This window comes from Mercurialis annua, linkage group LG3 (assembly GCF_937616625.2).
Source record: "Mercurialis annua linkage group LG3, ddMerAnnu1.2, whole genome shotgun sequence".
Classification (NCBI taxonomy): Eukaryota; Viridiplantae; Streptophyta; class Magnoliopsida; order Malpighiales; family Euphorbiaceae; genus Mercurialis; species Mercurialis annua.
Window position 1 is genome coordinate 58,346,653 of NC_065572.1, and position 62,570 is coordinate 58,409,222.

The 62,570-nt window shown below is 32.6% G+C and overlaps 2 protein-coding genes across 4 annotated transcripts; one reads left to right on the top strand and one right to left on the bottom strand.

Annotated features, from left to right (window-relative positions):
- Positions 1–19,590: 19,590 nt before the first annotated feature.
- LOC126671238 (uncharacterized) lies at positions 19,591–40,407 on the bottom strand. Of its 3 annotated transcripts, none has more exons than XM_050364992.2 (22): positions 40,199–40,407; positions 40,052–40,095; positions 39,891–39,954; positions 39,322–39,433; positions 39,149–39,216; positions 38,970–39,067; positions 38,505–38,676; positions 37,985–38,213; positions 37,489–37,615; positions 35,494–35,600; positions 35,276–35,371; positions 33,195–33,323; positions 27,612–27,745; positions 25,546–25,635; positions 25,034–25,107; positions 23,705–23,894; positions 23,532–23,603; positions 22,699–22,738; positions 22,151–22,425; positions 20,760–20,937; positions 20,464–20,672; positions 19,591–20,140 (listed from the first exon to the last, which is right to left on the bottom strand). In XM_050364992.2, exons 1-22 carry the CDS (start codon positions 40,247–40,249, stop codon positions 19,844–19,846), a joined length of 2,856 nt encoding a protein of 951 aa, XP_050220949.1. In that variant the 5' UTR covers positions 40,250–40,407; the 3' UTR covers positions 19,591–19,843. The 3 variants fall into 3 exon arrangements, with proteins under 3 accessions (XP_050220949.1, XP_050220947.1, XP_050220948.1); XM_050364990.2 differs by having other exon boundaries at positions 39,319–39,433; XM_050364991.2 differs by having other exon boundaries at positions 35,276–35,368; positions 39,319–39,433; positions 40,199–40,406.
- Positions 40,408–48,484: 8,077 nt separating this feature from the next.
- On the top strand, positions 48,485–52,580 carry LOC126674846 (uncharacterized). The gene is made up of 3 exons (XM_050369371.2): positions 48,485–49,187; positions 49,768–50,848; positions 52,096–52,580. Exons 1-3 carry the CDS (start codon positions 48,730–48,732, stop codon positions 52,387–52,389), a joined length of 1,833 nt encoding a protein of 610 aa, XP_050225328.1. The 5' UTR covers positions 48,485–48,729; the 3' UTR covers positions 52,390–52,580.
- Positions 52,581–62,570: the final 9,990 nt, after the last annotated feature.

Below are 62,570 nucleotides of genomic sequence, written 5' to 3' on the forward strand. Positions count from 1 at the left end.
AAGGTTCCCTGTTCTCTCAAGAATGGCCAGTGATATATTAGCTTTACCAGTCTCCACAGTTGCTTCAGAGTCTGCTTTTAGCGCTGGTGGAAGAGTCCTTGATGACTTTAGGAGTTGTCTAACTCCTAAGATTATGGAGGCCTTGATTTGCACTCAAGATTGGCTTAGAGACCCATCAAAGCCTGTTTCTGTGGAGCAGACTTTGGAGGAGTTAGAAAAGCTAGAAGAAGGTAAACAATTCTGTGTTTGTTTTATTTTTAATTTTAATTTTGTTAATTGGTAATTTTGCTAACTGTTTTTTTTTTCAGGGTTTCAAAATCCAGCAAATGATTAACAGTTTGTCTAATTGACTAAAACTGTTTATTCTTTTTTCATTTACTTGATGATTATTTGCTGGTTTGATTGCCTAATCTGGTGGAAGTATCTTGCTCCTAATCTGATGTCTTTTACTTGATCTGTGTTTATGTTCTGGTATTACTGAAATGTTAGCATAGACTAAGACATTGTAGAGATCTTTGTTGGTTTGTAGTTTGTGTTTGACTGGCCCTGATTTCTCTGTCTAACTTTTAGTATGCTAATGGCTATGATGATGCTTGCTATCTAAGTTAGAGTGCTTTAGATTGTAAATTGAGAGGCACTTGATTGTTTGTTGCCACCTTTTTATGATCTTTGGTATTTTATACTAGATATAAACTTAAAATCTGAGCCTAGTTATTCATTTCAGTATGTTAAATGGCTATGATGAATGCTTCCACATCCAAGTTAGAATGCTTTAGATTGTGAACTGAGAGGCACTTGATTGTTTGTTGCCACCTTTTTATGATCTTTGGTTTCTAATACTTGAAATACACTTAAAGATCTGAGCCTTACTTAGCTATTGACATTGATGAGATCTATCTTGTATAATTTACTGCAATTGTATGGATTCTCTGTCTTAAGCTAATTTTTTATTTATGTTGTTGGCTGTGATGAAGCTTCCACCTTTAAGTCTAGAATTACTCACATTCTTAATTGTGCGACATTAGTTTCTTGTTGCATGTTAAGAATTGGGTTACTCATTGGCTTAAAATTCAGAATTCTGAGCCTGACTTATGAAAATTACACTTATGTTTTGTTCAATTACAGTTTTCTTTTCTTTATTGAACACTTATTACATTTCTTTTGTTTTTGTTTTGCAGTTGTTAACTATTTTTGGGACCAAATTTTTAAGGCTTGTCTGGCTTGTAGATGCAAAGGTGAAATGACAGGCTGCTAACTAAATGCAACTCTAGTGTAGTTGTTTGTTTATAATTATTTTTTGCACATATTTGGTCCTTATTTTTTGTAATTAAACGGCTGCAAATAGCCAAACAAGTTCTATTTTTTTGCTAATATACAAAGTTTAGTTGTATATATATTCATACAACTAAACTAACACAGAACTTATAACTGTGTATTTTGGGGTAATTGATTTTGGAGGTCACTGTACTTTTCAAAAATTGCAAAATGGTGACCAAACTTCAAAACGTAACATTTTAGTTACTATACTATTTGGTTATGTTAAGATAAAAGGATTTTTGGTCACCGAAGAAAATTATTTCGAGTCGATGTTTTGTTGATTGTGTGTATATACGAAATATAAGATATTATTTGTTATAAATAATCAAAATTTGATTACTACATATGTATAGTTTGACCGTAAAACACTTAAAAACCTTCCAAAATCTCATATTTGAAAGTTTAGTAACCATTTTGTTACGTTTTGAAGTTCGGTCACCATTTTGCAATTCTTGAAAAGTACAGTGACCCCTAAAATCAATTACCCGTGTATTTTGATTAAGGCTATTGTAAATTTGTAATTTTATAGCACTTAGGATGAGAATTTGTATTAATAGATTTTTTGGATTTTATTTTTAATTTTTTATTGTATTTTATTTTGTTTGGTGAACCGACCGAACCAGACCACATTAAACCGACATTCGGTTAACCGAACTGAATTAACCGCCAACCGAATATGGAATATTTGGTTTTCATTTATTAGGGGTGGTTTGGTTGGTATCGGATTTCGGAAAACCGAACCGTGCTCACCCCTACACATAACCATCCCTATTTAGTAGTCATAATGCCTTTTCTCCTTTGCATCTCTTTCATATTTTTGTCCATAATTTTTTTAGAGCAAATTACTCTAAGACTCCTCATATTTGTCATAATTCACAGTTTGATACCCTTTATTTGAAAATAAAACGATTTGGTACCTCAGTTTTGATTTTATAAACTATAAGGCCCTTCTGTTAAATATAGGTACCAAATCGTCAACGGAATGAAACGTGAGGTACCAAATCATTTGCAAATCGTTTGAAAATGAGGTACCAAATCGTTTATATAATTAAAACTGAGGTACCAAATCGTTTTATATAATTAAAACTGGGGTATCAAATCGTTTGAAAGTAAATATCAAATTATTAACGGAACTAATAGAAGGGTCTTATAGTATAAAAAATCAAAATTGAGTTACCAAATTATTTGATTTTCAAACAAGAAGTACCAAACTGTGAATTATGACAAATATGAGGAGTCTTAGAATAATTTGCTCATTTTTCTATTGTCTCAAATGTCTCTACCGTAGCCTTAAGGATTAGCCAAGAATGAAATATTATCAACCAAAGGTATGTTATTTCCACGTATTTGCCTCCACTTTTCTATAGTTAGAATCATAGAATAAGCTCTATTTTCGTTAGGCAATGGATCCATTAGCAAAATTTGATTCCTAAAATACTCAAACTCTTTATTTAACCCCATCAAGGATTTTACCAATCTATCTAGAGATTTACGTATATTTGTGTTTGTTTTTATCAATCATTCTTCGTTTTGAAGATTTTTGAAACCCTAGGAACAATAGTTCCTAAAGCTCTAATACCATGTTGAATCAAGCATAAAGAAGAAGAAGAAGTTTAAAATTATTTGAAATATTGATAAACGTCATATGTATAATAAATTTTACTTATATACAAGTTAATATCATACATATAGTGTGATGTATAGTCACCTGCCACCAGGGGCGGAACTAGGGAGGGTCGGCCGACCCTCCTCGCCGGAAAAAAATTAAAAAAAAAAGAATTTTTAGGTTTTTTTTCAGTAGGGGCGGTTATAACCGCCCCTACATGTGTTAGGGGCGGTTTTTTCTTTGTAACCGCCCCTAGAACTACAAATTAACAGATTTACACCATATTTACAGCCGTTTGATTTTTTAAATAGCCGAACGTAAAAATTTCGACCCTCTTAAATTGGAGTCCTGGTTCCGCCACTGCCTGCCACATCAGCAGTAAAACTAACTAACTAAATACAATAAGCTATGGTAAATACCTTAGTCAACACATACAATATGAATGGAAGCAAATAGTTTGACATAAGCTATTAAAATTAAAAGACATTTTGTGTTATGTGCACTCACATATTCGAATTATTTTGAATTTTTAATAAAAATGTTTGATATCTTAAAAAACATTGAGCTAATTGTAAAAATCAAATCCTCTTTTTGATAATTCTGAAAGAAAGAATTTTAGTATTTATAAAAATAAAAATTAAACTCACGATTTTACTAGAATAGTGAACAACGCAAATATGCTAATTAGAATGAATTTTTCTTCTAATGTTTTGATTAAAACAATAATCGATTTACAGTTTCTAAATTTAATTTGTATTTTCTGAAAGAATAGATGAAATCAAAATCGATTATTCATTTTAAACCAAATCACGTTTATTAGACCAATGAACTGTAGTTCAAATGTTATAAGTATTAGGCATCAATCTACTATATTATGGGTTCGATTCCTTCCACAAATGCTTCCCTTTTTAATTATCAAAAAAAATCACGGTTATTATTTAAATTTTATATTTACTTCAATTCCCAATTAAACCAATCATAAATAGAGTATATTTTAGTTCTATAGTAAATAAATGTTGTTGAGGGTGTTAATGCAATCTCTCTTTTATTAGTAAAATTCATTTCACGTGCTTATCAGCTGCGTGTGCAGAAATGCCATTAAGTAGGACCCATTTGTAGAATCCAGAACAGTTGATGCACTTTGAAAGGAGAATTTCTAAAATTGTGGGTGCGATATTGGGCGATTCTTAGTGTCCGGATCGGATTGGTGGCAATTAATGGAAGGTCTACCTTTGGTCAAACTTATTTGTTTCCTTTAAAAACAAATTTGGCTAATAACCAACTGTGACCCCTCTACTTTGCTCTTTCTATCAAAAAATTTCCCTACTTCAAAAAATAAAAATTGGTACCTGTTTTTGCCAAAAGTTAGTGTTGTAATTGCAAAATAAAATTCGTGATTTCATTTGCGAACGTGCCAAATTACGTGGAAAATACTGAAATTTATTGTGTCAGTATACGTATTCTTTCCGGCTTCCAACTCAGTAAAATTGTCCTGAAAAATAATCGGTATATCGATTTGCCAAAAATGCAACGTTCATTACCGATATTGTCAAGTTTAAAAGTTTATGTTATAATTGCAAATTAGGTTAAAGTTGGTGTATAAATTTACATTTAACCCTTTAAATTTTGTCATTTTCATGCATGGATTACCACTCTTTTTTCAAATTCATACACGGTTGTAGACACCTATGTTTCGGACAGGTAAAAAGTGATAAGGAACTGAAGTGTCCAATGATGATTTCCAGAGAAATCTGTTGGGGTGACGAGCTTTCGATTTGCTTGTTGGAATCTAAACAAGCGTAGTCTGTGCACGCTACAAACTTGGAGGATTAAAACACAATTCGGCGTAAATAGCCCATAAAAATTCAAAGAAATTGTAATTGAAGTCTAGAAATTGGACTAATTGACATATCTTAAAGTTTATGGGCCAATTTGCAAGTTTGATGGACTGAAATTGACCTTAACCAAATCTATAGGGCCCAAGAAACTTTTTTTAACACTTCCGGGCACCAAAACGCACTTTTAGCAATCTTTTACTTAGCCACTAATTCTTAATACGAATTTAACTAGAAAATTAGAGTTTAAAACTAATCTTAACACCTAAAAACTTATCACTTCACACACTTTCACCCTAGAATATTCTAGTATGTTCTAGAAGATTCTAGGAAACCCTAGGTCACCCCTAATCACTATAAATACAGCCTTAAGTCAGCCTGGCTAAGGGTGGCACACAAACCCTAAAAGAAACCAAAAAATTCGGCCATCAGACACACACACACACTAAATTCCAGTCCTGAAACACCTAATACGCTTTAATTCTCTAAGAACGCAATCCACTTCGCCAGTAAACGAGATAAGGACTCAGAAAGGTACTTCTGAGGACCCTCATTATTCTTTTGATTTTGCCATAAATATTGCATATATGATTGTCACAATTGCTGTAAAGGTTTCATGTTTAGATTATTTTGCTAATTTTGCCATTAAAATAGCCATAATTAATCAATTCGATGCTTTTAACAATCGCCATAAAATTCGATGAAAAAGCATGTTAATCACAGTAATTAGCTGTTTTTAATGTTCAAAATCAGAAAACAATCAATTTGACACCTTGTAATACATGTTTCTAGGTATATTTTAGATAGTTTTGCCCTAAATAAACCCTAGAATAATTGCTGCCCCGAATATTTTTTTCCCAGATGAGCTTTAAACACTCTGAAATTGCTTTTTTTGAATTCCTTGTTCGATTTTATACGGTTTTGACTATTTGTTTTCATGAGAAACGGACTTGAAACGAGTGAGAACGAAGCAAAACAAAGTCCAAGAACTACTGTCGACGAACCGCCGCCGCCGCTGCAACCGGCGGCGCCGCCATAAAAAACCGGAGACACCGCCAACTTAAACTTCCGTCGCCGGTACTATGAACCGGCGCCGTGCTCCTCCTTTTCCAGATTCCAGAATCGCTTTCCAGATCTTCCAGACTTCGATCCGAACTTCAAAACGCGTTTCCAGGCCCATCCGGACTCCAAATCAGGCCCAGTTTGAACCTAGACGTAGCTAATCCAATGTACTTTAATATTATATACTGTAACGGGCCAGGCCCAATGTAAAACAGACTCATAAGTCCAGATATGTAACATAGTATATAAACTGGGCCCACGAGCCCGAGGCCCAGCAAACCAGCAACTTACAGAGCCGATTTCGGGCTAACCCGAACTCGGTATTAACTCCAGATCAAACCAGTAGAATTGGGTCGACGAGATGCACAACTCTCGTGATTGGACCGAAAGCCCATTCCGACCAGAACGATGGTCAAAACCCGCGCGAATGCCAGGCACTCAAAGTCAACGAGGTTTAAAAGTATTCCTAACCTTATATGTATATCCAACTGCTCCTGAGCATGCTAGCACTGTTTACTGCTTTCCAAAAGCATCCAAATCCAATAATAACCGGCTTAAATGACTAATCGCCTAAAATTGGCCCATTAATGCAATTACAACCCATCACTTAGACATCGTAGGACTAATACGAAAAAGTAGTAACGGTTGTATAGGTTTTTCAAGATTCACCTAATAAAATCAATCAATCACACTTATACATCCGGTTTTAGGCTTTGTGCATGTAATCAATCCAGACCAGCCAAACTTATGCTACTTGTTAGAAACCTCTAAGGTTAGATGTATGCTTAGGAGTACCTGCTACTTGCCTCAAATGATAGTCGAGATCGAGTCATATGCGCGTCAAACTTGTTTACTACTTTCATACTTGTTTATTTACAGCTTTCATATCATGTGAACTGCATATACTATTGAGATGAGATATAAAACGAATATGTCTAGAAAATAAAGCCGGTAACAGATAAGTCAAGCACAAGAGTTTTGGGGAGGTCCACGAACCCTAGTTTTTGGTCTGATGCACGATAGTCTTACCGGAGGCGAGTAAGGCTATCTAGTCGGTTAAAAGGCATTTCCTAGTTGAACTAGGTGGCGACTCCATTTTTCAAACCATTTTCAAATCGAGAAGTCAGCCATAAGCCTTGGGCGAGCGGCTCCGAACCCCGCTCCGCTCACAACGGTGCTGAGATGTCACGGCTCCATTGGTGTAATTTGCTGAGGTGGAGGTCATTTTACATCAATGAATGAGTTCCACCTAAGCATCGTGTATGAATTTGAAAAAAATGATAGTTCATGCATGAAAATGAGAAAATTTGAACTGCGTGATTAAAATGAAAAAACATGTAAAGTTCGTGATTTTTTTTGGCCTAATCACTTAAAAACCCTCCACGTTGTAACTTTTTTCGTTTATAACCCGATGTAGGAATTTTTTCAGTTGTTCCCTATTTCGGGTTTTCAGGTTTCAACTCTACCCTCATGAGTTAAATTAACCTCTTTTCATTAGAAAGAAAGTTCAAAATAATCCTTCACTTTTGACATGTATTCTAATTATATATTAATGGTACAGAAACACCATCTTTCTCAAAAAAAAAACCAACTACTAATAATTTTTTTCTTTAATTTAATAAATAAATTTTAAAATTAAAAACGTAAAACAATGAATTTTAAAAGTGAGGAGGAGCAGCTCCGAGGAGCTGCTGCTCCTCCCCTGAAAATCGGAAAAAAATAAAAAATAATTGTCGGATTTCCGAATCGTAAATTAGATGAGTATAGTGGTAGGTCGAAATTTATTTATTTATTTATTTATTTATTAAAAAATAATTAAAATTTTGGATTTATTTGAACATTTTTAAAGTTGAAGGACTTATTTATATTTTTTCAAACAGAAAACATTTGATATAACCATTCTATTTAATTGGTTTTAGTGTTTTCATCCTTAATTTGTCAATTTTTTTAAAATTGGGGTAGAGTTGAAACCTAAAATTCTGAAATAGTGTACAATTGAAAAAATTCATACGTCGGAATATAAATGAAAAAAATTTACAACGTGGAGGGTTTTTAAGTGATTAGGTCTTTTGTTTTTTACATTAACCCTAAAATTATTAAAGGATTAAAGAAAATTTATTTTTTGGCAGGATTTTTGGATGATTAAATCCTCTAACTTTTCATATTTGACTTATGTAGTTAATATAAGATAATGACTTCGATTTAGCTTTTTTTTCATTAAGCAAACTAAACATTCACCTAAGAAAGAAGAGACAGGGCGAGAAGGAGGAATCCAGGAACTCAAGACTTGAATCAAAGAAATAAATATCAAATTTTAGAAGCTCTAAGGTTCAAGAACAATTTGGAAGCAATTAGATATGTTGAATGAATGGAGTTACTTGTTTTAAGTTTTCTGTTTTCAATTTTATTTCTGCCAGTGTAATACCCCAAAAAGATTTAATTATCTAATTAAAGCACGTGTCCAGTTGTGAGTTGCCGGAGTGGCAATAACAGAAAGATTTTTGAGAATTTTAGATAAATAAAAACCTTAGTAGGACGGTTTCCGAGACATGATTACGAGGAATTTAAATTAAAGATGGAATTTGGATTAAAAAGGAAAAATGTTAAGAAAAGTCAAAAAATAAACTTTAAGGACTAAAGTGATAATTTAGCCAATTACGTCTCAAAAATCGGAATCTATAAGTTTTGAGGGAAAATATGAATTCTCGGGTCGTATTATTTATTGGATATAAATAATACGTATAAGATATAATTAAAGTATTAATTGATTTAGTTATGGACTAAATTGAACAAAAGAAAGCTTAAAGGATAAATGGTAAGAAACAAAAAGAACAAGGTCCTAAGTGGCATTTTTGCCAAATTATATAAGAAGAGAAATATGAATCAGAAGAGGATCCAGAAGCTTCATTATAATCGATCAAAAACTTCGTTCGTTCGCTGTTTCACCGTTCGACGTCCGATTCAGGCGATTTTTGCGTCAATCTCTTCGAAATCAAAAGCTCTATCCATTCTAAGCTTCAAATCAAGGTAATAATTCAAAAATTGGTGTTAAATTTGAAGAATAGGGGCTGTTTTATGGTTTAAATCGTATTCAACGTAACTAGCTCGGTTTTAGCATTTTAGCAAAAATTAAATGAGAGGTTTTATGGAGGTGAAGGTCGTTGTTGCGTCTGGGGTGTCGGGGTGCGGTGAAACAGCCCGAAAACAATGTTTTCGGGGTTGTGCGCTCGCACAGTCAAAATGTGCGGACGCACAGCACACACTGTGCGGCCGCACAGTTCCCGTGTGCGCCCGCACAGTGGGTCCAAGGGGACCGAAATGGGCATTTTGCCCTATTTAACCGGGATTTCGATTTTTACGGATATTAAACCCTAGAGGTGAATTAAGGACCCTGATAACATAAAATTAAGGATTTAAGCTCGATGTGTTAAATATTTTACAAGAGTGAAAAACGTTAAAAAGGTTATAATATCCTCGAATACAAGAAGTGGTATTCGTTAAATCGTGAATACAATAAAGGATTATTGTTTCATGGATAATATTAGAAAATGAAACTAAACCCTAGAACTTAAAAGTATTATTCTTGCAACATACGAGGTTTATATCTAACTACTAAACGTTAATTAATATGTATCTGACGTGTCAGCAAACGGTGAGGCCAGTAGACGTGGGGTAGTGCGAGCATATCATCTCATCGACTTCATAATAGATTGGATAACGGTCATTGTGAGTTGCACTTTACTTTTGTATATTATATATTAAAGTTATTTAATATTATATTTTATATATAGGTGTATTGTTTATACGCATCGCATTACATTTAATTGGTTAAAATGTTATATGTTCTATTAAATTTTATATACGAAAGACTAGTATGCGATCCGAAGAAACTAGCTACCTATTGGGTGTCAATAGGCTGTGTGATCGCCAGTATCGAGTCAGTCTAGTGTGTTTGCATATGATAAATGATTTGACATATACATGCATGATATGATTATGATTATGAATTTTTGAAGTTGGACAATGAATTCGCTACGAGCGAGTACGGTGTAACCTGAGCCCCGTATCTAGTGAGTTGGACTAACACTTTGAGATTAAGAGATTGGTCGCGATCGACGTGGTAGAGTGTGAACACTCCCGGGTCGGACCATTTGGATCAGTATGATTTGAATATTCGTAAGTTGTGTCACATTTTAGGATATTAGTTTCGATACGGATCAAATACATGTTTATATGTATTACTTTTATATTATTGTTTTCTTAAAATGCGATGCTATGTTTTTATTTTAATACCGTTAGTAAATAGCAAACTCACTCAGTATTTTTCCAAATACTGACCCCTCACTTTTGATGTCTTTCAGGTGCTTAGTGTCTGAACCTAGCTACAAGCCAGTTTTGGGATCCGGAAGTCAGCTACGCATGTATAGTTCTTTGACTTCCGTAGTGCTGCAGTAGTGTTTTATGCTTATAAATACACATTTAGTAATAGGGTTGAATGATATGAAATTTTTAAATCACTAAATTCGCAATTGCTTAGTGAAGTAATAGTGCTAGCACACAAACACTCATTTTGGCAAAAATCTGTTCGTGTGGATGCTTGTAGAGGACGCGCTATTTTGAAGGCGTTTTTTATGTAAGACAAGGTATCATCAAAGTGAATCGCCTCTTTTCCTTTCTATATTGCTGATTGAATTCGATATTCAAATAAGTTTTAATTATACGATTAGTCTATCTATTTGAATTATATGAATCTTATTTTGAATTTTTGATTAAAAAAATATTAAAATTCTGCTGCGTTATAAACATAAAAAAACCCTAACAATTATGTTATGACATAGATGTCATACAAATAAAAAGAAATCTCTTTTATCTAGAAGGTCAATTAATAAAGAATATAAGCAGTAAATATGAGTGTTTGTCTGAATGTGGAACAGTGACGTGGATGTCGTGTCAGCAGAATTCTAGCTTTGATATAAGATTCCGATTGTCAGGTGGAATTAGAAGTTTTATTTCATTACGTGTTATTTAAGACTTGGCTATAACTAGAGGAAAGGAGCTTGCAAGTTTTAACTGAGAATTTAATTATTATTTTTAGTAATATTTCAATTTTTCACTCATTTTGTGCTCATATATTTCAATTATCAAGGCCTTTTAATTAGGTTTAATCATCAAAATAATATCAAACAGATATGTCTTGTATCAGTTATAATCAAATTTTTAAAAATTATTAAATTTAGCCAAAATTTATATGTTATATTATTTTTCAGCCATTTTTAAATCGAAACAGATTCACTATCCACATGTTATTTATGTTACTCCCAACTCATCAAATTGGCTGATATGACACATCCAAAATCACTAACTCAACCTAACCAAACCAAATAGTACATCAAATAAAATCAAATCCAACTAAATTAAATCAATTTAACAGTTAATTAATTTTTAAAATTAAATTTAAATAAATTTATTAGAAAAATTTATTAAAATTAATTTAAAATTATATTTAATTAAAATAAACCTTAATTATCTCAACATTTTATTTTTATTTTGATTAAAATTTCCGACTAACAAATTTATTTAAAATAAATTTTAATTAGTTATTTAAAAAATATTAATTAAATTAATAAAATAATTAAAATATTTTCAAATAACCCTTATTTTTCTCCCAAATATATTCTGAAACAATAGCCACCATCTCAAACATGGGCGATATTACTAAAAATAATAATTAAATGAGTGAAAAATTGAAATATTACTAAAAAATGGGCGATCTTCTCCGCCCTGTTCTTCTATGGAAGAATAGACCTCTATTCCCATGGAACAGATTGCTTCCATTGTAAGAACAGACGAGATCTGTTCTTCCATGGAAAAACTTGACAGAGAAGACTGTCAAAAATAATTTTCGGCAGTCGGTTTAAGGTGGTGGTCCAAAAATCTATCCTAGGTTTGTTCACCGAAGAAGAAGAACGGGTCCGTCCAATTCATCTTCTTATATGAAAAAAAATATTAATTAAATTTAGTTATAGGTTCGGGGGAAAATTTGTGGTGATTTAAAAATATTTTAATTTTATAATTTTTATTTATTTAATAAAAAATTAAATTAATTATATATCTATTAAATAAAAAAATTAATATTATTTTTTTAAATATGTATTGAGTTTTATAAATTATTGAATTGATTTGATTTAGTTAGATTTGATTTACTATTTGGTTTGGTTAGGTTGAGTTAGTGGTTTGGGATGTTGTCATATCAGCCAATTTTTGATGAGTTTGGAAGTGACATAAATGACATGTGGGCAATAAATCTGTTTCGATTCAAATATGGCTGGAAAAAAAACAGAAACTAAATCTTGTAATTTTTAAACGTTTGGCTTTAACTGACACAAGACGTATGAGTTCGACATTTTTTGATGATTAATCCTTTTAATTAATATGAAAAAGCAAAGTTGCACGTCTCGACATTAATGATTAAAAACTATCTTCGTCGTAGCAAAGCAAAGCTCATTTTTCTTAATTTAGTTTTGGAACTTTACTTTTCTATATAAATGTGCAATTTATAATCGGGCTAACAGTTTATTTATTGCTTCCGAATTTACTTATAATAATATATACCTTTTATCAAAAACAAAAAATTTAAGAATATTATCAGAAAATTTAACGTATATACTACATAATCAACTTGACATGTTTAAACTAATTAATTATATTAATGCCGACGATGAAAGCTCGGGATGGAGCCGTATAATGCAGACGTCTCACGTATGGTTCCAACACTCTTCATAGTATAGTAGGGTTGAAACATGAGAGTGCCTTTAGTCATTTAAAAATAACTCATATATTTTATTTTTATATGTTACGGAACATACTTTTTAAAATTTTCAATTTTATTTTATTTTTCTATTTTTAGTTTTACTTGTAGTTATTTATTCAAATAGAAGTGGGAAAAAATTCAAAAATTCTTTTTATGTTGCCTTGTATTGTTCTAATTTATATAGATATCATTAAATATTTCAAACATAAAATAATATAAAAAATGTATTTGAATATTTTTTCACTCTAATTTTAATAAATGACTATAATTAAAATTGAAGATTTATTTTTCCCCTCCTTTTAATGAAATATGCAAATATATTTTGGCTATTTACGTATTTACCTCAAAAAATTAAAATTATTGTTTTTTTACTTCAAACTAGAAAAATTTTAAAAAATACTCCATGATTTTTTCAGATTTATGTTTTTACTCTCGGTTTTAAAATAATTATGATTTTACTCCGTTATCATCTGGTTATCATACTAGTATCATAAATCTTTCTATAATTATTTTTTTACGTACGTTATCATCCAATTATCATAACTTTATCATAGTTCATTATCATCTAGTTATAGGACTGCAGTATTATTATAATGTCATGATAATATAGTGATACTGACATGATAATCAAATACTATTTTATCATACATTGTCATAGATATTATTATAGTGTTATCATAACGTTATCATATAGGTAATATTAACATTATCATCTCGGTATCATATGATAATGTTATGATAACGACATGATAATATTAAAATATGATAATTAAATATTATTTTCTGCAGAAAAATCCTTTTTATGCAGTGTTATGATAACGACATGATAATATAGTGATACTATCATGATAATCAGGCGTTATTATTTTTTCCCAGAAAACCATTTTTTTCTCTGTAGTCTTATGATAATGCAGTGACACCCATATAATAATCAGATGCTGTTTTTTGCATAAAATTATTTTTGTGCAGAAAATCATTTTTAATATTTTTAATGCAGATTTTTAGATCTAAAATTGAAAATTTTAAAGAGTAATTTATTAAAATATTAAAGTTAACATAAATCAAATATGAAAGAACGGCGGAGCGACGGCAGAGCGATGAAAGAATGATGAAGAAGAAGAGAACAAAAATGGAGAAGATAAAAAAAATAAAAAATGGCGGAAAAAAACAACAGAGAAGGAGAAGAAGAAGGAGGAGGTGGGAGGAGAGAGAGAGACATTTATGAAAAAAATAATATACTTAAAGTGAAAAAAATAATTAAAGCTAGGTATAATCATAATATAAATATGTGTTAGAGTAAAAAATTAAAACATTAAAAAATAAGATATTTTTTTTATTGAAATAAATCATATTATTTTAAAAATTGGAATATTTATCTTAATTTTTTTAATATATTTGTATTTTTTCATAGCTAAGCATAATCCACCAAAATAAATATTTTTATTTATTTTTGTGAGCAAAGTTTTAAAAAATATATTAATTAAATTTATTTATTTTTGTGAGCAAATTTTTTTATTCTTCTGTCCTGTTTGAAAAGGAACATATTTTTTTCACACATGAACTAAAAAAACGATAACTTTTATTTTTTATATTTTATTTTTATGAATTATTGTATTATAATTTGTGCATAGAATATTAAATATAATTATAAAAAAAAAAGAGGTATAAAAGAGAATTTTTATAAAATAATGATCTGACCTTTTTATATAAAACATAAAATATGTTTTTTTCTTGAAGGAGATAGATGGAGTAATAATTTTTATAGTTCATTTCTCACGAAAACAAATAAGGGTGTTTGGTAATTATTGCATTTTTCGTATTGACAGATAGTCTTAGGAACTTGTAAACAAAATTGAATTTTGTTTTTATATTGAAATATCACTTTATATTCTAAATTTTAATGCAATGGATTTAAATTTAAATTTTTAAACTTTAACTTGTGAATTTTCATCAATTAGACTAATATTGTTTGAGTGGTATAATAATTGGTAGCAGCCTACAAGTTAGTGGATTCAATTCTTCCTAGCGCTCACTTTCCTTGATTATCAAAAAAAAAACATTCCATTAATTAGACCAAATATATAAATTTTAAAAACAACCATTATGCAGAAATGATAAAAAAATTTGTAGTAGTTCATCAAAATATATTAATTAATAAAATTAACAAATTTATGTAACTAATTAATAAAAGGAAATAATTTTCAAGTCCCTCACATATACTATAATTTACATTTTCATTCTTTTTATTTAAAAATCAAACGATATAATCTTTCATTTTTATCTGTATTAATGTTTTAATTTTTCTATTCAGTTTTAGAATTAATAAACTAAGTCAAAGGAGTTAATAAAAAAAATAAAATTCAATTTAGTTCTTGTATTTATATTTTTGATATGTATGTATAAAAAATTATATTATTATAAAATTTAATGACTTAAAGACATTAATTTAAATTTTTAAAAATTTATTAACTTTTAAATTTTATAAAAAAATATTTTTTAGATTTAAGAAATAAATAAAGTAAGAATATAATTAATTGAATTAAATTTATTAAGCTATTAAATTTCACAAAAATATAATTTTTATCTATAATTCTGTCAAAAATAAATTTAAAAATAAATTGATATTTTATTTGTTTAGTTAAGTGTTTTGACTTAGTTGACTAACACCAAAAAAACTAAAACTTTAGCGGAAGTAAAAACCGAAAATTATATCAAATAAATAAAAAGGATAAAAGTGTAAATTATAAACAGAAAGTGATTTGCTCATAAAAACAAGGGTTAATGTCATAAAAATTCACCAACTTTACACGTTTTCTCATTTTAATCACGCGGTTTAAATTTTTTTATTTTCATGCACGAACTATCACTTTTTCTCAAATTCATGCACGGTGCTGAGGTGTCATGGCTCCATTGATGTAATTTGCTGAGGTGGATGTCATTTTACACCAATGAATGAGTGCCACCTGAGCACCGTGCATGAATGTGACAAAAAGTGGTAGTTCGTACATGAAAATGAGAAAATTTTAACTGTGTGATTAAAATGGAAAAACGTGTAAAGTTCGTGAATTTTTTTGACATTAACCCTAAAAACAATTGCTCATTTGTAACTGGTTAAAATCACTTATATCGTCTTTGGCTACTTTTTCTTTTATCACGATCGTCCTTAAATTTTAATTCAGTCTATAAACTCTTTGAGTTTCTATTTGAAAGGCATTAAACTCCTTTCGTCTATTTTTTGGCTCACACTACTAACACTCATTGACGTGACATTTAATAAACACACACTCTACATCATCAAAATATCCTTAATACCCAAAATACAAAAAAAGCCCCTAACACCCAAACAATTATTTTAGAAAACCCTAAAACTGTCGAACGGCCACATCCAACCCCATCCGTTGACGCCCTCCGTCGTTCCCCGTCTCTAGTCTGGTTGACGATCTATTTGTTCCCTTTGTCTGAGATGGATCCAATCATTCGTTCTGAGGACAAATGCAAACCCAAATCGATTCGTCTGAGGACAATGGCTGTGGAAATACAGGGTGACATCAATAGATTGCTGCTATCTTAATTATTAGTTTCAGATTTATTCTTAGAGTCTTTTTATTTAAGATTATTTTAGATATTTAGAGTATTTTGATAATATCTTAGATGTGAAGTGTGCGTTATTTATTATTTTTATAAGTGACATGTCAACGAATGTTAACGGCATAAGTTAAAAAAATGGACTAAAATAGTTTACTAACTTCCAAATCAAAACTCGAGAAATTTTACAGACCGAAATCAAAATTTAAAAACGGACGTGATTATAACCCTGAAAACCGGAAACATCAAGTGAACTTAACCCCGTTCAACTTCATAAGCAAATTGTGTTTAAGTCGAGTATCTAATTAAAGTTAGGATTTGACCAAAATTACACACAATAATTGCAGCAAAGTTGAATCGTCATACAATTAATTTTAAAATAAAACAATAATGAATCCTAGCTTAGATTAATTATCAGGGGCGGAACCAGCCTTATGGCTGAGGTAGCGACCGCCCCTGCAAAATTTATTTTTTTAACAAAAACACCCTTTAACTTCTTTTTTTTGAAAAAATATAGTAATTTTTATGTATTTCGCCCCCTTAAAATAAAATTTGTATGATTTCGTCTCCCTATTTCATAAAAGCTAGTTCCGCCCCCGTTAATTATATTATAGGAGAGGTATTTTTAGTGTGCAGTACACAGGTGGTTGTTTAATTTATTTATTAGCCTCCCCACCCACTATTTTTGTCTGGTGCTTACTGCGTAGCCTAGAAGGTCAATCCTCTTTGTGAAGTTGACTCATAAGGAAATAAAGCTTACAAAGAGAAATATAAAATTGAAATCCTCGACAGCAAAATAATGTGAAAACCTAATATATTATTTTTAGGGACGATGACAAAAGTACCTAAAATTTTAAAAATATTTACAAAAGTACCTGTAAACTTTTTTTATTTACAAAAATACGAATGATTTAAAATTAATTACAAAAGTATCAAAAAATGAAAATTAATTACAAAAGTACGATTTGTATAATGTCGGTATAATTATGGTATAATTTTGGAATATTAAAACTATAAATCAGATAATTTAAAAATAATATTTGGTTTATTATTGGAATAGTTTCAGTATATTTTTGGTATATTGATTATAAATTTTTATATATATTTTCTAGTTGACAACATGTATTTTTTTTATGTGTATTTTTCACTATAGTTGGTAATGAACCAGAAAATTTGTATACTCTTGGTATACTGATGGTATAATTTTGGTATATTATTAATTTAATTTTCAGTATACGATTTGATGTAATTTTGGTAAATTTTTATTTAATATTAATAAAATCTCAGTATGTATAATGTTGGTATAATTTTGGTACAATGTTGATATAATGTTAGTTTATTAGTATACTAACATTATACCCACAGTATACACCGTATGTTTGATATTATTTTTTATTTTTTTATACTTTTGTAAATATTATTAATATTTTTGTAAATGAAAAAAAGTCAACATATACTTTTATAATTATTTTCATTTTTTTTGGTAAATGGTGTAATTTCCTCTTATTTTTAAAATAAAAATTATACGTTTTTCTATATAATAATAATAATAAGTTTGTTGCTAGAATGATAAGTAGATAACGGCTCAGTCACTCAAAACTAAGAGCTTGCTTCAAATTAGGTAAGTAGATTAAAAAATTAAATTTGAATAAACCATAAAATAATTCTAAAGAAAATACATTTTGTCTTATTTATTACATCTACTCCTAAAAATGAAAAATTTTATATTTGTACTCTCTTAATGAAAGAGCAAAACATCAGAATATGTCATGTGTAATCTTGTGCTAGTCCTGCATCAGCACAACCCCTGCAACGAGTTATGTATGTGAAATGTATCTCTAACATATTTGAACTTTATTTTCATATATATCTATCAGTATGCAAAATATTATGGATCTAACGTGTTGACGTAGAACTGGCGCGCTTAGCAATTTGATGCATAGTTGACGCACTTGTGCAGGGCTGCCACATGACATCCGAAGCACAACGCATGATATTTTTTAAAAGAGAACACATGGGAAAAAAAATGATGGATGAAAAAAAATTGGCGCAGATAGATTTTCAAAAAAATGAGCATGTGTAGCTCATATTTATTAGGCCTAATGGTAAAAAAAACCCAAACCTTTACGATTTGTTACAATTATATCCAAATCTTTTAATTTTTACAATAATATTCAAATTGCATTTTTGTTGTTGCAATAATATCCAAATTGTATTTTTTGTAGCAATAATAGTCAAATTGATGGCTAAACTTGTTGTTTTCAATTAAGATATTAGGCTATTATTATGTTTTGATGTATAATTATATAGTAAAAGTCCCAAAAAATGACAAAAAAACTCAAAAAAATTCATATAAAAAGTGCAATTTGGATATTATTGCAACAAAATAATGCAATTTGGATATTATTGCAAAAATTAAAAGGTTTGGATATAATTGCAACAAGTCGTAAAGGTTTGAGTTTTTTTTGCCATTAAGCCTATTTATTATTTTACTGTGAATTTAGGGTAATTGATTTTGACCATCACTAAACTTTCTAGTTTATTCATTTCAGCATTAAACTATTTTTTTCTTTTTGATCATTGAACTTTTATTTTTCATCATTTAGTATTTCCGGCCAAAAATACTTAAAAGTCAGCCAGAAATTGACATGTGGCAACCAGATTTTACTAGTTTTACTTTGAAATGTTATCACATATACATAATTTCACTTTTAAAATGAGTTTTTAGGTTAAATTATACATATGTGGCAAGTTTTCAGGTAAAAAAAAATTAATTCCGACTATCACCTAAGCATTTTTGGCCGGAAATACTAAAATGAAAAAAATTGAAAGTCCAGTGATTAAAAAGAAAAAAATAGTTTAGTAAGTGAAATGAAAAAACTCATAACTTTAATAACTTTCAAGATCAATTACCCATTGCACTTGTAAAAGACTTTTTTTTTCTCTATTTAGCTTGTTAATCAGATTTCTTTTAACTAGAGAAATAAATCCGCTAACAATATTTTTATTGGTTAAGTAAATATATATGAAAAATTATGATATTTTCAAATTTAATTACTTTAATCTAATAAAAAAATTATGATGTTTAATATGTAATAAAATAAAAATATAACTTCTTAAAAAATACTCAAGCAATTAGATATTACTACTAAAGTAATATTTTTCTAAATAATTAACTTTCTAAAAATTATACTTAGAAAAAGGATGCATAATTTTGAAGCAAACAAACTCTAGCTTTATCATGTTACATACAACTTGAATTGCAATGATTCTTTTCATGAATGCATAGCCTGAAAGTAGGAAAATCATAAATCAACTTGAAAATTACAAGTTCCATTCATGTTCAGCATGATGATGAATGACACTAGATAAAGTTATAAATAAAAAAAAATTATAACTATTATAAATTTATCATCCACAAGCAACATAATCTTAACTTCATTTCGAAGCAACATCAATGGAGTTCTATACAATATGCTTCATTATAGCACCTATTCACGGGTTTCCATGAGGTTTCAGGCACCCAATAGAGCAGCAATTATGCCTAAACATTCAACAACATTATTTAGAAAATGATGAAGTTGAATGATACAAGCGCAAAGTACTAAATATAAATCGCTGAAGAGATTAATCACATGAGGTTACGGAAAGAGCTACACGGAGATCATTAGAGGTTCCACATATATACATTCTATACGTCTCTATGTCTTGTTCAATGCCTTTGGGAGTTTGAGCAGCGTAATGATGGTTACTCAAGCTATCATGCATCGAAAATATTATTTCTCTCACAATTGGCTCATGGCCGTTGAGTAGATTACCCATGCTTAATACTTTTCGCCATGACTGATTCGCAGTTGGTTGCACAAACATATTCGATACAGCCTGTCTCTCGTGCGTCCTTATTTTTAGCTTCATACCAAACTCCTAAGTGAAGACAACATAAGAGCAAACCCATTCGGATTACCATCCATATTAAGGATATTTTCCATGTTTTTCATACTTCATTTACAGTACAAAATAATAACTGAACTTTTTGAAGTATTGATCAACGTGACCAAATTTCAAATTGCATTTTGAATTACTTCATCAATATCCGTTTCCCCCTTTTCTATCATAATCTAATTTAAATCCACATGCCAGTTCATTTTCTTAAAAAGAAGAAAAAAAATCAAAATTTATACTTCAGGTGAGAGAAAGCATTGATGGATGCAATTATAAATAGATTTAACAACTCAAAAACAGTTTACCTTTTGATTGACATCCACTGAGCCTGTTCCCATTCTTGGAGCATAAAAGTTATAGTACTCGACGAAGATTTCCTCAAAGAGGCGTGGAGCTTGCATGAACTTACGGTGAAGAGAGGCAGCAAGTGTAAGCAACTTCTCAACATGCTCAAAGATGTCACACAACCGTTTTAAGTCTTCAATAGTCTCACTGTTTCCAGATATAGTATTTGCTGTCACGTACAGAAGGAATTTAAAATTTAGAAATCTTGGTCACAAGTCCAAACAAATATAACAAGGAAAAAGGAGATATAACTTACTTTGCAGACGCTTCAACATAGAAGCCATAGTACGGTAGAGTTGTTCCATTTTTGTTGTCATCGGCTTCAATCCTCCAAAACTAGTCTGATTCAATGTGTCAGCTGATGCCCTGAAGGCAGTACAAATCATTTGCTCTAGCAGTTGATGTGGTTGCAATGTCTCCAAGTAATGAAGGATCTGCAGGGTGCATGCGTAATACTATTTTTAAAGTTTAAAGATAGAGGTAGCTGAAAAACAAAAAAAGAGCAGAGGGGAATAAAATGGGTGCCCCTGAGGTATCAAAATTTCCCATGGATTCCTACTAAATTAGTGTGTAAGATTTTCATCATTTTCCTAATGATCCAACTGACTACACCATAACTAACCAATCAGGATTGACCTTTTTATGGATCTCTTAAGGAAAGAGAGCTACTTTGCCGGGGTTTGCAGGCAATACGTCCAAGTAATAACCTAAGCATGAACTTGGAAACACTGCAATATTATTCAGGAAAGCGGGAGAAGGGATGTTAAGTTTCTCAAAACACCTACACTATTAGGAAAATACGTAGACTGTTGGACTATTGACTAGGGGTGTGCAAAAACCGACTGAAACCAAATTGTCGAACCGAACCGAGATAGTAGTGCGGTTCAGTTTCTATTTTGATTTTGTTCGGTTAGGATTTGATTTTTAAAAAGCCGAACTAAACCGAAAACCAAATATATAATATATACAAATGTTACACAATATTTTCCAGTGTCCAAATGGCAAATCTCATTGTCTTTTCAATATTCAATATATATACACATATATATACATCGGTTACCGACCGAACCAAACCGAACTAATTTTCCCACTCGATTTCGGTTCGGTTTTTTAGGGACTTTAAAACCGATCAGTTTTGAACCGGCCGATGCATACCCCTAGTATTGAACCAGCGCAATTGGTAGAATGTGGGGGCTGTTCTTATTTTACCTAAGGGGTTTGAATTAGCCCCTACTAATCGTATTTCTCCAGAGATGAAAGAAAAGAACACTTCATTTATGTAAGAATTGAAAAAAATAACCATTTCTGGTTCAGACCTAGACCTTTATTTTCAGACTATATTTTCTATGTTTATGTTCACATTTAAGCGCCCGTCTCTGAAACCTAAGAGATTAAGAGACTGGGTACTCGGACAATCAAAATGTCTAGGTAGATGTAAAGATGAATACTTCTGACTAATGTGGTTTGTGTCATTTACAAATATAAATCAATTTTGTTTGATGTACCTACACCTATCTAAATCTTTTATGCATGGGAAATCTAAAATGCTCAAGGATGAAATTGTAACAAATCAAGCCATATTTCACACCAGTTCCCTAGTCAGTACACATAGCAATAGAAAAATAAAGGAAAGGAAAGAAACATAACCTTCTCCCCTTCTCGTTTTGGGTCCAAAAATGGTTTTTGCTCATAAACTGGCAAAGCAGGTACTTCATTCCAGATTTTTCGCCATAAGTTTCCATGCTCAGACATACGTTGCGAAAGTCGTCCTTGAGGAGGCCAATTATTCTTCAAAGCATCTGCAGAACTCTTAGATGGTCCATTTTCTGCAGTCTCATCATCCTCCCAATCTCCTGGGGAATGCCATCGGATAAAATCCTCAAAAACAGCACCAGGATTTGCTGCTTTAAATGCTGACATGTCTAGTTCAAAATTTCCGCAAGTCATTAACTGAAGAATCTTAAATTAATGGAATGAAACAGACATCTTTAGAACATGACAAAAATATAAATGAATCAGTCATGAATGTGAAAGAATAAAGCATGTTAAAAATATTCAACACCCCAAAAGGGAAAATATGGTATTGGAAGTATAGTATGATGATAAAATTATTAGTTAGTAGCAACAGCAAATCAAAGTATAGCACTGATTAACTTTAGAAGTCAGTTAAAATAAATCAGAAGCTTATTCGTTACCTGATGATAAGATGTCTCTCTCCAATTGAGCAGAAAAGTTCTGCAACAAAATGGAAGAATTTTTACCCAGTTGATGACAATAGCAATATACAAGGCAGAAGTTTGTTATGACTCGTACTTTAAGAACAAACAGACAGGGATGTGTATTGATTTCTTTTTCTTTTGTCAAATAGTAGACAAATTCCAGCACTGCCACCTCAGTGTCGCATCAAAACTATGAAATGCTTTAATGTCTTTTTCTCAGTGTCGCATCAAAACTATGAAATGCTTTAATGTCTTTTTCTCATTAGAATGGCATGCAGTTAAAATTAGGGGACAGGATTAATTTCTGTTTACCCTCATACACCTAGACACACTCTATATGCTACACTTTATCTACTCAACTTCAAAAGTTCAAAATTGATATTAAAGTTGCATAAATGAAGTAACAAATAGTCTCCCAGTGAATGACTCTTTCCACATTGTGGACTGAGGAAGGGGTCTGAATTGATATCTAAAGCATACCACAACTTCCATTTAAAGAAAGTATCTCTACTTTGACAATCATAGTGTTGGCTATTCTATTTAATAGAAATACGTGACTAAGGTACTATTTGTCCTCCATTAAGACAGTATCCCAAACATTTCTGATCTTGTTATACAGATCCATTTATCAATATGGAGAACTCAAAAAGACTACTAAATGTAATTTTTTGTGCCCACAAATCCTTGCCACAGAAATACTACCCCCACCCCCCCAACCCCCAAAGTAATGTGATTTGACTAATATAAATATAACCGTAGTGACACAAAATTACATTGGAGAATATAAAATTAACAAAAATTGCACATACAAAAGAATTGCCAAAGACTTCAACAGCCTGCATTCGTTCTTCATGCATGTCTTCTGTCATGAGTGGTGGATCCTATAAAATTCACAGATAAAATAGAAGTTATGTTTTTTATTGAACTTTGTGAAATAACAAAAGTGTAATAGAAATTTCAACTGGTGCCCAGAATAGAGAACCTGTGTGAAAGGAGCATGCATGCTCTGACATGAGTTCAGAAGCATTATGGTTCCAACCACACCAGCCGAGCCTCTCCTGGAACGATCTGAAGCTTTTTGATCACTGTACAATGCATTTTGATGGTTCATGATAGATTCTGATGTCCGTGGTTGTGGTTCAGACATATGCAAGCCATCCTGTATCAAGGGGCTGAATTTTCAAAAGTAAAAGTTACGCACGAGTCAAAAGTAAACAAACAAGGCGATCACCTCTTAGAAGTTTAAGAAAAAATGTCAACAAAAAGATCTAATTGAAGCGACTATGTTATTTTCAGGGAAACTATTGTCACTCAAACTATAAAGAGTTGCTAACCAGAGACGTTGGCAGAAAAACAACTTAACAGATTTTTTCAACCAAAAACCAACCCAACCCACCAGCAGAAATATAATATCTTTTAGAATTAATAATTAAATTGTAGATTTACGGATGAAACCATTTCATCAATATAACTCCAGTTTTTTGCTCTCTCAAAATTCATTATCTAGCTTGCCACTAATTACCAAATCACATGGCCAGCTTTACCATGTTTTAACTTAATGCTTTTAATATGTGCATCCACAGCAAACCACCATGCCTACTGCCAATGTCTTCTCAAACTAGCACAAGTCACCAATCCATTTCCCACTTCCAAAAAGATCAAAAGAATCTTAAATTGAAATAAGAACTATAGGTTATCAATTATCTAGGAATAAATAATTGCTATTCGAATATTGAAAGCATGTGGGGATCAAGGGAAGATGAGAGGTATCTGCAGTTTGGACAACGAGAGAGAGAAATGAGAGTTTTTGGATTTTTTGTGGGACATGTGCGGGACAGCAGACATAAGGAAACTACTACAGCTAAAATGTCAAATACATTAACTAGTTAATATAAATAAAAAACAAACAGATTTTGGGTTGAAAACCAGATGTAGAGATACTATAGTTGAAATACAATTTATGCTGGACAACCAAGTCTAGAACATGATTGAGCACCATTTTAAGGCAATCGTGTTGTGTCTCCATATGTGTGTGTGTGTGTTTCCAAGTATTCCTGTAATTTATTTGTTTTTGTTAACTAGTCAAATTTCAAAATCTAAGACCTAACCACTTTAAAATTAATTCTTTCCTGTATGGGTTTAATTGTTTTTCTTTCGACTGTCCAAGGACTGATGTGATGGTGGCAACGAGAAGCAATCTTTCAAAGTTGCAGAAAAGTGAAAACGGAATAATATAATTAATCCCTTGAACCTAGCCAAATTTCATTTAGGAAAAAAAAAAAAAAAGGTTGTTCTCACTTGCTTAGTTCACCTGTCACGAATCCCATTAATCTCTTTACTGGGTAACTGCATTTCAGTTGCTGCAGTCCGTACTAGATTATCTCCCTGCATATTTTATTGAACAGGCATACAAGTCTAAAGTCAGCTATAACACCCATGTTTAGTACTCCCTCCATTTCTTTTAATTGTCACTTTAAGGTAAATTGCTAATATTTTTTTAGTCTTAAAGTAAAAATGTTAAGACTAATATAACCCTATTTATTATGTCCATTAGGGAAGAGTTTAGTATCATAAATTAAATTACCTATTTAATGAAGTGATTTAATATGAGGGCAAATTTGGAATATAATTATAAAAGTCAATCCTAAAAGAGTCATCTATTTGTAGACAAAAAAACCTGACGAAAGCAAATAAAATATGAACTCTTTCTAGTCATGAAGGATCTTTTCATTTGCTTAAATGGACATTTAAAAGAAACAGGAGGAAGTACACGAAACAACAGAAACACTAATAAGAAGCTTAAAACAAAAGAATCAATATCACCTTAGTATCAACATAAGCATGATCGTTGCTGTCTATACAATCTTGAAAGTCTTCGTTCATTTCACACTTCTTCTCAATGCAGATAGCAAGCTGGACAACAAAACGCAAAGTGAAGTGGATTTCCTTAGCGGTTGGCGCCATAAGTGGTCTAGTTCTATAAAAGAACACAGGCATAATTTTTAAAAGTTCAGATCTTTAAGACCTTATTTCATTTCTTGTAGGATGTGTTTTCCCAAAGAAGAAAAAAGTGTCAAGGATAATAATGTATCCCTGATTCTACATCACAGAATCCAATTTTTGCAGTAACTCAAACACTATTCAACAGAAATGAAATACAGAAAACAAAGAGTAGCATCCTTAATAATTCAATGAATATACAAATTTAGTGCAAAAAAATGAGACGCTAACAATAATTTTGTACTGTTGAAGTGGGAAATCCCATATTGGTTGTGTGTGTGAATGGACATGTGTTTAAATATTGGTTGGGCACCTCCACTTAACACCAATTGGTTTTAAGATGGAATCTAACATGTACCAACAGAATTTACTAAAATATTAGAAATAAACAAAATATAATTAATGGTAAGAGAAGTAAAGAGTACAGTTACCTATTTTCGAACATTGTATATCAATTTCATAGCAGAGCCAAATATCTATGACCTAACAGGACTCTTAAAAATTAAAAGAAACATATAAGCATGACCAATTTAGTGCCTCAACTATATAACTTTAATTAAAACAGGCAAATGGAGTCATATTTACATATTAAATGAAAATCCATTGTCAACATGAAAGAAGATTTTCTCAAGGATTTTGAACTTTTTTTCCTCTGGTAATAGTAATTAGTATAAATTCATCGGTGAAAAACAAAATTGCTGTACGCTTTTGAGGATAATAAACTAGTTCATTATTAAAATCAATAGATGAATTAGCAATTGAGGCAGGATGTTTCAAGGGGTAGAAGTGGTTTATTAAATAAAAGTGCTGCTTCTAGAATGTAGTATAGTACTGATTCTATTGGGACACTAAATAAATCTCAAATATTCTATTTTAGTTTTTGACTTGGAGAAACCAAGCAAAGAAACCTATAATAAATTAGTGATAAACAACAAAACAGGAGCAAATCTGCTAATTTAATAACAAAATTTCATTTATGAAAAAAGAAATTTTATCAAGAAAGAAAGGAACTACCATGAGAACGGTAAATTCTCATAACTAATGCAACAGACGACTACAAGTCTATAAGAGAGAATAATACAGCCGCAGTTCTTCTCGCACCACCACCACCATACGCAAAGAAAGCCCAGGATTTACATACGGTCAGAGAATCCAAATTAAAACTCCTAGAATAAAAATTACTAATAATAAAATTTGATATTGATGTGCTTACCTAGATCAAAGTTATAGAATTTTAATATGATTGTATTCCAAAAATTTATAATTTTGCATTATCATTCTCCCAATCCAGAGAAAATCTAGGCTTAGGAACTAAAATCTTGAACCACAAGTGTAATTGATAACTTTTTTGTTGATGAAGCTGTAACTGATGCTAATGCAGCATCAAGCATTATGTTCTGTTACCAGTATATGGATTCAGTACACTTGCATCTTCTCCAAACACCAGAAATAAGCAGAGACTTAAACTATTGATTTCTCAAGATAAGCACATTTCACATATCAATATCAATGAACCTCAAAACTTCTTCAGTCTTTGATGAAAAAAAGTAACAGGGCTTCAGTCCTTCATTTTTTTTTTATTGAATATTTTTTACACAGTTTAAGATATATGATTGTCATTCCGGTATCTAATTTATAAAATTTATTTGTACGATAAACAAAGCCCTATTCAGCAAATAATCATCAATGTAAAAATGTTAACAAGACACAACACAGCATTTTTTGCTCAGAACTAAAATTACCAAGTTTGAATGTTGCATTGCTTTTTCAGTAAACTGAAATAACACACTTCCAAATATGAATTATAACCTTCTGTAATTTCTGGTGAATCAAACAAGTTGACAGGTCACAGTAAATTTAAGTAAATACTTTCAGAAATGGATTATTACCATTTGCAATTTCTGGTGAATCAAACAGGTTGACAGGTCAACTGAACCACTGATAGGCATTTTAGGCAACGGTTGTGACTCCTCCCAACACCAACGGACCTCTCGAATAAATTCTATCCAGAGCACAGCAATAGCTACATACAAGTAAAAAATTCACAATCAAGTCATTACGAAGAAAGAATATAAGAATAAAGAATTCACTTTCATGTTGCAAAAGCCAAATACAGATGGAGGCCCCCTATACTATATGGTATCTTCAAATGTGCAATTGGTATATTCATCAATTGTGTTGCTCAATCTAGTTCAGTTTTGATCTGTAATCTTGTGAATAAAATAATGTGGTTGTTGACAAGACAAAATACATTTATGATTGCTTCTTGTTATAAACAGAGATAGAGAATAAGTTGTTGTGTATTATGTTCAACAATTACAAGGCTATTTATACAAGTATAGAATCTCTATTCTAGGAAGGAAATCCTACTCTAGGAAATAATCAATCACAATCAATCATAATCAATTAGCCTATAATTTAGCTACTAATTAATAGACTAATTGATTCTAATATATCCACATTCCTAATATGCTTTAACACTCCCCCTCAAGTTGGAGCATAGATGTTAATCATGCCCAGCTTGTTACAAAGATAATCAACCCGAACTCCGTTAAGGGCTTTTGTGAAAATATCTCCCAGTTGTTCTCCAGTCTTCACATAACCTGTAGAAACTAAACCTTGCTGAATCTTTTCACGAATAAAGTGACAGTCAATCTCAATATGCTTGGTCCGCTCATGGAACACTGGATTGGATGCAATATGAAGTGCAGCTTGGTTGTCACACCACAACTTAGCTGGCTTAGAAGTTTGCAAACCCAATTCATCAAGGAGTTGGTATATCCACATTATCTCACAAATAGACTTTGCCATAGCCCTATACTCTGATTCTGCACTTGATCGCGAAACTACATTTTGTTTCTTACTTTTCCAAGAAATCAAATTACCTCCAACAAAAACACAATATCCTGTGGTGGATCTTCGATCTTCTTTCGATCCAGCCCAATCAGCATCCGAAAAACATTCAATCCTAATGTGACCATGATCACCATACAAGATTCCACGACCAGGTGCCCCTTTTAGATAGCACAAAATCTGCTCTACTGCCTTCCAATGATCAATAGTAGGAGATGCCATATACTGACTGACTACACTGACTGAATAAGCAATGTCCGGACGAGTCACAGTAAGATAATTTAGTTTACCCACCAATCGTCTATATCTCTCTGGATCTTCAAATAGTTCTCCATCTTTCGTAAGTTGCAGACCAGGAATCATTGGAGCACTACATGGCTTAGCTCCCAATTTTCCTGTTTCAGATAATAAGTCAAGCACATACTTCCTCTGAGATAAAAAGATGCCTTTCTTGCTTCTGATCACTTCGACTCCCAAGAAATATTTCAACACTCCCAAATCTTTAGTATGAAACTGTGTATGCAGAAAAGACTTGAGAGATGAAATCCCAATGGAATCGCTGCCAGTGATTACAATATCATCCACATACACAACTAATAGTATAATGCCACAATTAGATTGTTTATAGAAAACAGAGTGATCAGATTTACTCTTCTTCATTCCAAACTTCTCAATAGCATCACTGAACTTGCCAAACCAAGCACGAGGACTCTGTTTCAAGCCATATAAGGATTTGCGAAGATGACATACTTTCCCATACTCCCCCTGAGCAACAAAACCAGGTGGTTGCTCCATATAGACTTCCTCCTGAAGATCTCCGTGAAGAAACGCATTCTTGATATCTAATTGATGTAAAGGCCAATGATGAGTAGCCGCCATTGAAATAAATAGCCTCACAGAAGTAAGCTTAGCAACAGGAGAAAAGGTTTCAAAGTAATCCACTCCATATGTCTGAGCATAACCTTTAGCAACAAGGCGAGCTTTTAACCTAGCAACAGAGCCATCAGGATTAACTTTAACAGCAAACACCCATTTACATCCAATAGTTCGTTTCCCTGCAGGTAAATCAACTAAGGTCCAGGTACCATTAGTATCCAAAGCATTCATCTCCTCAATCATAGCTTTACGCCATCCAGCATGGGATAAAGCCTCTTTTACAGACTTAGGAACAGAAACAGAATCAAGAGACGCAATAAAAGAACAAGATGATGACGACAAATGGTCATACGAAACAAAAGAAGACACAGGATAAGTACAAGTACGCTTACCTTTACGAAGTGCAATGGGAAGATCATCGCTCGGAGGCGGATCCGATGACGAAGATGCTGGTTCAGGACATGGAACTAGAGGATCTGAAGTAGGTGTAATTACATGATTAGACGGTTGTGTTCGACGAGAATATGTTTGAATTATTGGAGGCTTAGCCGGAGCACGAGGAGGTACAGAGCGTGATGTAACAGTATATATTAGCAGATCATCCTCCTCCCCCTGACTAGTAGGACCTAAAGAAAATGGAACATTTTCCAAGAAGGTGACATCAGCTGATACAAGGTACCTGCTAAGAGTAGGACTATAGCACCTATATCCTTTTTGAACACGAGAATATCCAAGGAAAATACACTTTAAAGATTTTGGATCAAGTTTCGTTATCTGAGGACGGACATCTCTAACAAAACAAGTACAACCAAATATCCTAGGTTCAATAGGAAACAAAGTTTTATTAGGAAAGAGAACTTGATAAGGAGTCTCACCAGATAGTACCGTGGAAGGCATTCTATTGATTAGAAAACAAGCTGTAGAAACGGCATCAGACCAAAAATATTTAGGAACCTGCATTTGAAATAACAAAGCTCTAGCAGTTTCAAGAAGATGTCTATTTTTTCTTTCAGCAACACCATTTTGGGATGGTGTGTCCACACAAGAAGTTTGGTGAAGAATACCATGATTCACCATATAATTTTGAAAGGTGTTTGACAAATACTCTTTAGCATTATCACTTCTTAAAATTTGCACAGGCTTACTAAATTGAGTTTGGATTTCAGCACAGAAATTAGTAAAACGAGAAAATAATTCTGAACGATTTTTCATCAAGTATAACCATGTCGTTCTAGAGTAATCATCCACAAAAGTAACAAAGTATCTGAATCCAGTTTTAGCTGTAACTGGACAAGGACCCCAAACATCAGAGTGTACTAACTCAAAAGGTGCACTAGCTCGTTTATTGATTCTTGGACTAGAACTAAGACGATGATGTTTTGCAAACTGACAAGACTCACAATCTAGAGATGACATGCTAGAAAATTGAGGAAAAAGTTTCTTTAATAAAGGGAGAGAAGGGTGACCAAACCGACAATGTGCTTCAAAAGGAGTTACAATTCCAGTGCAAGCTATAGATTTTGGTATTTCTGGATCAAGTATGTAGAGGCCTCCGGATTCATGTCCCTTACCAATAATCTTCTTCGTCATAAGATCCTGAAACAAACAATAATCGGGAAAGAAAGTGACAGAACAATTCAAAGTACGAGTAAGTTTACTAACAGACATCAAATTGAAAGATAATTGAGGTAAACTAAGAACAGATGACAAAGGTAATGATGACGTGGGTTTAATAGTTCCAGAACCAACAACACAAGATTGCGACCCATCGGCTAAAGTAACAGAAGAGCTAGACTGATTTGACTGAAATTTAGAGAACAAACTAGGATTACCTGTCATATGATCTGTAGCACCTGAATCAATGACCCATTTTGAAGATGAAGAAACAAGACATGTACTAGATTTACCTGATTCAGCAACGTCATTTACTGAACTAGATTGAATGAGCCTGGCATACTCATCTGCAGAAATAGTAACCGTTTTTACAGAGGTTTTAACCGTAGATGCAATACAAATTAATTGAGATCTCTTAGCCTGCAACTTCTTGCAATCTCGCTTCATATGACCCGCTCTATGACAGTAGTGACAAATCACAATTTTATTTTCCGTCATAATTTCCACCAAAGTTGATGACCGACAAAGTTGCAACTAACTGCTTCGTTAGGCAGTAACACAACACTGCTGCAAATACTACTACACTGCTTCTTTAGGCAGAAGAAAAAAAAAATCCTATTCTTTAGAATAATGCTCTGATACCATGTTATAAACAGAGATAGAGAATAAGTTGTTGTGTATTATGTTCAACAATTACAAGGCTATTTATACAAGTATAGAATCTCTATTCTAGGAAGGAAATCCTACTCTAGGAAATAATCAATCACAATCAATCATAATCAATTAGCCTATAATTTAGCTACTAATTAATAGACTAATTGATTCTAATATATCCACATTCCTAATATGCTTTAACACTTCTTTTACTTAATAGTTCAACCAAAAAAGTAATGAGAGAGGCATACAGACCAATCAATCGTATCGGTCATATTCTTGAAATCTTTCGAAGTTTCATGTAAATTCATAAAAAAACTAAAAGTATTAAAGGAAGAAGATGCTTCTTCCAATCTTCTGTAACAAGAGCTACCCTACATCACCACTCAAAATCCAGCAACCATCTATAATTGCCACCCCTACAATTCTGGGAATGAAAACAACCATTAACAGTCCAGCCAGTCTTCTTTACTTCCCTTCCGCTTCTTGTTTAGACCCCATAAATATTCCTCTTCACTAATCCATTATCCACTTCCACTTTAACTGTTCTTTTTTCGAGTGTAACTATCACATAAAGTTGTAAGAACAGTACTCTGCAATGTTGTGGTCTCCAAACAGTGATGCTATCAGACAGAATCATATATTGGAATAAAACAGTCACTGCTAATGTAAATGTTGGTAGAACAATTTCCATTTAAGTGGACCAAATTAGAAGTTTATTGGTTCAAGACTCTTAAATGAAAATTCTTTTAATATGGAAGGTAAAAAAAGTAACGGACTTAGAAAAAGTAGGTAGAGTTTGATAGAAAAAAGAAAACCTAGTTGTTTCCATAATCCCCTTTGACATATCCATACATAGCATATGGGAAGGCTAAAATCCCATTGGGAAACAGGTGAAACATAGCATATTGTCCATTAATTAGCATCATGATACCAGACTCCTCTTTGAAATATATTCACAGGCAAGTTGACGCTTAGATCATGAAACACCAACTCCCGCACAACCAGCATCACTTTCAAGGAGTTCAAGAAGTTGGCCTTTAAGTTATTGCAGATTGAATCTAGGGACAACAAATAGTAGAATTCTGGAGCTTTGGGCTTATGACTTTATGGAAGGTCAGTTAGGACAGATGTATTCTTTCGATGTGCTCTCTTTACTTTAGTAGTTCTAAAAAAATTGTTAGACAAGTCCCTTCGTCTTAAAGTAACCTTCATCTTTTTAAAATATTTTAAAAACAAAACAATGGGAATTTTTCACTTGTCACAACATTTTATAGATTTATTCCAAAGAGGAATCAGTGATCAATTAGATAAGCTTTGTACATTAATAAAAACTAAATATGAAACATAAAGCACCTGAAATTGCATTAAAAAGAGAATAAGTCAAAGAATTTTCTAATGTCCAAAAAAAGTCGGAATGTTTTAACAAGTAACATTGATATTTGTGCATATAAGGCATGATTCTTCATACATACCGCGTATGTTGCAGTTCCCAATCCATAGAGAGTGTAGGCAAAACTGAGCAAAAAGAGATCCCAGAGGTGCACCTTTAACAGCTCTAGAATTCTTGTGCTCACCTGCAGCAAGATCTGGGAGTCGAGATCCTGGTGGAAATAATTGAGAAATTTAAAACAAATTCAAAATTCCCACTAGTCAGATACCAAATTTCTGCAACTTCACAATCCAATACTAAAAAGAAAAGTAAAAACTTTTGACTTCGCTAAATATAGAACATAACAAACAAGCACGTCTATCACAAGCATTTGCATATTCAACACTTATTCCAATATTATCCAATTGTTCCTTTATGCCCAATTGCCCATCAAGTTATCTTTTATTTTGATGTGTTTTGTCTTATGATATTGATATATATAGAACATAACAAACAAGCACGTCTATCACAAGCATTTTGCATATTCAACACCTATTCCAATATTATCTGATTATTCCTTTATGTCCATCAGGTTATCTTTTATTTTGATGTGTTTTGTTTGAGCAATTATATACTTGCATTTTAATTTGATTAATTCGCAAATGAAATTAATGAGTATTCCATTTCTCAATTAAAATCTCAATTGACAATTAAATTTCAATTTAATGGTAGTTATTAAACTTCTTAGCCAACAGAAACAGTTACATAAATCTAAATGAGTGTCCCATATTAACTCAGATGCATGTATTGGAAAGTCGAGGATGGGTGACTATAATTGTAATCAATGTTAAAGCTTCAAGGCCTACATTGATAGTTATAAAAGAAATTAAAAAACTGACACAACATGTCTACTTTTAATTGTCTTTTGACCTTATAAAAAGAGTTCAACCCTTCAGGTCCAACCAATACGTTGTTGCATCCTGCATATATTTCTCTTTCTAACCATACGATTACTAGTATGGCTATCATGATTCCCAATACAAGAGTCAAAATAGGGACAAACACCCATATAATTGCATAGAACTCGTTCAAGGCTTCTAATCTAGAAAAAGAATGGGGTCAGCTTTTAAAAGATAATCCACCTTCAGGTTTTCAAATTCTGCTAAAAACATTGGGCAATATTTGGTATGCTGTGATAGAATTAATTGTGATATAGTTGTCATTCCATTCCAATATTTGAATGCAAATGAAAATATATGAAATGTCATATATTCACAACATTTTTATTTGCATAAGTAGTTTATTATTAGTAAATATTTTGGAATACAATGGTAAAGGTACATTCACAACTTTTTTATTTGCATAAATAGTTTATTATTAGTAAATGTTATGGAATACAATGTCAATGGTAAAGATGGAGGAAGAGGGAGTCATATTGAGGAAGAGAGAGTGACATGGAGGAAGCTTATAGTAATTCAGTTAAATGAAAGAGCGGTTAATTAAACGTTCTTCTATTAGCATTGACATGGTATCTCAACAATTGAAAAATGCATGAAACAGTGTACTTTCAGGTGGCTAATTGCTTCCTCCAACTAAATTAATAATCTAAGCAAAGAACTACCAACTTTGAGAATACTTGTTTGGCATGCTCGTATTAAATTAAGCAATTTTTTGGAAAACAAACTAACAAAAGAAAAGAAACATAAATAAAAATACAAATAAATGCCTAGTGATTTTCTCGGTAGCTTAGAAGTAACCACTTGATCTTACCATTAAGAAAAAATGACTATCACCCTCCTGAGATTAGATACAAAACACTAGTTCCTCCTAAATTTCAAAAATAAACTGTTTCCTCCCGACACTTAGGTACTATATAACTGAAACTCTTCACCGTATAGGAAGTGATAACGAGACCCGGGATACATAGGCGTTACCGCCTATGTATCCCGGGTCTCGTTATCAGGAAGGAAAGTTTTAATTAAACACTGAGTTTTTAAACTTAAGATAAAAGCAGTAATTTTGACCTAACCTCAGAGGGATGATAGTAATTTTTCTACCATTAACCATTATCAATGCGGTGGATAAGTATACAGCACATAAAAAGAACATTGCAAAATTAACACAAAGAAACAGAAACAAAACTGAATCACAACAAAAAGAAGCTTAAAAGAAGTAGCAGTATACCCTCATGAAAAAGATCTTTGAGCACGCGATCCATTACCGTGGGTGGGGGTACAACCATTGACGACTTGAGCTTTTCAGAGCCTGGATTCTCAACTGCTACAGATAAAAAGCAAGAATAAAGGACTAATACAAGTCTCTAATCAACCACATGTGCGACTAATCAAAGGACAGATCTACAAATTATACTAGCAAGATGAGATACGTAATATTATTCAAACCTGAAGCAAAATCCTCCATGAATTGAGCGGCAAAAGACATATCCAGTGCAATTACCAAAAGGTGCAATTGAGAGGCAAATCCAATTCTGTTTCCTTCAGAACTATCACTTCACAGAATAATATACTTTCAGATGACTTTTTAATGAATTTGCAAAATAGCAATTGAAAAAAATACAGGTTGCCATATAAGATATGAAACTTTCTATCCAATGACTCCCTTTCAAAATACTAACCGTTAAAGATGTGAATAAATTCCACATCGAATGATTAAGAAAAAGTCAAGTGTCTTATAAGTGGAGGTTAATAGTACTTAGCACAAGCTAATTGATTTTGTGCAAGATGGATTCAAACCTATTATATATCACTTGGCCCAATACTCGCATGACTATAGCAGAAAATTCCTTCAAGTGATTTATTTCAGGATTAGATCATTGCAAAAGAAATTAGAAACTTCAAGAATATAAGGTTAGACATTATGCATTTGACCTGAAGCTTGTTTGATTAGATATCTGAAGAAATTTTTAAATAATAAATCAAAAAAGAAAATGAAAGAATAAGACGCTTTCAATCAAATAACAAAAGGAAATCAATTTCTTCAAATTTCAGTAGTCAGTAGCCAATGCACTTATATGAATTTAAAACAAGGACATCCCTTTAAAAGGTCCCTGAATCTGAAGCAGCAATACACCAAGAAACTAGACATACAATTTTCTTCCATTCACCTCAAGAAAAACCTATATTCCTCAAAATCCAAGCTTTAATAACTAAAACATACTCCAATAACATAACAAAAATATCATGTCATTTTCTTAATGATTGTTTTCTCCTGCCATAACATTGAGAAATATCTTCCTGTTAAATCCTAAGACCAACATCTAAGAAATCTTCCAAAGTTCCTGGACATGCCTAATTCTTTAAAACAAAGAAGCAGCCAACTCCAAATAGGCCATGACACCCACACAAAATGCATGGAAGATCATAATCAACTCAATATGTTGCTAACTTAGTCTCAAATTACCTTACCTGGCCCCAAAGGAATAGGAAAGTGACCCTTCACCAACATATAAGAACCACCAAAAAGATGAGCTAAAATTCTTCATAGTCATTGCTAATGCAAACGCCGGATATAGAAAATATAGAAAATAATGCAACTTGCATTTCCTAGAAAATGTATTAGGATTTCCCACACTAGCAATTTGGGAATCCTAATATTCTCTTAAAACATTTCTAATAACATCGAAATTGTCAACTAAGATAAATAAGTGAAAGACTTAGCGAAATATCCACTATGGTAGAAAACCTTGTTTCTGAAGAAAAAGAACTCCTTTCTAGGAAACAGAAGAAAGTAAAAATGACCAAAATTAAAGTAATACACCTAGTTCTAAAACAACATCCTGCTCATTGAACTCCATTTTTGAAGATAAGGCCGTAGCAGGAAGGATTCAGAGTTCCAGACCTTGTTCTTTTCACCTTAAATAATATTCCCTTATCCTAAGCTTTGATTAAAATTTAATTGGATGCAACATCAAAATAAAAGTAAATGCAAAAGAAAATCAGACTCCACAAGAGCAAATTCAAGAACTCGCTTCTTAAAACCATTCCACTCTCTGAAAATGATAGAAACCAAAGAGCAGTAAATTTGTAAGGATCTTCAAGTATAGAATAGGAATTTTATGAACTAAAGGGCCACCTTGAATTTTCTCAAGTTTCTTATCATATCCCTAATTGCTTTTCAGATACCCATTTAAAGATCCTTATCTCATGAACATTTATGTTATAAAACATTGGATAAGACTGATCGAATTAAATATTAAGATTGATTGCTCTAGCTTCTTATCCAATCTCTACTAACCAAATTCACAACGAACTAAAATAAAAAAGGACTAAGAGTGCATGGACAGGAAGTGCTACAATCAAGATCTGGCAAGTGATTGACACTAGTAACTAATTATGACAGCCATAGCAGCTTATAAGTATGTCAGGAACATGTCTTACAGATTTGGCGACAAGATTGGAAGCATCGTCCACATTTCAGCTTCATGAGGTGAAGCATTTTCTAACTCAGCCATTTCAAGAGAACTTTCAACCAACTTCTCTGACCATGAGGCAATTAATTCAGCTCCTGTGAATATTTAAAGTATCAAGGAAAAGCAACAAATCAATTTCCGAATTGAAAGGCTTATGCTAATTTCGAGGACTAATATGCCAGCAATTCCACATCTCTAGTCCAAGTAACAGAAAGAACTAAAATTATCATTAAGAAGCTACAAGCCAGAAGCTACACGTTCATGCTAAAAAAAATAAGGATAATGTTTCTGTTTAGCCATTTGCGACATAAACATAAGACTCTACATAATGAATTAATGATGTAAACAGACAACGGTAGGGAAACATATCTTTACCAGCAAGTTTTAACCTCTAGAATTCACAATTTCACACAATAACAAATATGTAGCAAGGAAATTCATATCCACTATGAATCCAAGTGTACCTTTTACTGGGTCCTCTGCAGAATACCACTCACTCCAAGGACAATCATCATCCCATTGTGAACCATTGCGGGTGTCAGCATCACCACCATGATTTCTCAGAGATTCTTCAGTTTCCGCAGCAGAACTCTTGATTTCATCATCATCGTCACTGAGAATGGTTTTGTATGTCGATTTCATTGTGAAATGAACTTTGAAAAGGCGTGCTGTATATTCCAGTGTGGAATAAGCCTACATCACCAAACACATAAAAAACATTATTCTACGGTCGGGAACCTAAAAGTGGCAACACATATTACTCATTTCTACAAACTTGTAAATAAACGGATTAATTGGGTTGAAGAAGACAAGATACCACTTATCTTGCAGGGTTGGAAGTTTTTTTTCAAAAAAAAAATTATAAATCAATGCAGTCAAAGGAACTACAAGTCAAGAATAATTAGGCTGATCGGGAAATTCGTAAAACAGTGAAAAAGAGAAACCATATACAGATCATTGTAGTAAACTGTGAAGGAAGCTTACAAACTTGGAAACAAATAACTCGTATAAGCCTTCCAAATGCATAAGCTTTATAGGAACTTGGCTACCAATAAGATCTGCTTCGAACCTTCTAGTGAAAACAGTTCCCATATTTTGAATTCCAATATAAGCTTTTCGAGAGGGAGCATGAACTGGAACAAATGCTGGCCACAAGCTGCAGTTGCCAAGTACAAAACATTAGAATCTTGTCTGGCCTATAGGACAGAAAAATTTAGCTGCAGATACATATGGGCAGCATATTTGTGCTGTTGCAAAAAGTTGTTCAGCATTTATGTTCTGCAAATACCAACTCTGAACATAATGATAAAAGCATATATTTTGTCTAATAGGCAAGAAGACAATATGCCAGGATCAACCTGATAACCTTTGTTTGATAGTCCTATCTACCATCATGTTTCATAAAAATCCAAAAACAAGAAGTTTTCAACTTGAAAATTGAAACCCAACCTGGAACAATTTGACAAAGCAATTGCAACTGCACTTAGGAGCTTACTAGCCTCGGGTGCATCTAGAACTACACCACTGGCACTCTGAGGAGCAATCACCTGGTGATCCAAACATAATTTTTAGAATTAGAAAGCATCAAATCTCACTACAAACTGAGCAAATTATACATTGTAGCATACCAGAAATCCCTTTACACCAAAGCACAACTGCAAATCATGCAAGGTGCAATCCCAATCTGCTATTTCACCTGTGCCAACAAGATTTCATTTAAAATATCAAAGAAATAAACTGCTGGAAATTATTCTCCTAGAAATGGGAAAAAATGGATAGAATAAAATGTCGTAAGTACCACTATTGTCCAATTGAAAATAATAATCCATGCTATAGCTTTTCATAGCATATTTCAGCTCAGATTTGACCTTATATAGGTCCTGTGAGAACTCCAACTGCACTGCACCTTTTTTCTACAACAAAATTACAATAAAGAAATCCGTAAGGGGGCAACGGCCAGAAGATAGAAATTCTGTTTCATCAAATCTATATTTGCAAGAATTCAATCCTTTCAATTTTTAAATTTAAAGGAATAAAAACAATTGAAAGAAACAAAAATCAAGCAAAGTTTACATGATAATTCACTCCAAACATTGCTTCCTTTTAAGTCCCAATCACCGATTATCTACCGGCTAGGTAGCACGGACACTTCATTCGATCAACGTGTCCCGTTTCGGATATGTGTCAAACACTTGATGTTTCGGACACGAAACTTCATCTTTTACATAGAAACCCTTAAAATCTTGTCCGTGTCCAAGTGTCCCGTTTTCCGTGTCCGTATCCGTGCTACGGGTACGGAATGCAATTCGACTGAGCAATTAAAACGCATATAGACAGCAATGGAATTATGGAAATGAGCATTGAGCATACCAATAAATTCTTTGGACCATCAGCTAGCCATTTCCGACAAACTGCCTCTACTTCTGATATAAACCTAGAATAGCAACAATTACAAAATAATAAGTATAAAAATAATTCAAATTTTAATCAAGAAACTTAAATAAACAAAATAAATTTTATAGACACATTACCTTTCCCATGAAGATGCGAGTGTAAAATCATCAAATCGTTCGAGCTGCCAATCAGAAATTTAGATATTACGAATTAATGATTAAAATTTGACAATGCGAAACCTAAATTTAAAAAACTGAAATGGAGAGGGAAATAGAGAAACAAACCTCCTCCTCTTCGTATTCTCCAGATGGCTCCACTTTACTGGTGGATGCCATTAAAAGAGATACCGATTGCAAAACTGAGTCACTCAGAGATTAATAAGCAAAAATATGCAAAGAGAAAAAAGTAAAATTGATTAAAATTTTTGGTTGATTGAGTAACACTGCAACAGTAAAGATCCGTTTTCTGCTTATTTTTCAATATGAAAAGATTTTAATTTTACAGTTATGGAAGACGATTATTGGAAAAGACAATACGTTAATTACAAAAAGATCCCTACTATTCAACTTTAAGGACATTTGAGTTTTTACTACTTTAAAATTAGAGCAAATTAATCCTCATATATTGTCATATTTCAGGCTTCCCGTCTTTATTATTTAAAAACAACTAATTGGATCCTTCATTTTTATTTTCGTTAGTGTTTTAGTCTTTTTATTTAACTTTGGTGTGAGTCAATTAAATTAACGAATTTAATTTAAAAAAAAAGTAAAATTTAATTTAATTCTAACATTTAATTTTTTAAATATGTATATTAATAAGAATTATATCACTATAAAATTTAATGACTTCAATTGAATTTTTAATATTTAATAACATTTTTAATTTTTTGAAAAAATACATTTACTAATTTTTTTTGTTTTAAAGATATATAAAGTGAGTAAATTTATATAATTTATATAAAAAATAAATTAAATACCTCAGCTCTCCGATGCTTAAATCAATTTAGGCTTAAACTGGAAAAGAGTGTTTTGAATCTCTGTGTAAAGACATACCTCAGTTTCTTTTTATAGTAGTGAGATCTGACCTTTTTTTTTTTTTTGCCAGAGATAACAATATATAAAGATAGGGAAGAATGACCATCCCATGAAGAAAATGAGCCATTCTTTAAACAAATAATAATATGTGGACTTTGTAGCTACTATACGAGTCATCCAAATACACATCCATTTAACAAATTTAGATAAACCAAAGTTTAAATAATTTGTTAAACAAACGGTAGAACGATAAAATAAAATGACAATATTAAAGATGACCAAGACACGTACCGTTGGTAGAAATGATATGATGTTATAGTAGTACCTTGTGAGTTTATTGCATCATGTAGTAACGTAGATTGAAAAACTATCCCGAAAGGTTTCCTATCATAGCATACCTGTTTATTTATTTATAAAATAAAATAATAGTTTAGTGTAATCATACCTGATGCTGTAGGAGACTTCTGAATTACCTATCGAAAATAGGAGTTAGATGGGCCGATTGGGAGGCCCCTCTTACAAAAAAAATTAAAAACTCTACAAAATAATAAATCAACTAAGTGATATAGTCACCCACAAAGAGAAAAGAAACACCTAAATGGAAATGAAATTATTATGGTCCGTGATTACGCATATGTATTCTCCAACCTATTACTACCAACAAATTACGTTGATAAGAAGTATCATGACCATACAAGGTTATTGGATATACTATTTGCCTTTCTCGTTAGCGGTTTGATTTCAAGTTTTGGTTTGCCTTTTCTCGAGGCTTCTTAATTCATTTTCATTCATCAAAAAAAATTAATGCAGAACCTCATAAGAAATATAATAACCTCACAAGAAGTATAGAACCTCACAAGAATTACAATAACCTCACAGGTAGTATAAAACCTCACAAGGAGTACAATAACCTCACAAGGAGTACAAAACCTCACAAGGAGTACAAAACCTCACAAGGAGTACAATAATCTCACAAGGAGCACACCAATATATTCAATATCCTCGTTAGTATTCGCCTTATCATAGTTTAAGATATTTGTGCATTTGATTAATAGTAATGAATGATAAAATATATAAAATATGAATTCAAAAATGAAAATTAAAAACACATTTTCTCATTTTTTGGTCACTATCAACTAATACAAGTTAAGAACCAGTTTTTATTTTTGACATATGAAATAGTTATCGAAAAATGTTCTACAACAAATAATCAAAATCATACCCATCAACATTTCACGGCCAAGTTATGCAATGCAAAAATAAAATTGAAAAAAAGAAAAAAAATTATGAATTTTAATCCAGTTGAATGATGAGTTAAAAAAACTAAAACAATGAATAATCAATAGTTAGTGATGGTGTTTCAGAAAAAAATTGTTATCTTTAAAATATAATACTGAATAGGGCTCGACCAGTTGCCTTTAACGATTTTTTGGCATATTCATTGTTGGATAACCGTTAAAATTAATTAAACAATATGATGTGTCTTTATAAATTATATACTTGACGTTAATGAAAATCAAATAAAAGAAAGTCTAAGCACACGAATAATACATGTAACTGTTGTTATAATCTAGATTTAGTGAGAAAAAGAGAATAATAGAATCACAAATTATCTGTTTTGAAACAACAGTCCGACTTTCGATTTTAGACAACAACAATTTTCATTTCTTCACAGCATTCACTTTTGAAGCACAATATGATAATTGCATAGTTGCTAACTCTATCACTGTCACACGAAGAAGTCCAAAAACACCGCAATTGTAAATGGCAGGGGCAACAACATAATGAAGGTGATGGAATTTAACCATCTACCAGTTGTAGTTAATACTCTCCTTCTCCGGTGGCAGTTACCGGCCAAGAATTTTCAATTATTAAAAAAAATATCATTAATGCAAAAGTATTTAGTTAAAGAAAATAACTTGAAGTTAGCCATATCTAATAAGTTTTTCATTCTCGTTCTTAGAACTCGTAAAAAAATTGTGTATTAAATTAACCAATAAATAAGTGAAGAAATAAAAAAACTTGTACGATGGGGGAGAAAGGCGGCACTAAGAGGTGGCGACTGCTTCAGGACATACAATATTTTCTTGTGCATCACATGGATATGGTATCACTGTCTTCCATGGCATTTCAATATACCACCATCTGCATGTTTTGAGAAGCAATATGTGAGTAAAATATACCTTCCACCACTACTGCATCTTAATATGTCCAATTTAATTGTCCTTATATTATTCCGCTATTTGCTTTCCTTCTTTGGATCAAATGGTGCATCCAAGAAACCGTCAATCACCGTTGCCCAAGCCTTATTATGTAAAAGCTTTTGATATATGTTTGCAGAGTTGAAATTGTAACCGTCATTTTTGCATGAACTTTTCAATTTCCAATTGTCAGACAACTTTTTTCTGACCTTATTAAGTCATATAAAGAAAGGGATTTTTTTAAGGAATAGGTTTTTAAGTAGGAAGGGACTCCTACTTCAAAGCAGAATATTCTTTTTTCATGTTCAGGGAGGAGTCCTGAATAAGAATTTTTTTTTGTTTTAGTCTTTACTCTCGTTTAGAGAGTATCTTCTATGGATTTAGAAGATCTCATCTTCAAAATTCTTTCCTTGATTATCGCATTTCAATTGACTTTATAGTCGATCTCTTATCAAGATTATATCTCTAGAAATCGGTCTTTTAGCTATTTGGCCGACTCTGAGGAGGATTCAGTCGTTATCTTCATTGGGAAGTCTGTATAGATTTGCCTTTAGGTCGGCGAATCTTTGAGGATTTGTCCATACAGATACATGTTGCCCGTCTACTTCAGGGCGAGTCCTTAAATAGCATTCGCTGAACCCTCTTAGAACTCGGCCCGTCCTTGGTTGATAAAACGAGTTTCCATCAGTATTTATTCAACTTTTAAATCTCATAGGAATATAAGTTTTATTTATATTTGTCTTAATGATAATTGATGGATTTGGGATGCCGGAAGTGAGTCTCCAAATCCTGTTGAGAGAGGACAACGCGAAGAGCAACAGTTGAAGACGGATTTTGGACCCCGTATCCACTCTGATGCTTAAATTAGTGATAGTTTTAAGTAGAAGTTTTATGTGTTAGGTCAGGATAGTCGTACCTCTAGGCGGATGCGTTCGTGCTCTATTTATAGGCGTTTCAGCGTGTCTATCTTAACCTGGGCGAGATGGGATTTCTCTCTCGATGTCCGCTACTTGGTTTTTTATGCTACTCCATTATTAACCCCCCCCCCCCCCCCCACCCACCCCCGTTCAATTTATGTTGGTTGGGTATTTATACTTAGGATCACCGACATAATTTAGCATGTGCGGCAGCTTACCTTTTGAGCTTTAGGACGTTTGCTAGGTTTTAGCTGATTCTTCTGGTTTGCTTTTACATTCTTCCTCCATCATTTTTCACCCTTTTTATGCAAGAGTCGACGTATACCTGTAAGCTCTCTTTAGCAGTTCTAAATAGACAAGCGGTAATAGTCGATATAAGAATTCATTTGTTTCCTTTTTGAAGGTGTGCAAACAAAAAGAGTGGACCTGGCAGTCCGGTTTGAAATTTGGAATTAATTTAGCCTAGCGGCTAGTCAAGTGCGTGGACAGACACTTGACTTGACTGGATATTGGAGGTTTACCCAAGTAAAGGAGATTTACTTGATCGAAATTTGTATTAGGTCTAGCCTAATAGAATGTTTTGAAAATCTGGTTTTGAAATTAGAAAATTTGTTAGACCCTGAGACTAAGATTGAAATGGTAATTTTTTAAAAATGGACTCGGAATCCTTACATCGATATTCATGCCTCAAATACACACATTATGTTGGGTATTTTCCTAGAGGGTAGCGTCTAGGCTGGAATGCATGTGGGTTGAGTCATTGGTATTGGTAGTAACCAGTTTAAGGCTCCCAGAGACTGATATATCTTTGATTGGTCTCCTCAATCACGAGTACAAGCGACCGAGGTACTAAGCTGTGAGTGATGCTACTCCGTATAAAACGTTCCGAATGTTGAAGTGCAACGCCGGGACTTGAGATCGGCTATGAGCATTAGAGCTAATAAGGGACTCATAGAGAGTAAGATGAAAGAGAAGTTCTAATTTATGCAGCAGTTGAATATGTTTGGTAAGTAAAAGCGGAGATCGATAAGTCGCAAGCCGTGCGGTTTATGTTCATGGCAACCATTTTTAAAAATAATCCTGAAAACGCTTTTTGTGTTTATGTTTTAAAAATGTTTGATTATGCGTCTCTAGTGGAGTCGCCATTGTGAGCGAAAGCGGGAGTTTCGGGGTCCTGTTCACCCAGAGGTATGTCAGACCTCTAATCCAGAAAAGGTTTTTAGAAAATACGGAGTCGCCACCTAACTCAACTAGGAAATGCCTTTCATACCGACTCGATAACCTTACCCGCTTATGGGTAAGATTATCGTATGCCGGACCAAAAGACCGGGTTTTCGGACCTCCCCAAGAATCGTGTGCTTGGCTTTATCAGTTTCTGCTTTTAATTACTAGACATACTATATATCATCTCAATACTTAATTACAGTCCACATGATATAATGCTAGAAAATAAACACGTTTGAAAGCGATAAACAGGTACGACGCGCATATGACTCGATCTGGACTGTATTTGAGGCAGGTAGCAATTACTCTTTAGCATACATCTAAACCTGGCGGTTTCTATCAATTAGTCAAGTAATGGATAGTCTGGATATTTTATATGCATAAAGTCTAAAAACCGGATGTCTAAGTTTGAATGATTCTATTACTAATTTAACGTGATTAGTCTTTTCACCTGTTAATCTTTGGATTTGGCATGCTTTTGGAATGCGTTTTAAACAGTTGCAACATACTCATGGACAGTTGATAAACATGCAAGGTAAGTGATACTTTTAAACCTCGTCGACCGCAATGTCTGGAACTCGATGCATTTTGACCGTTAGTGTGGTCAGAACTAGGTCTCAGGCAGAGCAGGAAACTGAAGTTCTTTGTCTCATCGATACGGTTCCAATGGTTTGAATCGTAGTCGATTCCAAGTTTGGATGAACCCGAAATCCCTTATGGAAGTTTATGGTTTCGTCGATCGTGAGCTTTAGGGCCCGGGTTGCTTAGCGGGTTACAATTGTGGGCTTCGAGGCCCAGAATAAATTGGATTTGACCCATTACTGTGAGCTCAAACGAGCCCGAAAACATGAAAACAAGGTTGGATCGGGTTTGGAATGATTTGGGAATCGATTCTAGAGGAGTGGAAAAGCATGAACTCGGCGCCAGAGGGAGTGGCGGCGGCGTCACTCCATAGTGGCAGCGGCGCCAAAGCAAAGTGACACTGGCGCCACTTTTTCTCAGGGGTGTCAGTTCATCGGTTTTCAGCAGTTCCATCGTTTCGGCTCGGAATTCATGTGAAATCACTCAAAAACATGTAAAACGTACACATAATATATTGGAAAAAAACTGGAATTGATGTATGATTCATATTTATGAGTTAAACATTCTAAAACATTCTTTTCTAAGCTAATTTTAAAGCTACCATAGCAAACAAAACGCCAAGAACACATAAACATGACAAATCGAACCTATCATGCATTCTAAGCGACTTAGTCAAACTAAATCTGAATATATCATATAAAAAACACATTAAAACAAAACATGCTCCTAATCAATTTTGCATGACGAATACATTAAAAACAATTGTTATTGCTATTCATGGCAATTTTAGCAATTTATGATAAAAAACAACAGAAATTTCTAAACATCCATTATAATCACATCAAACTAACAATTCTAATTAATAAGACGTATAAAAGTAATAAGAAATATTAAGGGTTCTCAGAAGTACCGTTCTAAATTCTTGGCTCGTTTTTTAGTGATCCGGATGCGGAATCCAGTTTCGGATTAGTGCGTAATAGCTTGTTCTTGAGTAATTAAAGTGTCAAACCTTGTTTTTCAGGACTATAATTGACTAATTTTTGTATGTGTGTGTGCTATATAATTCGGCCTAGCTCCTATTTTTCTAGAGTTTCTACGTGTTTAATTATTGTCTGGTCCCCCCGACTAAGCTGTCTAAGCCTTCTATTTATAGTGATCAGGTTATACCTAGGATTTACTTAGGTCACATCAATTTCAAATTCTTATTTATCTAGAGTGGAAGTTTGATTTTAAGTAGAAAGAGTGTTAATTAATAGAGTTAATAGTGTTTGGATTAGAAAAAACCTCTTTTGCAAGTTAAGTAAAGGGTGCTTAAAGTTATTTTTGTGCCCGAAAGTATTAAAAAAAGTCTCATGGGGCCTATGGATTTGGATATAGTCAATTTTAGTCCGTCAAACTTGCAAATTGATCCATAAACTTCTAAGATATTGCAAGTACTCCAATTTTTGGACTTCGACTACATTGTTTTGGATTTTTATAAGCTAGTTACGACTAATTACGTTTTAACTCCTCAAGTTTGCAGCTATGCACTGATCACACCTTCTTGAATTCAAACAACCAAATTGACAGCTCGTCATCCGGCCGAATTTCTCTAAAATCATCATTGGACGCTTCAGTCCCTTATCACTTTTTACTTGTCCGGAAAATAAGTGTCTACAACCTAAAGACTAAAATCCTCTAAATCTAAGGACCTATTTTACATTTTGTTATCAAATCTTATTAGAAAAAAAAACTCACCTAAAATTTATCTCTCTACGGCAGATTGAAATTCATCTGACCTAATTTTCACGGTTTCAATCTCATGGTCACCACCGCCACCAGCTGAGCTACTACTAATAACCTTTTAGAGACTAACCGCACATCTCGGTTTGATGGAGGCATGAGGCGTCGAAACCGATTTTGACACAACTACCGCAACGTTAATTTTTGATAACAAATTGTAAAAAGAAAAAAATAGGTCCCTAGATTTTTAATAAAAGTTTAATCATTATTTTTAATTATTTAAATGACACATCAACATATGAATAAGCATGGTGTTTAAGTTAATTGTAAAGAATCGGTGTCAAAGTGTTAGTTTTTTTAGGTTAGGGTCTGACTGAAATGGAAGATGTGGATTTGAGTGTAATAGGCAATTTTAAAACGTCAGTGTGTAAACGAAAAAGGGTTAAAATGTGGATGTGTAGTCTAAATTTTATACTCCCTCCGCCCCAATAGAGTTGTCCACTTTGCCTTTATCACACAGTTTAAGAAAAGTAATTATTGTTCATGGATTTTATAAACTTTTCCTTACTTTTCTTTTCATACCCCTATTTAATATAGAGTCCACTTTCAATTTACTCATTAGTGGATTTTAAGTAGGGGTAATATAGAAAAATTGAATGTAAAATTTAGTTACTTTTTGAAAGTGGACAAGTATTTTGGGACAAATTTTTTTCTCAAAGTGGACAACTCTATTGGGACGGAGGGAGTATTTATTATGAACTTAATCATATTATATAGAAAACTCTAAACATTTAATTAAAGCCTAATTAAAAGGAGAGTATTCTCTTGATCTAACACAATCACAAATCATGGGTTAAATTGAATGAAAATTTGAAATCGATCTTCTTTTTGGTCCCCTATTTACAAACTTAAGACATCACTTTAATCTCCCCCATCATTTATTACCTTCACCGTCCTTAACCCCCACACTCCACACCTCTTCATTTTCCCTCTACCACACTCAGACATCTCACACACAAAACAAAAAACACCAACACAAACAAAAATGTCCGAACCCACAAACCCAGCAAACCCAAAACTACAAGAAATCTAACCCCATCATCAATCACATTCTTCTACTAAACAATCCATATCCATGGCAGCAGCTTTGGAGTGCTGGTCAAGCAGAGCCAGCACAGACGAAGACACGGTCGAACAAGTGCTGATGAGAACTGAAGACAGATCAGAAGCCATTTCATTACAGCACCAACACAAACAAGATGCTTCAAATCCCGCGATCAAAGACTACCCATCAGCCTCTAATATGCAGAAAAAGCTTCAGAAACTGAGTCGGAATGTGTCTGAAGCTATTGCCTCGCTTAAGAACTCGCTGAATCTTGACTCGCCCCGCGGCTGCGGCGACTCGGTTTTGCAAATGCAGCAGTTGAATGGGAGTAACGGAGTTAGTAGCAGTAGTAGTGGTAAGGTTGATGGGTGTAGAAAAGTTGTGTGGGCTAGTGTTGTACGGAATCTGACTCAGTTGTACCCGGGTAGCCAGTTGCCTGAGAAGCTTGTTTCTAATATTAGGAAGCATTATGATTCTTTACCTCTCAGGTAATTAATTATTCTTTTTGATTAATCTTAGCTTGTTTTAAATTCTGGGTTTTGCTTGCTTGTTTTAATAAGGGGGTTTTCATATTAAATCGCGACGTTTCACTATTTTAGCGATTTCATCCTGTTTTTTGGCATTGGCATTATGTAGGTTGTAGTCGTTTTCACGAAATATAATGGTATAAAATGTGTACAAAATGGCGGTGTTTTGTATGGAACAACACAGAAAACGGATATTGGCTACAGAATGCCAGGAAAGTTGGGATGTGCGATGCAAATTTTAAAAAATGTGATTAAATCACTAAAAAGGTGAAACATTGTGATTTAATATGCTAATAACCCTTTTGAAAATGCAAGAAAAGTTAGGATTTTTTTTAGGTGTAGAATAGCTTGTATTGGTTAGTTAAATGCAGCAATGTTGTTTTAGTTTAAGTGTATTGTTAAAAAGGAAATCAGAATTTTGAAGTTTGGATTATGTAGGGATGGATTGATCTGCATTTTGTTGCTGTAATAGATTGATAAAGTTTATCCCTTTTTGTAAGTAATTTGTGTTTTTTTTCCTATTTTTGTGGAATTTGGGCAGTTATGCACAGGCGGGATTTGATATGAAAGATGTGTTTTTGCATATAAAGTTGATAGAGCAGGCATCGGTGGATGAGACGCCTGCAATTATGATAAATGAGGTATCTGATGATGAAGTTTTAGGTTCTGTATTCAAACTCACATTTGCTTGTAACTCTTCCATTTCGTGGCCTGCGATGTCTGGTTCGCTAGATAATGCTTCCATTTGCTGTAAGAAGATTCAGATTTTTGAAAAGAAGGGATTTACTCTTGGGGTTGTTCTTCTTTTAGTTCAAGCTGGGCAGGAGAAATCTTTCAAAAACCGGATTGAAAGTGCTTTGAAATATGCGATAAAGAAGCCTAAACAGACTACGGTGAAGCTTCCTTTTGGGCTATGTGGGTGCCAAGAAGAGAATGCTAGAGGGCGGGACTTTGGTGAGATTGAAGAGGATCCTAGTGAACTAAATTACAGAAATGGTGGTGATAATTTGAATGTGAAAATTCAGCTTGAATTGCCCTTGCCCGCTTCATCGTTTGTTGTATCTGTTGACGAATGGCAAACAATTCAGTCAGGCGGAGATGAGATAAGGAAATGGCTTTTGAACTCCGACAATCTTGAATTTGCTGATCAGATTGGACCCAATTCTTTCAAGGGAGTATATAAGGGCAAAAGGGTCGGAATTGAGAAGCTCAAAGGATGTGATAAAGGCAATTTTTACAATTTTGATCTCCGTAAAGACTTGTTGGAGTTGATGACTTGTGGACATAGAAATATCCTGCAATTTTATGGTGTTTGCATCGACGAAAATCACGGGCTGTGTGTGGTAACCAAATTGATGGAAGGTGGCTCTGTTAATGACTTAATTCTAAAGAACAAGAAACTTCAAACAAAAGAGATTGCAAGGATTGCTACTGATATAGCTGAAGGGATTAAGTTCATCAATGATCACGGAGTACCTTATAGAGATCTTAACACACAGAGGATTTTACTGGACCGGCATGGGAATGCCTGCTTAGGAGACATGGGTATAGTCACTGCTTGCAAAAGTATGGGTGAGGCGATGGAGTATGAAACAGACGGTTATCGTTGGTTAGCCCCAGAGGTTAGTATTCAGTTTCTCAGTAACAATTTTCAATTTTGATGGTGCTAAAATGTGTAAAACTTGATCTTGATTATGCAATGGCGGAAAAATCTCTTTGCAACAACTACAAACTTAACAATTTAGGAATAACTCTCGCATTGGATCTTAACTTTAGTTATTAGTACCTGTGCCACAGTTTTTGTTTGATCTGCCTAAGTAATGCAAGTCTGTTTTACTTCAATGCATTTGGAACGAACACTGTTTGTTGCCCAAATGCCCACATACATTAACACGGAAATGAAAAACGACAAAACTGCATATTTTATGAAGGTTCTAAAATAAAGTTTAAGAAGAACTTCCGGAAATGGAAACGAAAAGTAATGAGTTTCCGTGCAAATTGTGCCCCAGAGAAACATTTCTGATTGTCTCGCTGAGGTGGATTATTATTGATGCAAATTTGGTTTTGTAGGGCATGGTCATAATATGTTTAGTTAACCTCTGTATGAATGTTGCATCATTAAAGCTAATTTAGCTTAACATGGAAAGTATTAGTTTCGCCGAGGGCATTGCTTGGATCCAATGCTTGTGGATACTATTTTCTGGATGATTAAAGATGCACTTATTCAAGCATAATTGCTTGAGCATGCACTAACATGTATTCATAATTATTTTAGCTTTACATTTCATAAATGTTTGCCTCAGCACGAAACCTCCTAGAAATCATCTCAACCACTATATTCTTGTTGTGGTACCACTTTTAACCAAAAGTGTTTAAATGGTGGAGCCTGCTCAAAGGATCTTTTAAACATTTATATGATTGCCTTTCTTTATAAATTCTAATTTGTAAGCCACCATGTGAACATAACTTTTATCAACTTTCTGTCTATACCTCAATTAGAGGAAACTTGATGTGATCCTTCTTTGGAATTACTTCAACTACTTGTGACACTTCCCCTCAAAATAGGAAAAAAAAACTTAGGACACTTGCATCGGTTGTTGCATAAAATTTGAGACTTAAATATCAATTTGCCCCGTGAACTTATGCGATTAATAATTAACACCGAAATTAACTTTTTTTTTATCATTTAGTCCCTTTAATTTGCTAATTTGTATCAATCAACCAAAAAATTTGGTCAATTAGCCTCCTACAGTTTTTACAAAATTGATACATTTGGTCTAACCGATAAAAGTACGAAATTGGAAATTTATATGGAATAGTTTTAGTGATCATAATTGATGTTTTTCTTTCATGTTCTGATTTTAAACAGATTATTGCTGGTGATCCAGAGAGTGTGACTGAGACATGGATGAGCAACGTATATAGTTTTGGGATGGTGATCTGGGAAATGGTGACCGCCGAGGTAGCCTACGCATCATGTTCACCGGTGCAGGCAGCAGTCGGAATAGCGGCTTGCGGCCTAAGACCTGATATTCCTAAGGACTGTCCACAAATCCTAAAATCTCTGATGACCAAATGCTGGAATAACAGTCCCTCAAAGCGTCCTCAGATCTCGGAAATCCTATCGATTTTATTACGGCTCAACAGCAACACTACTAGGTAAAACTAGATTGTAGCTGTCTTGACTCTTGATTAATATAATTGAATAGTGTGTAAGAAAAAAAAAAGGTGGCTTTATTTAGCAAAGTGCTGCCACATATAGATGTAGATTTTGGAAGCTGATATAACAGAAATGAAGATGAGTATCTTCTTCTCTTTACTATCAGGAAAATGAAAGAGCAAGTAATTTTATTACATGTCTTGAATGCTTTCTTTCATTAGAATGTTAAATTTCTTCATGATGGTTCCATTCCATGTTTGTGGTGTCCTGAATGCCAACATTCAAGACCGATTGGACCGAAAAATTGAACTGAATAGAAAATAATCATTTTCGGCACATATAGAATTTTCCAATATTCGGGTTGTGTTCTGTTTTTTATTTTAAAAAACCAGAAAAACTGAAACATAAAAAAGCTGAACTATTTATATATAATATTCTTTTAAAAATAATATTAGGTTCTTTTGTATTCAAGTGGTTAAAAAGAATCTATTATTATCTAGTCTAGACTCTTTTCTTTTAAATTTTAATCTTGTATTTTTTTTCAATTTTTTCCTTTAAAATTAAATGAAAAAATAAGTGATATTGTATTTTGGTAAAATTAAAAACAAAAATATAAACTTTAATTCGATTTGATTTTTTTTAAATTAATTGATTTCAGCAATTATAAACATAATCACCCAAAAATACGACACTTTTTTGATTTTTTTTTTGTTTATAGTCTCACCTTTTAAAATCCTCAATTTTAGCCCAATTTTAGCCCAATTTTCACTTTCAATTTTAGCCATTTGTTCCAATTAATGTGAAAAATGTTCCATTTTTAAAAATTTCTTGTGATAAAAATGCAAATTGAAACAATATGAAGTAATATAAACGATATATTTAAACTTTTTTTTTATTCTAATTTGGACAAATGGCTATAATTGAAAGTAAAAATTGAAATAGGAACTAAAATCAAAAATTTTAAAAGATGAGATCACAAGTGAAAATAAGTAAAAAAAGTGGAATGGTTTTGGGTAATTAAGCCATAACTATAAGAAAAAGAGCAAAGTAAAGGGATTAAAAAGAAAACAAGACTAGTTATGTGACAATTAGGACCCTACAAGATTTGAGTGATACAATTTTGTCAAAAAAAAAAAAGATTTGAGTAATACAAGGAATTGTGTACAAGTTTTGTTTTTGTGTTTGTGATGGTTCTTTTTGGGGCTAATTGTGGACCTTCATGTGTTTTTGTCATGTGAGAAGTTCTAGAAGAAACACTTTAATTTTGGCAAAAAAATTGGCTCCACAATCACCATCATCATGACTTCTCCATTTTTCAAAAGAAAAAAATGAAATATTAATTTTTTTTTGAAATCGAAATATTAAATTGTATTCATCAAGTATAAGTATAAAGGTATAGGAGATCTGCAATCTGAAAGATACATACAAGGTTTAATTGTTTAAAACATCACAAAATTTAATGTGTTTTGTAATTTTAAACACGAATTTTTAATTTTGACAATATTAGACATTAATTTTTAAATTTGTACAATTTTAAAAACACAGAGAAACTTTTTGTCTAAAAAAACGTTGATGTGAACACCGGGACAACATTTATTCGGGTATCTACATAAGTATTTTTTTTGACGCGAAGTTGTTTGGTATTTGAAATTGCAAAATAAAAATAAAAAATAATAGTTCATGTATATTGGCAAAATTAAAAATTCGTGTTAATTTGAAAAACTGCATGTTAAACTCATAATTTTTAAAAATAATTAAGTCTAAATATAACTTCTTACAAATTTTATTTAATTTAGAGTTTAGGGTTTAGCGATTGTCTGTCATTTTAGTATCAATACAATCATATTCGAGATTTGGTTAGAATACGAAAGTTGTTATTCAGGTCTATACGAGTCCCCTAATTTGAACCGGGGTCGATTCCGAGTCTGGATGAAACGAGAATCGCTACTGAAAGTTGCTGGGCCGGGGATCGGGCTTCAATGTCCATGATAACATGACATGTGTTTCTTTTGCGGACATGGAAGAGGCATGCTGACTAAGATTGATCCAGAAAATTATATAACTAATTACATGGCTATCACTTCAAGCAGGGAGATGCCAAAACAAGATTGGAGATCAAGATTGAAAATCTAGAAGCACTAAGGAAGAGGAGATCATGGCGCCACAAATACAAGCAGAGGTAAAAACTGGATTGGCGGCGGCACCAGAACTCTAGGAGTTTGTCCGGGTTCGGTTTTCATAAAAAAACGTGTCAAATCATACAAAACGCATACATACGTTTATGAAAATTTAGATATATCAAAATAGCATGTTTTACGTCAATCAAAACATCCTAAATATGAATCTAGATGTGAGAATATTGAAAGTTATGGCAAATCATGTTAGTAATGGCAATTTATTCAAGAATATATAAAAATAGACTAAACATGCATCCTAATGATTTGAAATCAAAACAACATGCATATATGACATTAAATATGTAATAAGAACTGAATAGAGTGCTCAAAAAGAGTTATAGAGTCGGTTTTTGGAAATTTAGACGTGGAACCAAGCTTAGATCGTTGTTGCAGCAGTTCTTCTTGAAGAAGTGGAGTGTACAAGCTCGATTTTGATTTAAAAAACGTGATTAGAAATTGTATGTTTAAGGGCTGGAATATTTGGCCAAGGGTGTGTAATTTAGAGTTTGGTGTATTTTCATTCATCATACATGCCACCTCTTTTCAAGATTTCTAAAAAGATATTTATAACGGTATATTAGAGCTAGGGTTAGGTGTTTAGGTTAGGTTAAACTGTGTTTATAATTAATTACATGTCATTTTCAAATTAATTATTGTGTGCCATGAAAAAGGTGACAGAAAGACTGAATCTGGAAGTGTGAAAAAGGGCCTTGAGGGCTACTAAAGTTAGATTTTGAACAACTTAGACTGTCAAAACTACAAATTGGCCTATAAACTTTTATGACATTGTAATTAGTCCAATTTTTTGGACTTTTATCATAATCCCATTGGCTTTTATGGGTTATGTGCAAAAATTACGCTTCACTCCTTCTAGTTTTCCGTTGCGCATCGATATAGTCCACTTAGATTGTAACAGGCAGATCACTAGCTCGTCACCCGGATGAGTGTCTCTAGAAATCATCATCAGGCGCTTCAGTCTCTTATCACTTTCTACCTTATTTACACTAATGCTCTGCCAAGTGCTTCACCGATCTTCACTTAATCAACATACACCCGAGACACGAAGCTCAATCGAGCACACCATAAATACCCGAGAGCAAATGCTCTATTAAGCAAAAATTTAAAAACTCGAGAGAATAGGCTATACCGAGCAATCCATAAATCATATCACATATTTGACACCGATGAACATTGGAACGTATGCAGTCCTATTATCGCCTAATAGGTAGCACCTCTTAATGTTTCTATAACGATATTTAAAACAGTTTGAAAACAAGTATACAAAATTTGCGCATATAAAATAATACGAGCTACTTAACAATTCAATATAATGATATAAACCCACATAACCAAAGATACGATCCACAAATGCGTATCTCCCTTTTAAACTTTGAACTCTAAGTGTTCTCAAGGTTGATGTGTTGAAATTACAATATGTATGAAGATATAAAATATGAATTAGATAATTGAAATTATTAACTCTAGAATACAACTAGAATTAGCATCAATTAATCACAAATAAACACCTTGCTAAATACGACCACATAACACTATCTACGACATAATGAACACACATCAAAATCATCTAACAATCACATGTTTTCAATTATACCTCGAATTTCAAACCATTTCCGGATAATAAAATAAACATTTCAAAATGATTATAAATAATTTAATACAAAAGATCAGTATAATACTAATTCGGCCGAAATATTTCGACTCGGAGCTCTAAAATTAAATAGTCGGAAGAAATGGATATTTCCATATTTCATTCCTCACAATTTCAACTCTTTAAATTTCCAAAATTTAAGATGTTAACACAAAATTCCCAAAATCACTTTAAATTCAAACATAATTCAAATTGATGATAAATTCAATATCCAAAAAATACATTAAAAACATTTAAATTGAAAAATCTCTCAAAATCATAATAAAGCATAATTTCAATCCTAAGATCTAGCACCGATTATATACGCCATGCCAGGCCCAACATAGATCGTCAATTTTATCTCGACTTTCACAATCGACACAATTTCAAAAAATGACATAAAAATTCAGTAATCAAATTAATATCCCATGTTGATATCGCAATTTATTACTTCACAAAGTCTACTAAAATAACGTTAATGAACAATTATTGATTCAAAGCTAGCAATTGATTTTTTAAGGTCATAATTGATGGAAACCGGAATATTATGAACCGAATCTTGTGAGATTCGCCTATTCAATACCGAAAATAAAGGAGATTCTAGAAGATCCATCTTCTAAAAGAACAGGAAATATAATTCTTTTAGGAATCGCATTCCTAATCAAGAAGTATAATCCTATTTAGGAGACTCATTACTAATTAACCTTACATGTCAAGTAGGAATCTTTTTCCAATTTGGATGTTTATGTTAAATAGGAATCCCTTTTCTATTTAGAATCTATAAGGTACTTCCTCACTGCTACTATATAAGAAGCTTGAGGTATGCCCAAAACACACAATTTACAACAAATACAATTATTCTCCCTTAAGTCTAAACTGACTTAAGCATCAGAGAGCTAATCAGACAATCCGTCCGATCAATCATCTACCTTCTTTTGCAGGCTAAACATCGTCAAGATGCCTGAATCCATCAATTGGCGTCATATGTGGGAGAAGTATGAAAATTTCGAACTTAAAGAAAATTTTCTGAACTCAAATAAATTCTCATTGAAAGGATGGGATTCGATGAGACTAACCCAAAATAACAATATATAGATCTAATAGATCAAAAGAGTTAGAAACATCAAGAATTATCGTTGATTAATTATTTTCCACGAACAAAAGAGAGCAAGTGACTAAGTATTAATGGCGAGAAGAAGGTCACAAGATATTCGGCCAAAATAACAAGAGAAAACAGGTCACAGTATTTGGGAAAATTGAAAGAATAAGAAAGTCAAAAAAATGGATTGGCCAAGAAAAGAAGAAGCAGGCATGTCAAGTGAATTAAATTGGCGGCCAAGAAGTTTGTACTTGATAAAGGAAGCAGGTGAATAAATGAATTTAATAAACCTGAAGCATGCAGGTCATATTATATAATTATTGGCCAAATTCATAAGAAAAAGCAAGTGATTAAGTATAACAAGCAAATCATATTATATTGCCAAATTTAAAAGAAAATGTAGGTTCGGCCGTGATTAAGAAATTTGAATGGCCACTTAATTTTTGAAGCACGCTAAATTGATGGGTTATACAGCATCTCGGTCAAGACACTTATGTCTCATTCAAAACACCATGATAAAAAAATTACAAAGGAACCAAGTTTTGATAAATTTGAAGAATTTAGAAAAAAACTCCAACAAACAACACTACCAAAATCACATCCAGAATTGACAAATTGGAAATATTACCTTATTATCAACTGGATCTGAATCACGGTAAATTTTTTTAATCCCTATTTCATCTTATATTTGTTTATGTTTGTTGGAATGTTATAATGTACGATGAACTTATATTTCACATGCTATATATTAAAATTCAGTTATTGATTGTGGTTCTAAAATCAAAGAGAAAATAAACTATTATTTTAGTTTAATTTTCATTTACATTCTTTCTTATTTTCATATATAATTATGACTTTAATTTGAAATTCAATAAATATAATATATGCTAAGATGTTTTTCTAGCTAAAATATGTAAAAGCCAAATAAAGCCAAATATGGCTTAATCAAGAAAGGATTGCGCCTAGTAAGGCTCGGTCAAAAAGAAGAAATCAAAAGGAACACCAAGATGACATAAAATGATCACCATAAAAAACAATCTATAAAAGGAGGAGGAAAGAGCAAAGAACAAATAGTTGGTGGAAACGAATGACTCAAGAAGAAAATCCAGAAAAAACAAAATTAAACGAGAGATGATGGCAATGAAATTCATGCAAAAAAAGAAGAAACCATGAAATAAATGTTATAGAAAATACCAAAAAAGGGGCCGAGATGTCCTTAAAAATCGAGAAAACCAGGCAAACACCGCCCAATGAAAATGAAGAGCGAGAGGAAAAATGAGAGATAGCCCGAGAGACAAACTGAAGGCGAAACGACCAAATAGATGAAGAAGGAACCCCTACAAAAAGTAAAAGAGCGGAGAAAGGACCACAAAAAGAAAAATAAATCAAAGTAAGAAGAACAAAAAAAGAAATAAAATAAAAACATGAAGTGAAGAATAATAAACCAAGAAGGCTCCGCCAAAAAGGAATAATTCAAGGCTTAACTCACCTTGATAAGGTTCAGTCAGAAAGAATAAATCAAGAAGGCTCTGTCAAAGAGGAATAAGCCAAAGCTTAACTAAGAAGGGACTCGCCTTAATAAGGCTTGGTCAAAAAGAATAAACCAAGAAAACAACCAAAAAGAGAATAAAGCTTGGAAAAGATGAATCAGCCAAAGAAGAGATAGGTTTGGCCGAACCTTAAATAAACCTTCAAGAGGGAAAAAAGAGATAGAGATAGGTTCGCCCGAACCTTGAATAAAATTAAAAGGTTTAGATTAACCTTAAAATCCAAAAGTTTAGATTAACTCTTAAAACAAAAAGGGATTTAGATTAACTCTTTAAAAATATGTGATGCGAAACGCTCAAAAAACAAAAGTAAGGTAAAACGTCCAAAAAACAAAAGTAAGGCGAAACGCCCAAAAAACAAAAGGAATGCGAAAGGAAGGTGCATAAAACAAAAGGAATGCGAAAGAAAGGCCAAATGCCCAAAAAACAAAAGGCAACTCGCCAAAAAGGAACAAATCTTAAAAAGGAAGGCAATCCGCAAAAATCCATAATCAAGGAAATTCAAAATAAACTGAATGACCAGATCACAGAAATGGGATAAATACCTATGAAATCAATGTACTTGTTGAGGAGATCTAAGGATTCATATTTTCCCAAAGAACACAACCCGAATATTGGAAAAACGGGAAGACTCGCCTTGAAGAAACAATTACTCATCAAAAGTGTAAACATGATCAACATTCAAAGATACCATTCGTCAAATATAATGGCATCGCCCAAATAAAAGAAAGCTGGAATATACGTATCACCTTAAAGAAAGATAAAGTCAAACACAAAGAACACAGAAAAAGGAATGGACATCAAGAACGAAGAGACTTAAAATCATAATCAACGAATATTGATAACTTGCGGATCGAGCGGGTCGTCTTAGGTCCGAATATGCCTTCAGGGGAGTACCTGAAAACCACAACACAACCGTTGGAAGGGCGCCGGAAATGAATTCCGCGAACCTCTCCAACGGTCAAGTCAGTAATTATTTTAGTGAGAGAAAGAAGTGAGAAGTGAAAAGGAGTTAAGAATTTTGGAGAAAAGAGTATTAACCTTTTTACCTACTTTTCCTTTGCTTTTACACCACCTCCTAGTTTTTCCATGTTTGATAGTGACTTGTTTGTGTATTTCCGGCATAATCTGTTTATTCTCTTTATCTGTGCAGGGATTGTAAGTATTTGTCAGTGTACTTCCTGTCAGGCTGTCGCCTAGTAATCAGAGAGGTTGTGTTCAGTGAAATCGAGGATGTGCTTCTTCGGCTTCTGATGTCATGATCGGTTTGTCCGAGTGTATCTCTAGTTGGGTTTGTCTTTGCCTGGTTCAGGCCAATGTGCTCGGTTTGACATGTTTGTCTCGGTTTATATCGGTTCACTTATGTTTGTTTCGGTTTCTGTAGCCTCTTCTTGAGGTTGGTCCATTTGGTGTGTTATCAAATATCAAGTACTTGAAGGATGAAGATTCGCCTAATAAGGGTTTTACCCAAAAGAATGAAGATCCATAAAAAAAATAAAGGTTCTTCCAAGATGAGGAAACACGCAAAGATAAAGGCTCGTCCGATACAATGGCTTCACCCAGTGGTGAAAATTCATCTAGTGAAAAAGGCTTCATCTAACGATAAGGAGTCGCCACATAAAACAATAAAAAGAAGACAACAAATCTCGCAAAAAGAATGAATTCCGCAAAAAAGGCTTCACCAAAGAGGATCTCAACAAATAAGAAAAAGAGAGTAAACAAATAAAAATTAAAAAATTTAGAAGACAGATGGATCGAATTACAAAGTTAATTGGAAATGAAAAGACAGATTCAAAGAAATTTCAAGAACACGAAAAAATCAAAGTATGAACAACGAAATACTTGGAGATAATATATCAAAATAAATCAAAAGAGATTCACCGAGAATCTAAAGAGTCTCGCAACGGCAAAATTCAAATCAACAAAGAAGAGGGTGTCACGACCCGATTCCCGGATCGAGACCAGCGCTAGGGAATGGGAGTGGTTGCTCCGAAACCCGTAGCAAGCCTTAAAAATAAAATTCATTTTCTCTTTAAAACAATTGAACTTTTCTTATAAAAGTTTTCTCACATTAATTTGTTTCGAAATTCACTAACAACATTATTTATCTCACATAATTCATACCAACAATATTCAAATTTAACATGTAAATCACATACATATAATTTCAACAAATACCCATTAACAAATTTTCACAAATTATTCATGAAATATTGAAATTATACATTCGGCCAAATCAAAATCCCACTAACACATTACATAAATTACTATCATAAATCACATTTCAAATTATCATCTAATACAACCTAGATAACATGCAAAATTTCTAATAAGTATATCAAAATAACAATGGAAAAGAAATCATAATATAATTCGTCAATTTCAAATAAAATGCCCAAAAATCTCCATTTTAAAATCTCAACTACATTCCACATATATTCACCCACATAACAAATTTTAACCCCAAAATAATTTATCTCATAATTATTATTATTTTTTTTTTAATCTCATTGTTTTCGGTTTCATAAAAAAAAATTAAATTTCCACACTTTAAACTTTAAAACCACCAATTTTTCTTAAGCAATATACCACATTTAAAACATGAAATTTTAAAATCCTACTTCATGAATATTTATGAAAATATTCGGTTCATAAACATCACAAATTTAACCCTTTAATTTTTCTTTTAAAATACTTAATTTTTTTTCCCTCAAGAATCAACCTTTAACACCCAAAAATATTTATTTCCAGCTTTTTAAGCTTAGTTAATAAAACTTGTTATATTTAGAAAATTTAAAGCATAACTACCTTAAAAATTTTAAATTTTTCAAAACCAATCCTTACCCAAGTTTTATTCCACCCTCTAAAACCACAATCCATGATTGCATGCAAGTTTTAAACTCTTAAACCAAAATTTTTGTTGAAACCGAAAATTTCCAAAAATGAACAACACCCATAAATTTGATCCTCTTAAAAACCCATATTTTGAAAGAAAAATCATCTTTTAACAACTTTGAATAAAACCTCCCACTCAAGCACAAAGTTTTAAAAAGAAAAATACCCCATCAAGAAGTTCACAAAGAAATCACTTAAAGAAGCTTTTATTCTTACCTTTTAAAAGCTTGAGTTAAAAAAAATTAATGGAGTTTGTTTTCTTCCTAGGGTTTGGTTCGGCTACAAGATTAGAGGAAGAAAAGGACTTTTGGTTTTTCTCTAGCAATTCTTTTTACTCCTAAGAAAATGGAGAAAAGAAAATTTCCAATTATAGCATTTTAGGTTGAAAAGTTGTGGGGTCTAAGTTGCCTTTTTTAATCTCAATCATTAGAACCACCATTAGTCATAGCCTACACTACATGCATCATACCAAGTGTCTCACCATGTATCAATTCTCCACCAATTGCTTTTGCTCCAAGTTAAGCTAATCTAGTTTAATTAATTATTTTTACGGTTTTCGAAGTTCCGTAAAATCTTTCTCGAAAAACGTTTCCGAACTAAATTAATCTCTTATAAGATCAAATCTTGAGCAAATATATTTATAATTTTTTTTTAACGTTTTAATTATTTAAATCGATTTTATCATTTAATGGCCAAAAATTACAAAAATACCACCCATGCACAATAAATCGATTTACGTAGCCATGCACACGTAAACATTTAAATAATTAATCTAACATCACAAATAAATCAATCACATGCATTTAAACACCGAAAAA

What these genes read in the sequence shown, in the direction of transcription:
- LOC126671238 (XM_050364990.2), bottom strand. Translation starts at nt 40,249, where the DNA reads ATGGCATCCACCAGTAAAGTGGAGCCATCTGGAGAATACGAAGAGGAG. An exon ending in TGGGAACTGCAACATACGCG is followed by an intron (nt 27,746 to 33,194) that starts GTATGTATGAAG and finishes ACTTGTATGTAG; the next exon opens with CTATTGCTGTGCTCTGGATA. An exon ending in TATGTTGAAGCGTCTGCAAA is followed by an intron (nt 20,673 to 20,759) that starts GTAAGTTATATC and finishes TGTACGTGACAG; the next exon opens with CAAATACTATATCTGGAAAC.
- LOC126674846 (XM_050369371.2), top strand. Translation starts at nt 48,730, where the DNA reads ATGGCAGCAGCTTTGGAGTGCTGGTCAAGCAGAGCCAGCACAGACGAA. An exon ending in TATGATTCTTTACCTCTCAG is followed by an intron (nt 49,188 to 49,767) that starts GTAATTAATTAT and finishes GAATTTGGGCAG; the next exon opens with TTATGCACAGGCGGGATTTG. An exon ending in ATCGTTGGTTAGCCCCAGAG is followed by an intron (nt 50,849 to 52,095) that starts GTTAGTATTCAG and finishes GATTTTAAACAG; the next exon opens with ATTATTGCTGGTGATCCAGA.